The following is a 72,089-nucleotide window of genomic DNA, read 5'->3' as shown; positions in this document are numbered from 1 at the left end:
AAGGTCATATAAGAATTAAGAAAATACGGCCTGTGAGTAAGTATACTTGCCTTATATGGTCAATCCTATTAGTAATAAATGCTTAGAATGTAATATAAGACTTAAGAAAGCCCAGTTAAATAATTGGAACACAGAAAACCTTTGGATAAAATTACACGTGGTTATTTGAGGTCCTTTTACAGAATATATTATATAATAATTGTTGATGGATAGAATTTATTTAGTATTAGAAAAACTGTCTTAAGGTTTTACAAAAATGGGGAATCCTGTAATTTTAATCTCTATTAATGGAACTCAAGATTAAAGAGGTATTAAACATATTTTTCCTTCTCCTTGTCATCCTGCCTCCAATGGTTAGGCAGAAAAGGTATATGCATACTTAAGAACTATCAAAGGAATTCAACGAAATCGGGAGTATATCATTTCCCTTTCTTTAACTGGAGTTAGAATTTGAAATAAAATTATTATTAGTGTTAGTGCGAATAATAAAATCATTTAAAATATTCGATTGGAAAATAAAATTTTTAAAAATGTTTTCAAAAGTGAAAAATAAAATGCACTATCCATTTTAAAAAAAAAGGAATAAAGATTGGCAATAAAGTTTAAAAAAAAAGTTTCACAAGGAACATGTTGAATATTTAAAAATAATTTCAAATATTAAATATTATGAAAATAAAGTATGGAAAAATAATAATTAGCAATTTAACAAACCTTTTTCCAATGTAGGTTGAGGCCTGTACTTCATGCCTCCTTGGGTCCAGTACAAAGGAATAGAACCTCTCACCATAACGAAGGAAATAACGTGATTAGCTACACGAATTAACTAATATAGTAGTATAAGAAAATGAATATAAGTGAATACTATAGTATTCATCAAAAAAGTGCTAGTAAAATAATTAGTAAAAAGGATTTGTTTGTGCAGATAAATAAAAGCAGAGGCAAAGAGGCCGCTCAGCACCTTTTTTCTTCTTCCCATCCCTACCTTTTTTCTTTCGATAAATTTTATAGTTTATTAAAAAATATATATAGCATAAAAACTTGTTCTGTTTCAACATAATTGGCGGCGTTTCCTTCTTCATCGATACCTCTCCTGTTATAACGCGTGCCTTATGTATGAAAAAAAGGATGATTATTTCACTCTTTTCTATTTCTTCGTACTTTATTAATTATTTTTTTCTGCTTTTTTCCAAATAAATTACCAGTTCTGTGCCTATTTCTCCTAGATATCAAGCAAAAAGTGGCTTTCACATCCTTCATTTTTACATCTTTCCTATCATCCTTCGATCGAAATCCTATAGCTGTTTCATCAAAAACAGATTTTCGGCTAAATGACGAGCTAGATAGAGTGGGTAAATGAGTAATAAAATCGTGACTTTCGATGGATCGGGGTGGTGATACGTAACCACATATTATTGGCAGTATCCAATGGGATGATTGATGGGGATCTTGTGACTTATTTTGTTAAATATCTTTTTTAAGTTCTTTCTAATTATTTACTTATTTTATAATTTTTCACATCCTTTTTTAAATTTAAAACGTCATTTGGTACGTTATATATTTTTTAATTGAATTGGCATTGTATTTCTACGAAAATTGGGTATGTAGACCAAATTAATCTTTTATAATGGGTAGCCATTTTAAATTGCACCTTATTAATATAATTAGCGAACCCTAACCAAAAATATATAAACAATTTTCTTTCAAATTGTTAATCTAAATAACTTTACATCGTAGAAGCATGAAATTACCATGATAGATATCACGTCTTTTAGAATGTTAAAATTCCAGAAAAATCTTTCGTCACAACTTTTCCAATCGTATGATAGTGGTGGTAGTGCAAAACTATCCTCCTTAAATGATGTGTTCAATATGTTCCCTTTAGCATCCCTTGATACAGTAACAGCAACCTCCATTTTCGTTTTATCTTTCGAATAGGAAGCTTGAGTGTCTTTAGATCTTTCTTTAAATTCCTTAAGTCTTTGGGCCGAGTTAGTAAGGTCCACTTCGCGAGAGTAGTAAAATGAATCGGTGTTATTAAACAATTTATTGATTTCCTAGTTTTTGGGGTCAATTTTTTTTTAAAAGAAAATACTGGGAAATATGAGAAAGTTTATATTATAAGACTATTCTCCTAACGATCTAAAAATATAAATTTTCCCCTCTCACAACTTTCTTTAAAAAATATATTCTGTAAGTTCAGGGATATATGACTGATTTGATTGAAATATTTTGGAAAAATAAATAGTAAAATTCAGACCCCCAAAACACGAAAGAAATTGCAAAAATATGGGCTTCATTAAGATTTGATAATTTAAAAACCCAAATGGAATATAGTTATATTGTCGCTAAATCACAACTGATTACATTTGAAAAAAAAATTTGGATTGTGGAGCGGTGTTGAATAGGGTCTGGTTGGCCTTCCCCATTTAACATGTAAATTTAAGTCAATAGGCACAAATTTATATATAAATAAATGAGATTCACTGAACAGACAAGAAATCAATAATAATTATCAAACCTCATAAATCCGTTTGGCTAATTTCACATCATCATATTCATTAATTTCAGAAATAACTAGTCCGGGAAATATCTTGGTATAATTATTTTGTTTTAAATTTTATTGAGAATAATAAAATTATACTTTCAAAAATTGAATCTTATAAATTTAAATATATTAATATATGATAAATTATAAAGAAATTCCTGTGATTAAAAAAATAAAAATTTACTTAATATTACTAGAGATGATGAAAATAAAGTAAAAATTATTGATAAATAAAATTTCAAAATCTAAATCATGTCGAAAGGATAATATATTTAAGATATGAAGATAATAGTAGACAAAACGAATAAAATTCATAAAAGTTTGGAAAATGTGATATAGAAATTAATTTTTAAAAACTCGATGATTAAGGAATTTATTTATGAAACCTGATGATATAAAGGATCCCCCCCCCCACCCACCTTTCTAGAAAATTCCTTTAATTTCATTAAAATAAAAACTTCTAAAAAATTTAATAAATTATAATCTTTTAAAAAATATTTTAGCATTTTACTAAAAAGAAAAAAAATGTAAAGTAAAAGTACGTAAAAAATAATAAACAAATAAATAATTTTAAATATTAGCCGTTAAAATTTAAAATTACTATATAATTATAAATCATATTTTGTTTTAAAAAACACGTATAAACCAAAAATAAAGAATTTCGGTTTCAAATCGGTTACTGATCAAATCATGATATTTTTTTAATATTTTTAGGGATAATGTTTTATACGTAGTTATAGATATATAAAACAAAAATGAACATTTTTCAACTAGCAAATTTAGTCAATCGAATATTTAGTAAGTGGTCGGTTTTGAGCTCGGCTTTTGGTCAAATCATAATATTTTCAAAATATTTTTTAGGATAATGCCAACACCTAAATATACACATATAAACTAAAAATGAAGAGATTTTAATCAATATCGCCAGAAATATGTGCCTTATGTTATCTTTTATTTTTCGAATCTAAGCCTATTCATTTTTAAATTTTAGGTTTTCTACAAGTATTTATATCGAAATATAAAAAAAAAGCGCTAACCAATAATCATTCTGTGTTTTTAAGATGATATTTTCATATTTAGGCATTTAACGCCCTCCTATGGATATATATTGTTAAACTTTAAAATTGGAAAATAAAATTTGAGTTGTAATAAGCTAATAGAAAGATTAGTGAGTTGGATAAATATCCCAGAAAAGCACGGACTAAAAGTAAATAGAGAAAAGACGGAGTATATGGTGATAGGAGGAGATGAAACAGAGAGTATTGATATAAATGAATGGCAGATATCGGCAATTGAAAGCTGCAAATATTTGGGTTCCACTATACAAACAAACGGCACAATAGAAAAAGAGATAAAGAGTAAAATTAATCAAGGGTGGTTAAAATGGAGATCTTTATCTGGAGTGCTATTTGACAAAAGAATCCCACACAAATTAAAGGGAAAAATTTACAGTTCCATAGTACAACCAACTATTCTATATAGTTCGGAAACATGGCCAACCAAATAATCAGACGAGAGAAGTCTACAAACTATGGAGATGAGAATGCTGAGGATGATTGCTGGGATATAAGAAAGGATAAAGTGGGCAGTACAAGAATACTAAGTAGTTTAAAGGTAGTGCCAATTAAGACTAAGTTAATGGTAAACAGACTTAGGTGGTATGGGCACACAATGAGAAGGCCTATGAACTACATAGGGAATAAGGTTGAGAGTTTGGAGGTGATGGGCAAACGTAAAAGAGGAAGGCCAAAACTTCAATGGGGCCATAAAGTTAGAGCCAATATAAAGAAGTATAAATTAGATAAAAGAGATTGTATGAATAACATAAAGTGGAGAGAGATGTTGAAGGAGTTTACCACCAGAAAAGGCAAAAGCTAAAGAGAAAAAAAATAAAAGCTAGTAAATATACTTATTTTCCATTAATTTTAAGTAAAAATAGAATTATAAATGATATTTAATCTCAATTTGATTTATGTAGTATATTTAAAAAAAATGTTTCTGAAAATTATTTTTTAAAAAAGATTATATAATAAAATGTTGATTGATTATGATTTATTGCTTTTTAGCAATGCAGTATTTTTAGTCATATTCAGGTGCTTATTAAACAAAAATCTTCTAGAAAAATTAGTGGGAGATTTTTAATTTACATTTTTTGGCTTGAAATGATGGGGGGATTTACACTAATATTTGAATTAAATTCATTTAATAATATGTGATAGTGAGGTTAAATAGTTGGTCCACGACTGTGGTTTTTGGTCGAAAAAATGAATCAGAACCGACCCAGCCAAATGGGTCGATCTGGTCGAAATACATACACCCGAGTACCAACTTATAAATATAATATTTTATTGTGAATATTTTGCTCAATCATATTTTAATGCATAGGGGACGAGTATTTCAGTATTAGCACAGAAATAATTATCTTTAAGATTATTTTTTAAAATAATTGTTCTCTTCTTAATCTGAAAATATTTGATATGTTTTTTTTGATAGACAATTTATAAACTAGAGGACGAGGGGGGGGGGGAGGTTGATTTTAATTAATATTGATGAATATTAATACGAATTAAAATTGAATTTTAAAATTAATAGAATATTAAACCTTTCATTATATTCAAATTGAGCATCTCACTCTATAGATGAACAATTTTCTCACTTTTCATACTACCTTTTAATGTTGTTAATCGGCTCAATATGATCTAGGTTTTAGGTTGAAAAATTCAATTTTTTTAATTATTAGCTTGGGTATTTTTTAGATAAAGAAATATGGGCCTATTTTTCTGGCTAAAATATTAAGTATTTACTGATATAATATGTTATCAAAATGTAATAGCATACAATTAATTGTTTTAAAAGATAAAATTAATAAAGGTGAAAAATGTAGAAATAGAGTTTACGGGAAAGGATAGGGGACAAAAAAAGGAAGCTAGGAATATGGAAGGTTATTCAATGGAAGAGATAATACTTAGATGGTTAGAGCGAATAATGGTAGCAAGTCTTTGACGTAAGAAGAGGGATTTCTTAGGCTGATCGGGTTTTTCGCGAATCCGTTTGCCTAATTCTTTAAAAAAACGTTGAGCTTTGCTACCTAAGGTGGTGAGAATAGAGCAGGCGATGGGTATGAATAAGAAAGAAGGGTCTAAGGAACTGTATTTGATGATTTTTCGAGATTCTGCGAGGGCGATGGCATCGACGTTGTGGTTAGATGGTGCATTTGGGTCAATGCAGGTGAAATCCCAAACCAGGAGCTGACTTCTTGACCAAGGAATCAAGGACATTCCATCAGGGCGTTTCCGTCGGTTCTAAAAATTCTGGTTGGTTCAAGTCTAGATGGAATGCCTGCTAATTTGAGGGCGAGTAATATGATGTCGTTGCATTTGGTGTGCCGTGAAAAACGGCTTCGACAAAAGCGACAATGTCTTACTTGCTATCGACACTGGTTTCGGAATATTTACATTGGTACGGTAGAAAAATTTCGAAATTGAACCGTAATCCAATAGCAAATCTTAGCTCGTCAGCGGAGAGCAACAAATCAAGGTTATTAGAGGGTATGATTTCCAGAAACTCGTAACCGGTGGTTCAATTGGTGAAAAACTGTGAGATCGTCGTCGTGAAGGCTCGATTTTAGGTAAGCGACGGAAAGAAAGAAAGAAAGAAAGAAAGAAAGAAAGAAAGAAAGAAAGAAAGAAAGAAAGAAAGAAAGAATCTCTTCTCTTCTCTTGAAGAGAAGAGAAAGAAGAGAGAGAAGAAGAAAAGAGAAGAGAAGAGAAGAGAGAGAAGAGAAGAGAGAGAGAGAAGAGAAGAGAAGAGAAGAGAGAGAGAGAGAGAGAGAAGAGAAGAGAAGAGAGAGAGAGAAGAGAAAGAGAGAAGAGAAGAGAGAGAAGAGAGAAAGAGAAGAAGAAGAGAAGAGAAGAGAAGAGAAGAGAAGAGAAGAGAAGAGAAGAAAGATCATTTTTTTTTTAAAACACAGTAGAATCAAAATGATTTAAAATGAAATATTTTAAAGATTCGGAAGGTTTAATATAAAATAAGGACAGGTTAAACGATAATCCAATCCGGGCATTAAAATTGAAATTTTTTAAAATCCATAGTTTCGTTAGTCTTCGTTGAGTGGAATATCTCAGTCTCTCTGTGAACAGAGGAGGGTCGTGGAGTATTTGGGACAACGGAATTATCCCAAATGGTCTGGGCTTCAGCTAATAAGGGGTCAGGAAAGTTAGAAAGATGGCTAATGTGTGAGTCAGATGAAAGGGGAGACGATGAAACCACTAATGGAAAGAGTTAGAAGTGAGCGTAAGCCGATACCCCTGAGCATGCATGGAAGTGATGCTAGTAACCATGAATTATGGTTAAAGCGGAGATTAAGGATCTCTTCGGCAAGAGATTTGACGGAGATTTCGAATGATTTTAATGAGTCGGGGAATTTAAAAATTGAGGTGGATCGAAGGGCATAAAATATTTTAGGAATGTAGTAAAAGTTTTTGAGGAGGAAAAAAGGATGAGGAGGGAGAAACTTAGAGATGTTTTTAAAATGAAGTAAGCTGGATGATGCGTTAGAAAAGAAGTGATTAAGAAATTTTTTTTATTGAGTCAGCCGTTTTTAAAAATCGGCTTAGATCGAGCCATTTAACAACATTAGTATTTATAATAAATTTTTAGATATAATCTTTTTAAATATATTTTTTTAAGTTTGTTAGTGACCGGGAAAGCCGCGTTGTTTCTAATTGAAAATCGACTCCGAATTGAATGTTTGGTGGATTACTAAATTTTGGGTTACTGAAAAAAAAGAGAAAAAAAATATTTTTTTTACTTATTGACGTCTAGCTGGAACCCAGATTATATTATAAAAATTAAAATAATATGAGAGGAATTAAACATAGTTATAACAATTTGTTTTAACACTAACATTTTAATAACTTTTTATTGTGAGCCATTAATTATTTTAGGTAAAAATAAAAATAATAAGTGAAAATATTATAAGTAAAATAAATGAATTATTTCAAACCTCATATAAGCAGAACAGACTTCAATTAATTTAAGATAATAGTTTTGTTTCATAATATTGCATATTATATATGTTTAATTAAAAATACATTAAAATAGATAAATAAAGAGCCAAACCCAGTCATTAAAATAATTTTTAAACATTAGGCAGTCTGGTTAAACAAAATTTATAAATAAATGGGCAGTTGGGTAAATTTTTTAGAAAAAATTATAAGTGAGCAGACAGGTTAAAAAAATTTAAAAAAACGAGTGGACAGGCAGGTGGGTAGGTTAACAATATAGAATTTCAAAGCAATGAGGGTGCAAAATTTTTGGCTAAAACCCACCTATTGCAAACCTCTAATCTCATTTATATCTCCTAGATTTGAAAGTAAAAATTTACATAAAAAGATTCTATAAAAATAAACACTTATATATAAATTGAGTTTTTTTAAAAATAACTAAAAATGGGGGAAATATCATCCATATTCCCAATTAGATTCTCAGCAATGAGAACCTTATGCATATCTTACCCAAGTAAAATAAAAATTGTATCTCTATACATTTGGATAATGTAACTATATAGGATATATTTTAGATAATGTATTTATGATTAGAGATCTGCAAAGTTAGACCTGGCCCCTACCCGGCCCAAGTCTGGGGCCTAATTCTATTTAAAATAATCGGGTTTGGGCCAGGCTGGGCCTAATATTTTTATAAAAATTTTGGGCCGTGTGGGGTCGGAATTTGGAAATTTTATTAAATATATCTAAATTTATCAATATTTTAATTTTTTATGTAAAATATAAAATTTTGATTTAATCTATTGAAACTAAATGCTATAGAACATATGTCTTTTATTTTAAGAAATTATAAAAAAAATTAATTTCTATATTTAAATAAATTCGTGCTTGGCCGGGCCGGTAAATTTTTTTAAAATTAATTTCGAGTTCAGGCTGGCAAAACTTTTTAAAAAAATTTTGGGCTTGGGCCTGGCTGGCAAAACTTTTTTTAAAAAAAATTCCGTGCCAGGCTGGGCTTGAAAAATTAGGCCCGATGCAGATCACTATTTATGATATCTATATCTAGATTCATTTAAAGTATTTTAACAACTCTGCAAGAGGCTTTCTATAATTTTTTGATTATCAGATTAATATTTAATTAAATCAGAAAAAAAAATGGATCATTGCAATCCAATAAAAAATATTTCTTATTTTTAAACAAACTGGAATTTTGTTTGGTAAAACATTTTCTGCAGCTGCTTTGATTGAGGTCCATGTTTTTTGAAGAGGTAACATATTGTTGGAATTTGAAGATAGGGGAATTAATTTCTTAATTGTGCTAGTTCCAGGAAATAAATTTTGTAATGGATTACTTAATTTATTTTTATTTTTATATGATTGATGTTTATTACATGTCTAAATCAAATAATTAGTATATTTATTTATAAATAATTTTAAATATTACTGCTAAATCATAAAATAATTTAGGCTCATAAGAAATAGACACACTGTTTGATTGATCAATGCCATTATTATCATTCAATAATTCTTCACAAAATGGCAAAATTGAAATTTTATCTATGCGAATTATTGATTTATTTTCGTAAATACAATCAAGATTTGTCTTTTCTGTGATAACAATTAAACCACCATATTTTATATCTGTATATTATAGTTATTATTTAAACATAGCATTAAGCAATTTACTGGTAAATGGCTGTAATTTTCCAAGGAGTCCATATGTTAATCCTAAGCATTCCAAATCTGAATCATCAGGAGGGTTTATATCTAAAAAAAGTATAAGCACTAATTAGAGTATGGAAATAATAAAACTATTTTTTATTTCAAAGTGTCCATTCTTTTTATTGCACCATAGACTAGATATTCCATTCCAAAATATGTAGAAGTTATCTGTATTAAAAATTTCCATTCACATATGTTTAGGATTGATATATCACCACAAGGAAAAGTAATAAATAAATTAATTAATGATAAGGCATTGTTTAATTATATCATTAGAGTTAATTTAGTTTAGTTTACATTATATATAAGCAGTATTAATGTATTCTTTTTGAAATATCTACCTATTCAAATATGACTTAAAACAAATGGTTATATATTTTTGAAATAAATTAATTATATAGAATAATGTTGTTAAAAAGTTCAATTTGGGTCGATTTTTAAAATTGCTAGATTGTTGACCCAAAATAATATTATGTTTGCCTCAATATTTTGCTCGTGAATCAAAATGGTTTGGATTTATATTTGCTAAATCTCTAGGCTTACCTAATATTATTTTGTGCAAAATCTTAATCGTTTTTTAAATTCGAAATAAATCGGGGGTTTTAACAACACTAGAAAAGAACATTTATTTGTATTTTTTGTTAATTAATTTTGTGACTTAGTAGTAATATTAATTAGTGGTCATCGCTACCAGGCCCAGATTATGTAGATTTAAAAGCATTTCCCACAATTTGTCTAGTCCGGCCTAATAATTTTATTTGGGCATTGTATACTCGCATATAAATCTCATATTAATAAATAACCTATGTACTTATAATTATATTTTCTTTTTAACCCTTTTATAATATATATCTACCTTTACTTTTTTTAGACATTTTCATAGCATTGTTATAATATAAACTTTTTATACTTTTATTATAGTAATTTTCAAAACTAAAAAATATTTATTAATAAAACTATTTTAAAATATTTTGCCAATCTAATTATTTTGGTATAGTATATGTATTGTATTGGAAAATAATCCATAATTTCAAGTTGTAATGTAACGTGCAAAATAATTAAATGTTTTTCCCCGGTGGTTTACCTGTTTCCATAGATATAGCCAGGATTTAGACGAGGAGGTGGGGAGGCACAATTATGTTGCTTTTTAACCTTGGAGAAGATTGGGTCGATTTATTGAAGACTTTTGGTTAGGTTATATTTATTTTATATATATTTTTTTAAATAATTTTTATTTTTCAATTTTTTTAAAGCTTTTTTTTAAAAATTTTTAGTAATTATTTAAAAAAATATAAATATTTATTTTCTTTCAAATAATTGTTTATAGTGAAATATTGCATACATTATTTTTAAAGAAGAGAGGGTGGGGAGGGGGTGCGGGATAGTGCAAAGGGGATAATTTTAAGCTTAAAATGATATTGATGAAAACAGAAAATTTTTAAAAAGAAGGTATCTGTATGCCATTTTTACCACACCTTTGATTTTTCTAATTCTTATGAACTTAATTAAATAATGAATTTTGCCAAATATTTTTTAAAAAAAATTCTATGGAAAGCGAGTAGCGGGATTTTTATATATAGAAATTTACTGGGAGCTAATTTTTCGAGGGTTAATATTTTAGAGGCCAATTTTCCGGGTGTTTAATTTCCTGGGGAGGGGTCAATTTTTTAAAGGCTAATAGCCAATTTTTTAGGGGGGAACTTTACCGGCAAACAAATTTATCCCTTCTCATATTCAATTTTGAATTTTTGAAAAATATTTTTAAACTCAGATACTTAAAATTTTTTTTAGGGCGGATCGGGTTTATTTATAGAAATTACGTCCCGGCCTGGTCTACAGGTCTCCGATAATTATCGTACTTTTAATTTTTTAAAATTACAATTAGGTTTTTTTATAAGCACAATTTATAATATTTAAACTTTAAACATAAATATTGAAATTAAAGCTTTTATAACAAAATAGACAATATCTAGCAATTATTATTTTTTAAATATTAAGTTAAAAATTTAACATAATATTATTTACACCTCATATTTTACATAATATCTATAATGTGATTTTTTTAGTTAATTAATTTATGATTATATATAATATAGTATAGTAACTTCACAAATAGCGACTATTAAATTCTGAGGGATATTAAAAAAAATAGATGGCGTTCATATTTTATATTAATATAATATTAATTTTTTTTTATCATAATGAAATAAAATATTTTGTATTATATTTAAAACTTCGATTATATCAGATATTTTAAATTCTGCCTATGAAAAACTTTAATTGGAAATTTTTTTCATGATTATGTTAAATAAATCGTAAAATCATAGGAAAAAAAAATCTAGAGGGTCATAGTCATTCGTTTTATATCATGAGATATTTATCTTTATTATATATCTAGAGATCAATATTTAAGGGAATTTGACAATTTGACTCTTGTTGTTCGACATTATATGAAAAGAATATTAGGTTCATGTTCAATTGTGTGATATGATATATCATAGAATGGTTTGGAAATGATATTATAAAGATAATTTAGAATCCTGGACTTCAGAAAATTATTATATTAAAAGAGATGAATATTTAGAAAACTATGATATCTTATATCAACTTCGCTCTGATTCAATAATATAAAATCTGAATAGAGTTTAATGGTAAGTTCACTTTTATTTTTATAATACATTCTACTCCATGGGAAGAATTCATATTCGACAGTACTTCGGAACATTAATCATATTAACTTGACTAGATAGAAAGGTATAATAAATAATACCCATATTTAGCGATGAATCGAAGTTTAACTTAGGGTTGAGAATAGGATCATTCGAATTAATCAAAGCTTTCCACCCTGAATGTCTTCAAAGTGCAAATAAATATAATCGATTCGATTCAGGTGAAAAATAAAACTAGCTGATTAGAATAAAACAAATACACACTTATTTGATTTTGATTAGAGATGTATATTTTGTTTTGTCATTAAAAGCGATGAATAAAACAAAAGCAAAGCAACACATCAGTTTTATTATTGTACATATAAATATAATAATTATTAATTAACTTGAATTATAGAGTTTTATATACAAATTATGAGTAATTTGGGCAGTTAGAATCGTAAAAAATAGAAATAGTAATATATTAAATATCTGATAAAAAGCCAATGCCTATCATTCAAAATTGATTGCTATTAACCTTTATAAAAGTTAGGATTACAAAGTTTTAAACCTCTTCACCGATCATTTTAGTTGTTTGATTCAGATTTGTGTAACATATTTTTTAGCGGTAGAGTTCAATTTAAAAACTGTAAATAATAAGGGTTAATACAGGTTTAATGGTTCATTAAGTTCGATTTGGATCCCTAAAGTATTTCAGATAATAAAACATAAAAAAATATTTCAATTTTATTAAAATTATTTTAGTGTTTCCTTAATTTCCGTTCCGTATTGATGCCACAACTAGAAAATTCCATATTTTGCTAAAAAAAAAAGAAGCGTATCTTTTTATTGGCTTAAACTTCATGATTAGTTCTAAATTTTGGGAAAAGTCATTCTTATAGCTGCGTCTTAATATGAGATTCAAAATCACATCCAATTTAAAAAATATATATATCTAGATTTAAAATATAATAAGATTAAACTCTTTAATTTCGATATCTATATCAGACATAAAAGAACAAACAATGAATATTTCAAAATTATAAAATTCAAAATTAATTTGTCGGGAATAAAGGCTTATTAGATATGTATATTATAATTAAATCCGATTCAAAATTCAATATTGAAATGCAGACTAATTTTCTACAATTAGTTTTTAACACTAATAAAATTAATTTCAAGTCTCAATACAATTGAAGTAAATAATAATTTATAAGTCAAAAATTTTTTTTCTGTTCATTTGTTTCTTTATTTGAGTAAATATAGTTATATGAAAAGGTAAAGGCGGATAACTATTTTTTTTAAGAGAGAATTAATAAAGGCGATTATAAAAATAGAATTTAGCAAAATAAGAAAGAATTTAAAAAAAAGATATCTAAAAAGAAAATAGTAAAGAGAAACAAAGAAGGAGAAGGGAATAAAGAAAGTATAAGGAGGCATAAGAATATTCGATGGAAGAGATAAAACTTAGATATTTAGAACGAATAATTGCGGTATCAAGTCTCAGTAGTAAGAAAAGGAATTTCTTAAACTGATCGGTTTTGAATCCGTCTCTCCAATTCTTTAAACAAATATATTAGAATTTAAAAAATAAAAATATACAATTAATTTATTCATAAATTTTCTAAAACAATGTAGCATATTATATATTAGGTTAGGTCCACTTCTTTAACGCTGCGTTTAAAACACTATTAGTCTTAAAAGTATGAATTTTATTTCATAACTATTAACATTGAAAGCAGTTTGAAAGTAGTAAAGAAGTGGACAAGGATATCAGGCTTTATGATTATTAGATGCTGTTAAATTATAATATTTAGAAATTTTTGAGAAAGGGGAAACAGGAGATAATGTTATTCCGAAACAAATATTTTCTTAATTTTAAAACTGATTATAACTTGTGCTTTAAAAACCAAAAAAATACTTTTATAAAATGGAAATTTTATTCAAAATTTCTTAAAAAATTGTCCATGAATATTTTTAAAGTAAATTAATTAACATTTTTATTAATTTCTTTTTGACAAAAATTTGTTTAACCTCTTAGGTAAAAATCAACCTTATTTATTGAATAATTGTTCCATATTTTTATTAATTTTATTATCACATCTGAAATGAATGTGCGAAAATGGAACTTTTTATATAAATATAAATTTCAATTTTTCAAATTTATATAAAATATTTTAATAGCATAGCAAAAACAAAAGGTACACATTTTTGTCTAAGGTCAATTATTATATTCATTGAATTTCCATCCACTTTATTATAATGCAATCTACAAATTCTGGTTTTTAGCAGATCTGTTGTTGAAAATATAAAACTTATCTGGACATCTCCGTATTGATATGTTATCCAAAGTTGTTCTAAGTGATCTGGGAAATTATACATGGATTTGTTTAAACGGCTGATATAAGAAATTATGTTAATATGTGTTTCAAAAAAAGTTGATGTGCACTCGCAACTCGGAACAAGGATATTATAAAATTTCCTAACATCCTTACCACCAATCATTTTTGTTGTCACCTCGATACGAGTGATGAATGTACTAGAACATTATCCTGTGCCAAATGATATATTACGCATTCGTCGGTTCAGATATAGGAATTATTTGTGCATTTATTTGAGTCTGTTAATAATTTATTTTTCTTTATTCAAAGAGTATTTGAGGCATAACATCATGAATTTTACCTTGAAACCAGATTATACAAATCGCGCCCCCTATTCTGTAACAGAAAGCTCGTAAATGGGAACAATTTAGACAGGAAGGTTCCAATAGGTCGAAGGGTATTAAAAATATATCTTGATTGTAAATTATAACTCTGGTGGGCGGGTCTAGGGCTTGGTGGGTCAAAAATATTTTTATAAAGTCAAAAAATTATGGGTATCAAATAGAAGCTATTTAAAATATCGACTCAAATAATTGTATATATACTCTTATTCCTAATGGGTTAGACTTAGTCCAGGCTGGTAAAATGAGCCCTAAAATTTCTGAAAGGAATTACAAGCTTACGATTGAAAATATTATATTGTTGGGAAATAGGAATTTCAGGATTTCTATTTCATTTTATCAAGGGTTTTGTATTTTTAATTAAAGTAAAATTTATATGTTTTATAAATAATGAATGTATAATATATAAAAGATTTTATATATTAAAAATTAATAAGAAATTTTTATCATAAATAAAAATATTTTTTGTTCAAGATATTATATTGTATTTATATACACTGATAATATAATTTGTTAAACTCTAGAATGACTTTATAAATATCATTTATATGTTTTTATTAAGAGATCATTTTTCAGAGTTTAGTGTAAGTGGTCTTTCCTGTTTAAATCTATTTCAATATTAAGTAAATATTAGGTTATTTAAAAAAATAAATAATTACGATTTTATAATCTAACTTAATTAAATTAAGGTATACTAATTCTATAAAAGCTTTTTATATATAAAAGCAGAATTCTTGGCTTATACCAAATTTTTAAACTAAGTACATGCAAGACCGGAACACGGTCCAAACCTTAAAATATCATTAATTAAAATCTGAGCCGGGTCTAGAAATAGCCTCAGCTCGCTTTATATTTTTTCATAACCCTGGTAATGTTGTTAAACGGCTCGTTTAGAGCCGATTTTTTAAAAACGGCTAGCTCAATATTTCTTCCAGAAAAATATTACGCAAGCCTGAAGATTTTGCTTATAAAAGGAACAAAGGTCTAGACATATATAATCGAAATCTCGAGGCTTAGGCAATATTTCTTGCTAAAATGTTGAGTTAGCCGTTTTAAAAAATCGGCTCAAAATGAGCCGTTTAACAACACTGAACCCGGGCTTAGTTTAGCCGAATTTTTTAAAAAATTAATTTAAACTAGTAGAAAGCCCGAATGACAGGGAATGAGATTTTTATTCATTTTTTACGATAGATGTCATGCCAGGTTCAAGCTTACAATATTAGGAAGCATCCAAGATCTTATAATTATAAAAAAGTTTATCAAGCCCAGCTCAACCCTTAATAATTTGTAAAAGATATTCCCAAGTCAGGTGAAAGCTAATATTAATTTTGAGGTTCCAAGCCCAGTCCTATCATTATAATTTTGAAAATTTTTCCCCGCCTTGGAGATAGTTAAATTTTTAATATTACGGGAAATATCTGATTTACCAATTAGTCTAAAATGGAAAAAAAACATGTAAACTCCGCATTAAGGGAAACTGGGAAGGCCTGGGCAACCACTTATTAGAGAATCATGACAAATAAAATAAAAATAACCGATACTCTTTTTGTAATATGATCAATTAAAATTATATCTAAAAAATATGTTGTTTATTATATAAGGTTATTGTTGTTTTTCAGATAAATTTAATGTATGACTTGTATTTCTGAAATTATTTGTCAAAGAATTTGATAAGGGATATATATTATTTTATGTTAAGTAAAAAAACATGCTGTATATTTAAATTACAAAAATGCCATTAAACACTAATGAAACTTATATGCAAATTATTTATATATTTTTTAAGATATTTTTTTAATTTTGTTAAAAAATAATGAGGAATATTTATTGTGTATTTGATAAAATTAAGAGCAAATCCTTGATGACATTTTAATTTTTGATGGAAAAAGTGACAAAATAAATCTGGGCGGTCGTCTGGAGAGGAAATAATTAATGTATAATTTTATATCTTAGGGTTGTAGATGAAAGTAATAACGGATTACCAAAGAAAGCAGTGTACAAAACACAATACGTCCTGATAAAGATGATATGCCTATGAACGCAAAACGTTATTTCTGTCAATATCAGCATTGGTATCCCCCTCTAAAATAGAATCATGAACGACAATGTTAACTCAACCATAAAACGGTCGTAAGTATTGTTATAAAGGCCACGACAGAAATACTGCATATTTTTCCATTATTAAAGTAGATGAAATTGGCCGTACTGTACATTCAAGTTTGAACATTCCTCTAAATATTCATAAAAGTTTCTCAGAGAATCGGATAAAGTAATATTTATATTAACTCCTAGTGAAGTGAATGATAGTACAGAATTTGTTAAATAATAGGCGGAGGTGGCATAGGATTGTGGTAGTGGTGATAGAAATATCATTTGGAGAAATGGATGAAAATAAAATAAACATAGATATAAAACATAAGATAAAAAAAAAACCTCCAGATGAGTTCATTTCAAGCGTAGTTCTTTATTATTTTGTGTACCAGTAACTCTAGAACGGGTAAGGCGTTTGTTTAATCGTCATTATTTTCTTTACTTATCTTTAATAATAGATTCATCATATTTTGTAGCAATGTGAGGGATTAGGGTAGCCTAGACAAATAAAGAAATCAGGTAAAAATATAAATAAACTATTGTTGAAATTAAACAAACATTAAAATAATGTAAAACCGGTAGATGGGTCAATATTAGATGCATATAGTAGTTGGAGGGCTATCATCAAAAAAAATTATTGGGGGACTTATCAAGCCTATTATGATATTCTAAAAGTTAAAAAATAACATGATGAATGTAATGTTATTAAGATTAAGGTTAATTAATTGTAAGGCAATTTAAAAATAAGATTAAAAAAGGGGGGAAAAAGAAGGTATAAATTATTATATTATAAAAATTAAATTAAAGGAATTGATAAGGTTTGGCTATCATCAGGAAAATTTTTTTGGGGGATTTATCAAGCCTATTATGATATTCTAAAAGTTAAAAAATAATATGTCTACCAGTAACTCTAGAATGGGTAAGGTGTTTGTTTAATCGTCATTATTTTCTTTGCTTATCTTTAATAATAGATTCATCATGTTCTGTAGCAATGTGAGGGATTAGGGGTAGCCTAGGCAAATAAAGAAATCAGGCAAAAATATAAATAAACTATTGTTGAAATCAAACAAACATTAAAATAATGTAAAACCGGTAGATGGGTCAATATTAGATGCATATTTCTAGTAGTTGGAGGGCTATCATCAAAAAATATTTTTATTAAGCCTCTTATGATATTCTAAAAGTTAAAAAATAACATGATGAATGTAATGTTATTAAGATTAAGGTTAATTGGTAATTAAAAAATAAGATTAAAAAAGGGGGGAAAAAAGAAGATATAAAATATTATATTATAAAAATTAAATTAAAGGAATTGATAAGGTTTGGCCATCAGGAAAAAACTTTTGGGGGACTTATCAAGCCTATTATGATATCCTAAAATTTAAAAATAATATGATGAATATAATGTTATTAAGTATAAATAGGTTAGAATAAGAATATTTAAATATTTGAATATACTTGGTTATCTTCTTAATTATTGGTTATGAAAGAAAAATATGAGTATAAAAAGATTTCGTTAATGTGTAATTGATAATATAAGATGAAAATTGATAAGGTAATCTAAAAAATAAAGAAAATATTAAGTGAAATAAAAATTTCATTCATATTTACAAATTTGAGGGATAATTGTTTTTCATCCATGTTAGGTATGTGTACATCATCTATTCTAATCATCTGTTGAATAAAATAAATAAATAAAAAAAATAAAAATAAATACGTACCGATGACATGACGTAGCGATGACATGACGTAGCGATGACATGACGTAGCGATGACGTATTGAGGACATCGGAAAATTATAATATAGATAATTATATCAATATATTTTTAAATTCTGGTCTGACCCAAAAAATTTATTATATAAAAATGGTAGATCCATCTTATATACCATTAAAAATGAGTTCGTTAATGGAGAGACTAAACCAGCCTCTGTGAATCTAAAATTGTAATAAGTCCCCAATTAGCGTTTTTATCTCCTCCGGATCATAAAATGCTCATTTAAGTCAGTAAATTAAGCTTCCCTTGTTTTGTGAGCTCTACATTTGTTTTGTGGGATCTATCGACACCAAATAATGCCAAATTTTCTCAAGCCATGGAATAGGAAAAATAATTTTTTCCCCTAGTTGCCATTTAGAGATTTTTTTTCTTTGTTAATTATCTTTATTTATAATCTTATTTTAAGTTAATAAGCCTGTTTGGCTATAATAATTTAAATAATAACGATTTCTTCTTGGCTGATCTCTGTAATTAACATTGAATACCAATTTTATATACATTCATATTTGACCATTTAGTTCATCTAGTATATATTGCTTTTTCTTACAATTTATAATAAATAGCGAAATAAAAATTATATATTAAAAGAGTGCAGGAAACCCTAATTCTAATTAAGTAATTGCGGTTTACATTTTCTCGAAAAACAGGCTTTTAATTAAATTATTTTATTTTTTTTGTTATGAAATTAATTTTTTGACTTCTGATGTAAAAAGTAGCTATTAGAAAACCGACACGCTTTAAAAAACTTGATTTTACTTGACATTTTGTTGGTAATGAACAATGATACTTTACAGTAGAGGAATTTTCAAAAAAATTACATATCATAACTCATAAATATTTGATATTTTGTCATATAGGACTTTAAACTTATAGCAAGCTATATAGTAAAATATATTATTTACCTAAGAATTAGGTAAGAATATATTCTTTGATATATTTAGTAATATACTACTAACAAATAGTTTAAAATTAAAACCTTGAAATCATTCTTCACAATTTAATTTTATCCTGATTTCTATATAAATAATTTAAAAAAAATGAAAATTGTAAATGGAATATTAATTAAAATTTAAAATTAATTTAATCACTGATAATTCGCTTTAAAATAATAATATAGCTTTCTGTCACATAATCATAGTCCCGAGTAGTTAATATTGAAAATGACCTTGAGATATTATATAATACAGGTTAATCCGATTAAAGTGACACCCTTCACTTAAAAAACTAATAAGAAATTTTACAGAGTGATAAGATAACTCATTTTTAACAATTCTGCAATGTTATATAAAGATTTTTTAAAGGTTAAAAAAATATTCGACTTTATTTAAAAATAAAAATCCAAACACACACATAGTATACACATTTCATTTTAGTAAAGTTTAGATTTAGTATAAAAAATAATGAACTTTATTTCAAAAGATCAGAACAAAGAATTCTCAAAGTGGCCTCTTTTAGCTTGTACACATGCGCGAAGACGATTTCTTCATTTTCTTATAGCACTGTTTATGATTTCCTGATCAAAATTTTCTCATTTTTCCAAATTTTTTATCTCAAGATGGTTATAATTATTAATTGTGGTACGGTACATACGTTCCTGCAGATTACCACAAATGGCATAATCTCTTGGGCTGATGTCAGGGCTGTTTGGGGGCCATAACGATACAGAAATGAAGTCTAGGGCACAGTGAGCGGGTGCATTGTTCTACTAAAATATGAATCACTCACCAGACAATTTTATTGTGGGCAACGTCTTTAATAAGATATCTCTATAATAAGACCCGTTTCTCTTAACACATAGATCGATAAAAATAAGTTGAGTGAGTGCTGCCAAAATTTGAATACCAATCGAAACCATGACAGATTTTGAAAAATGGCATTTGAGTAGTAGACTGCCTTTTCTCTTTCTTGGGGCATATGTAACATAAAGCCTATCATCAAATTAACAGGTGAAATCACAGTAAATAGCTTTTCATTGTTAAACCAAAAAAATGAATCGGATTGAATTTACGCAAATGTTTTAGCATGAATCAAACAAACAAATTTATTCGCAATTATATGATGTTGGGCGTTTTTCCTTCTTAAAGATTTTAGCCGCATATCCTTATGAATAATTTGACGTACTAAAGTTTTTGTATACCAATCTCCCTGAATATTTTAGAAATAGTCATATGGATGCCTGATTACTCTTATTGACTCATTATAAATGTATTAACAAGTTTAATATTTGTCCAGTTCGGACATTTCATGGGCTATTACCACCATACCTTTTGTCTGCTGATCCCGTCAATTTTGCGAATGAGCCGAATGAGTCCTGAACAAATTTCTATTTGGGAATTCCTAAAATAATTGTCTTGGCACCTTAATGTCGTTTCTCTTTGTAAAATTTTAATTATTAAATCATCTTTAGTAAAAACCATATATTTTTCATCGTTTGGTATCGAAAACATAGTTTGGGTGTTTTTAAATTATTTTTTTAATTTTAAATAAAGTTTCACATTTTCTAAACATAAGAATAATTTAAAAAACTTTGAAGAATTGTTAATGTATTTTATCACTCTATAAAATTTCGTAAAATATCTTAAAAACTGACGGAATTATGAACAAATTAAAAAGGGTGTCAATAAAATCGAACCACCCTGTGTATATATGATATTAATATATAATACATTGAGTATATATTTGGATATTTATAGTATATAGTTATATAATAATTAGTTTTAATTTCTCTAATCAAAATAATAAAAACAAATCTTCAATTAATTTTTTTTGGAGAAATTTAAATATTGTTAAACTATCGGCCATGACCGACTTTTTTGGCTCCTTGCTAATTTTATGCATCAATTCTCTTTGCTTAATTATATAAATCTTTTAAATTTATCTATAATTATGTATATTCACAATAATACAAGTTCTTAGTACCATAATATTGATTATATTTGGTGATTTCGATTATTAATCTCAAGAGACAGAAATGTTAAAATTTATATAATTTTTTTTTCAAGATTAATATATTATAATAAAATTTTTGCAGGGGAAATATTGATGAATCAAATGTTTTCCTTTTGTTTTGTAATTTTCACTAGATAATTTATGAAAAATTAAAATTTTGACAGAAATTTGTTAGCGTAATTACCATAATTTTGTCCAGGATTTCGTTATTTTACTTTAAAAAATATATATATGTGATTTTCTTAAAAAAAGGGCAATTTTTAATTATTTAACAATCGCCATTTCTTAAAATTTTTAATAAACATATAATCAAGGCTATTATCCGGAATCCATTAAAAGAAAGGGGGAGAGGTTAGGAGCTATTTTTTTGCATATTTAATTTATATCAGACCAAAATTGTTACAAATTCTTTACGATTAATTATACTAGTTAGAATATGAAGGAGAGAATAATTCAGCATATTATTTTTATATCACGTGGTAACGCAAGATTGTTTTAAAAGCTAGGGTCAGGTAGATATGAGGACGCTATCGTCATTTGAATAAAATTGGACGGTGGTTATTAATATTTTAATAACAAATCCGGTGTTATAGGAAAATGTCTTTTTATTAAGACAAAAGGTTAAGATAAATAATAGCAGAACCCCCCCCCCCACCCCTCATCCGCTTGCCTATGTTAGACCTGTGATAGTTATCCTCGCCCCAAATATTTTGAAATAAAATGTTATTAAAAATTCTCTGCCTGAACCACCAAGACCATAATAGTTATCACATAGACGTCGATTTATATATATCAGGAGAATCTTATGAAGGATCACCATGAAATCTATTGAACAAGGGGAATAAAATCTCTTTATTTTATTTCCTTCCTGAATACCTTTATCATCAAATGAATGAAAGGTTTTTGATTCATCAGGTTGCATGTATTCTACAAATATTATTCCCGCAGAATCCTTTCCTACCCATTTTAAATTTTGCAAGAGGAAAAATTAAAATTTTAAATCCATTTTAGAGTATTTTCTGAATATATTAAAAAATTTTTATATTTTGGCAACACTACCCATTATTACTTGTATCAATGAATAAACATTTTCTTATAAAAAGAATAAAAACGTATCTGAGAAGTACTATATGATTGAATGGGCTTAGCCCTTGTTAGATAGGGAGTTGACACCAAAAACTATCAGGAATCTCGCTTATATCTCCTAGAAAATTTTTAAAGTAAATTTAAAATTAATATCTTAGGGCAGGGCCGAGCCGTATATTTTAAAACCGAATATTTGAAATCACCATTAGCTATAAAAATCAAAAATAAATATAATATATTTTTTAAAAACCGGGCCGGGGCTGAAAATTTTTTTAAAAAAAAGCCGGGCCTTAAACCCGAGCTGGGCTTTAAAATATAAAACCCGGGCTTATGAAAAAAAATCCGGACCGGGCCGAAAATTTTCTTAAAAAATACGGGCCGGGACGGGCCGTGCAAATGGTCCTCTGCAGGTCTCTGATTAATATTGATAGATGCTAGGGAAGTAAACACTTGTATTTAAGTAATCACTAAAAATGGAGAAAATATTCATATTCCCAAATTGGTTTTCAAATTGGGAGTAATGCAAGGTATACTTCCCTACCATTTATTAATATTAATTTCAAATTTACCGTAAAAGTTTCTAGAAGATATAAGCGAGATTCTCAATTTTTAGCTATTTGTGTTTTCGTGATTTAGAAAGAACCTATCCCCTTCATTTAATTCACAATATATACTTTTCAATCTTTTTTATTTGTATTTTTTTAATATAAAAAATTATCTCTCTAAAAATTTTACTAGCTTTATAAATTTTCATTTTCATATTTAAAAAAAATGAGAATTTGATATATATAATAAGTTATTTATTATAGATAATTGGTTAAGTAATTACAGTTTTATTTTATTTATATTCCGCTTTTTCAATAATTCCATCCTTCCTTTTTAACCGAAAAAACGAATTAAATTTTAATAACTTTTTTAAAAATATAAAATATATAAAAGTATTATTAGTAAAAAAAAATTAAGTATATTATTTTTTATGCTTTAAAAAAATTTTCGATTGTCGGATGATATATGAGAATAAGGGATTAAAAAAAATGCTTACATTGACAAAAATTAAATATAAGCAAAATTATAAAAATATAATTGCTCTTAGGATTGGGAAAGAATAAGTTCGGCTTTGTTCTAAAACATAAAATTGCCCAATTTTCACGGGTGGCAAAAACCCATTGGAATCGCAAAGAAAATAAAACCAAATTTATACAAAAATTGAGATATAGTTAATAATGGGAAAAAAAGAAAAATTTAAATTTAAAAAAAATCTCCAAAACGTACTTATCAGTGTAAGTTTTAAATTGTAAGAATTTTATAGTTAAATTTGTTAAGTCTAGGCCAAGTTTTATAGGTAATGACTATAATTGATCTTATAAGTTATAAATGTTAGATTTTTAACCATAGTAAATTCGAAAATAAGGTGAGGGAGGATTAAAACATATATATATTAACCGAAATCGCTTAAATTAAGTATTCATATTCTGCGAATAATAAAATTCATTATTCAAATCGGTTAGGCAAGTTAAAAAATTCGTTTATTGTCATGGGGAAGCTATTTTTATTAATATATAACCTTTGTAATTCAAATAGTTTTTTTTTAAACCAATCATAAATAAATATGTATAATAATAATTTATAATTAAAAAGTAATTATTTTATCCACCATAAAAAAACAGTAATTGGCTAAAGGAAGATATAATATATATAATACCATTTCTAAATTATATAAAGCAATTCAAAAATTAAAAATTTCTTAAAATTTAAAAAAAAATTCCTGAAATTCTTTGAACCATTTTTAATCAAATTAAAAGAAAAACTTTAAAAATTTATTTTTCTAAAATAAATAAATAAATAAATTATATACCATGAAATATATAGAATATAGCAAAAAAATCAATAATTTTAAGTAATTACAAGCTATAACAAAAGTTTAGTATAGTTATGATTAAGAGTAGCTTTGCAATAAAAGTTTATATGTTACAATACAGTGAGGGACCAAAGAGAAAATATAATATAGGTATTTTATGTCCTTCATTCATTCAAAATTTCTTTAATGATATTGATATACTAGATCTTAACCTGAGGGGAATGGGGGGGGGGGGGTAATGAAAAGTCTATTATATTTTATATAATTATTCTCAAATACATGCTTTTTTCAAATTAATAATGTTTAAACTGAAAATTACTAATATTAAATAATTGGAATGGAACTGGCACTGGCATTAAAACGAAACATGGCAAATGGAGTATTGGAAATTTTTGAAATTATTTGTTAAATAATATATCGCAACAATCTTGAATTCAATGTAATTTTTAGTCTCAAAGTAACTGATATGTATATGTTAGGCGATATTGGGCTAAGTTAATTTAAATTTGCCGTGGGCTTATAATCTTAAAGGAACAGGAAATGATCACCACAAAATGCCATTGTTAAGGGTCTTTTTTACAAGTGAGAATTAATTAATAAGCCATTAAATCTATGTATTTTGTATCAGTTATTGATTAAAAAATTTTTTCATCTTCTTACATACATTGTTCTTGTGGTTATGAATTATGTAACATGGACCATTGTAATAGGAAAGAATTTATTTTTCATTTCAAATTTCTTCCCTATTGTATAATTTATTTCTTTATTTTTTTGACTTTCATTTTTATAGTGAAATACGTGATTAAATGACTATGATAAGGACATAATTTATTCATATTTTGCAATTATTTAGACGTTTATTTTTGCGATTTATCAATAGATAAATAGGAATAAAGGAAGGAAGTAGTGTTGTTAAACGACCCGATTTTTAAAATCGCCTAACCCAATATTTTAACCAAAAAATATTAAGCAAACATCGAGATTTCGTTAATAGATGTCCATACCTTTCTGTCACCTATGAGTAAAATCTCAAGACTATCTAATATTTTTTAGCCAAAATCTTAAGTTAGCAGCTTTTAAAAATCGAGCTGTTTAACAACACTTGAAGGATGGGAAAGGAAGAGAGGGAGTAAGTAAGTATCTTTTAAATTTTGAAGTGCTAATTAAAAATTATTATGGATCAACACAAAATCGTAATACGAAGCATTCTTAAAAGATCTATGGTATAATAATTCATATTCATGTAAAAATATTTTAAAAAATAATTAAATAAATATAATTAATAATAGGTGAATTATAAATACAAACAGATATAATAAAGCTAAAATATATGAAAATTAATCAAATTTACAATTTGAAAAGATAGGTTAATTAAAGAAGTTGTAAATTAAATTATATAAATATTTAACATTAAAATATTGAGCATAGATACAAATTTAACCCGATTTTTCAAATAAGTCTCTCTACTGGTAATTTAAAAGCCTAGTCTTCATATGCTCATTGGCGAAAAACTAAATCAAGTTTATTTTTTTTTATGTTGATGCAAGGAATAGATGAAAATACATATGCCCAATAGAGTTATATATTTGATAACTAAAGAGAATTAACAATGTCTTTAAGGGGGTAAAAGTAAAGGGGACCACACGGATACTCAATAAGTCTAATATTTATTTAAACAAAGAATGTAATAATATCACAACATTTGCATTTTAATTCAAAAATATTTGCTACGTGGTTCACTTCAAAAACATTTGAGACCATTTATAATTCATTTATTCAAATATATTGGACGTCATTTTAAAATTTTAATCAATTAAAAAAATCCCCTGCTAACTGTTTCTTACTGAAAATTTTTTGTAATTTATTTAATTTGTATATCAAAATGAAGAAAAGTGAAAATGAGAAGAGGAGGAATGGAGAGAAAATAATGATAAATTATATTCTTATTATACTTATTATAAAAAACAAATAAGCTTCTAACACCGAAATCCAATCATTTAAAAAAAAGAAGATATTAAATTTTAAAAATACAAAACCTATTTGAGATTTCAAAATCATCCCCTCCTTCCAATATCTCAAACAATCGAAAAGAAAAAAAGAATGAAAAGAATTATGCAAATTTATATAATTTATATTTTGTTTTTTTTTCAAAAATTTTGACATATATTTTATAGAATTTTAACGAAATTTTATTTCTCATAAATGACACCAAAAAATGAGTCGCTTTTTAAAGGGAGAAAATTATTTTTTATATCAGATTTTTAAAAAATAATCAATTATGCTTTTTTTTTCTTTCTTCTATTCCTGCATTCACAGTTAGCGCGAATTCGTGGAGAAGTATATAAAAATAGACAAAAAGGCAAATTTTGTATACTTTCCAGCCAATTCATGCTAATTGCGAATGCAGGGTTTCGCAGCTATGTATTTTGTATTCACCGCCACTAATTCGCGCCACTTAAAAATGAGGGGTATATATTTCTAATTTAAGGGATCGGAACCATAATAAATATCGGTTCAGGTTAGGGTCCATAAAATAAAGGTTTAGAAAAATAAAGATTAGGTTTGAATAATTGAAAAACCGATTCGAACCGTTATATAAAGATATGATATCATGATTTTACGTATAGAAGCGCATTTTTTACGATTTTATTATTTAAACTCATATATAAAGAAAACGTTTTTTTTAAAATTATTATTACACATAGATATTGTACCAATATGGGATTGATATTTATATTGCTGAGGCTAGTGGGAGAGACTGAATATCTATGGAATTTTACTCTTATTCAACTTCGATCAAATCCAAAATAATAATCAAAATATAGTCTGTAAATTATTAATAATCAAAATATCATCGGTCAAGAAAGGTTAGAATAAAATGATACTAAATCAGACTAATATCCTCGTTAGAACTAAAATGATACTAAATCAGACTAATATCCTCGATTATATATATTTTTCTATAATATTCGTCAAATCAGAAAAGTTAGAACTAAAATGAAATTAAATCTTTATTAAATAATAAGTTAAAAATATAATCAAACTAAATTAAAAAAAAATTAAAATAATCAACAATTAAAATTAAAAATTATATTTAAGTTCGTAAAATCATGATCTATCACTATCCAAATATCCTCGAATATATATACTTTTCTATAATATTCATTTACATAATGTTTTACAAACAAACTGAAAAAAATCTTGAACTTTCTTTAATTTGAATAATCATTCTTTTTTATTCATCTTTCTTTAAATCATTTGCATTCGAAATTTAATTCTTTTTTCTTGAGTAGATTTGAATATCTTTCGGCTTCGTAATTTGGTTTAACAATTACAACCGATATAAACCTTATTTATAAATTTTATCAAATAAACTGTATTTAGTGACTATAGTCTTTATTATAATTTCTAAAACGAACCCCCCCCCCTCCCTTAACAGTTTTACAATAATCAATTTTTATGAAAATCAACAGATCACCTTTATATATTTTAAAAAGATAATAAATATTAGGAACCGGCAGAGGTACCAATTGCACGGCCCGCCTCGAATATGTAAAAAAAAGCCGAACCCCGTGTATATTTTTTCGATAAAATGGTTTTGAAATGATATAGATAGAAAATATCAGAAGTGAATGAATGTGATATATTTCATTTATACAATTATATTCAACACATATTCATAAAATATTTTCAAATTAAATTCAAATTAAAACTTATTATAGTATATCTTTATTAATGTATATAAGTAGAATAAATATAAATATAGAAAACAAATATAAAAACGTCAATTAGGCTTGATCTCTAGCTTTTAAAATTTGTTTGAACTTGCTTAATGAGTTAGAATATATCAGTAGAGAGTTAAAAGAATTTTTTTGAGAAAAATTAATCCGGTGAAAAAAAATTATGCCCCGGCAACAAAATTATAGTTTCCGAAATATTTATGAAAATATATTAATTTATATATACTCCTTATCATAAAGTACAAAAAATGTAATTTTAATACTTTATTTAAATTATGTTAACTGATCGAGCCGTTTTTAAAAATCAACTCAAATTGGACCTAATATTTTACTTCATAAATAAATTCAAATTATATCGATAGTGTATTCGGATAATGCATTCGCTGTAATGCATTCGCGACAATGAACTCTCGGTAATACACATGTTTCGCGATATTATTTTCACGATAACACGTTCGTCCTCTAATACATTCGCGGTAATACATTCGCTACAATGCAATCGCGAGTCGTGATTTTTAATTTAATAACCTTATAAACATGCATTTATATTTTTTAATTATAAATTTCGGGTTGAGCGGGTTTGGACCCAAAAAATTTAATTTGCAGGGTGCTAATTTTGGTTTCGCTTTTAATTATGTGGTAATAGTCCAAGAAGGCATAATACTTAAAAATTAGCCTCTATAAAGTCTGAATTATTGAATATTAATGATCTATATATCAGACTTAACTGGCTTATGCGAAATAATTTTTTATTAAGATTGAAATAGGCCGAAAAAAGCCCTACAAGCATTACTGTGATTTAGATTTTGCTATTTATAATATTAAAACTTTTCGCAAAATGTCTCAGCATTATCGATTTCAATCCCATTTATTTTTATTAATTAGTTTTATATTTATTGATGATTTATAGAAAGATGGTTTTTAAAGATAGATGTATGAAAGTGTTCTGTTTTTATACGAATAATTTTCATATCAATCATATTTAAAATATTTTATAAATAAAACAATTATAGGAACTTCTGTTCTTTCTCAAAAAAATTTTTTTAGCAAGAGACAAGGCATGGGAAATATTAATGTAATATTGTATCAAAAAAAAGAGATGAGAATTATTTGATATTGTAACTAATTTTAATTTGAAATCATTTCATTTAAAAAAAATTGAATTTTAAATGATTCTTAAATCTCAACATGAGGATTTGCACTATTTGGTGGAAAAGGGACCGACCTAAAAAGTTTAAGTAATTATTATTTAAATAAAAATATATATTTTTTTTAAACTTTAAATCAACTTTCATAATAATTTCAAATTATTTTTTAAATGTTTGGATGATCCATTTTAAGGAACGAGTATAAGGCTTACTCGATTAAAGTTGTTGAGCCATTTAAAATGGGTAATTTAATAACAAATCTATAGTATTCATTAAAAAAGGCACTTAAAAAGGTTTTACTGTTATAAAAATTTCAAAACTAGTTTAAGGTTATGAAGCTTATGAAAACATGAATTAAAACATTAGAAATATGAAATTTTTATTTTTAGTAATATACAACAATTCAAAGTTGCAATATTTTATAGATAAATTTGTATTTAAATGTACCTATTTTAAGGAAAGAATGTATAATTATCGTTTTTTAAAAATTATATAATTTACTAAAAAAATATTATTGATTGATTTATTAAGGGTAAAAAAAACTAATTAAATATATTATTTTAAGTCAGAGAATTAATCAAGTTTACTTTAATTTTAAAGTTGGTAAAGCCTCTGGTATAATTGTTTGTTTTATAGATTAGAGGCTGCTAAGCCCTAACTCCCATCCCGTTTTAATTTTTAAATTTTCCTGGCCTGGCCCTTGGGCCTGGCTTTGCAAATCTCTAATATAGATAGATCTTGCAAATTTCGAATTATTTGAAACAAAAAATATTCGAAAAGAATAATAAATTTAGAGTTTTTTAAAAAAAGAGTTAGTTTACCGATTTATATTTGACTTTTAGAGGGTGGCTTATTGCGTTTAGTAAATTATTTTTTTTATTAGGAACCGTAGCTATACCACCTTTTAAAAATATTCAGAAATAGAAGAGAAACCAGGACCTATTTTCAGTTCAGTTTTCAAACTGATATAAATGTATAAAGAACAATAAATGACATCGTTTGCAATTGATACAATAATATAATATTAAAAAAGAAATAAATAATGAACGATTTGTAAATCGAATTCAATATTAAACCTGAAAACGTGTATGTTTTTATTGATAAAATGCTCAATCTGATTTTTAAAAAAAATATTAGAATTTTTTCATCAATATTTGTATTCGAAATAGAATTTTAAAAAAACATTTGTAATATCCTCAAATAAAAAATTAATAATATATATTTTTTTAATCCAATTCGAAAAATGCCGTGACGGGTGGGAGAGTCGTTATTTTATTAGGTGCCCAGGCTAGCTCTGTGTTATGCGGAATATTTCGCACTTTTTATCAATAGAAAATGAGAGTATCTAAGAATAAACAGTTTTCTCACCTGTCAATACAGAGTTTATCTTTTATGTCAGGATGGTCAGGAAATAGTCTGTTGGAATGGGAGGTAGAGAATTTAAAATAAAATTTCATACAGTGAAAGGCACATGTCATTATAGAAGGATTCTTATTTTATGATCCAATTTCTATTCAATATTAAACAGGGCCCCATTTTATCCATTATATAAATTAATATAAAAAACGATTAAATTTATAACTAATAAAGAGTAACATAATTATTATCAAAAGCCCCTCCCTACACCAGCATTTGTTGACCTTAAAAGAATACATATACAGGTTTAATGTAAAAAAACCTAGAGTTACTAAAAGGTACTTTTATAAAGAATTTATATTACATACATATGTATCAAGACAGAGAAACAAATAAGTGGACTAAAAAATATATATAATTAAAGATAGAAAATTTCAAAGATACAATTAAGATGTGCATAATGCCAAAATTAAACTCAAATTATGAAGTATCAAATATTTTATTATAAACTATAATTGTTAGATTTTAATAATAGAACATTCTTAAAGTTTTCATCACTAAAATATACCCGTATCCTTAAATACAATTTTAGCCGCGGTAAAAAATATTTCAACTGAATTAAGTTAATCTTTGTATATAGTAAAATCACGACTAAAGTAATAACATAAGGAAAATTTCACCGATTTTAAATTTCTCCAATTCACATAGTATGTTTTTTGATTAAATAATCATAATTTTTTCATATTTTACAATGGTTGATAAATCCACATTGTGTTTTGTTTTTATATGTAAATGGTCATTCTCAACCATTCTCGATAATATTATAATAGCCAGCTCAAGTTATGTTCATCTGAAGGAAATCATTTAATTAGCAGAAATAAGTTTAATTTTTTTTAATAAGCAGAAATATATTTAAAGTTAAAACATTGAGATAAGAATAATAAGTAGGTGTAAAAAAGGGCAGGGATATATGGCATACGGTTGGTGGTTAATTTTAGGTGAGAGATATGAATTAGGTAGGGTTAATTCATATTTTTATAAGAAATCTGACAGGTGTGATTATTTTAATGAGGTAATGACAATTTTCTTGAGTTGAACCTAAATTTCTTAATATTTATTATAAAATTTTACAACATAATACTAGTTTAAATTTATTATTCTATCTTGCAATCTTGGATATTAAAATTTTATAAAATAATCGTCTAAATCAAATACCTAGCCTAGAAAGTATATTTAAAAGTTTATTAGTGTTGTTAAACGGCTTGATTTGAGCCTATTTTTTAAAAACGGCGAATTCATTATTTTAGGCAAAAAAATATTGTCTACGAGATTTTGTTAATAGATGTTCAAACCTTTGTGCCACCTTTGAGCAAAATCTAAGGCTCGCATAATAATTTTCCTAATAAAATATTGAGTTAGCTGTTTTTAAAAATCGGCTCAAAATGAGCCGTTTAACAACACTACAGTTTATAAATAATATAAAAAATGTTAACGATAATTTTTAGTATTGAATATATTAAGCTGTATCAATTAATTATTCCAAGAAAACTATACAATGCATGCAAAGCGTTTAATGAAATATATTGATAGTGTATCATCTGAAGAGCAAAGTAAACTAGATATAGAAGAAATTATTTCGATCTTTAAAGCCTACATTAAAATATCTTCAAGGTATTTATACTCAGTAAAAATTTAGCCATCATTAAGGATAGGTGGACAAATATAAGATGGGAATGCATTATAAATTTTTTTTATATCAACCCTAAGCACCATTTTCAATAAATCAATTGAAACAGGACCAATGGGAGTAAATACAAATTGAAATATTAAAATATAATTACTGCGCGTTTTTATGGACTCAAATATAATTTTCATAATCGTGTACCCCGCCCCCCTCCCCCATTTAATATAAATTTGTATTTAATAACGTTTTTCTAATTACTTAAACATATACTATTTTAAAAATTATATTATGTTTAATTTATTTCTAAAATTTAAGAATATTTGAATTATACTCAATCAATATATAAAATCTAAGTGAGAAAACTTCGGAAATTTTTATTTTTATTATTATAATTTATATTTCTTTTTATTGATTATTGATCATCAATAAAGTCATTTGCCTTAAACCTAATCTATTAACAAAAATAATTGTAATTTAAGACTGAACTTACCAATTGAATTGTCAAATAAATTTACATTATTGTTCTTTTAATTAATTTTTTTTAGAAAAATTGGTTTATTTGTCACTTTATATAGATGTTCCGATTAGTCCTTTTTTTTAAATTCAAAAGTGACCAAATTGAGGTCACTTTGGAGTTATAATGTATTCTCTATTCTATTAATATAATAATCCCTATTACTAAATTTAAATAAAAAGTTTGTCAATCACTTTATTTTTGGAAACTTCATGTCAACACTTATTTTGTCTATTTTATTATTCAATAAATTATTTATTATTTTTTAAAAAAAATCACAAGATCATGGGGAATTGAAGAGAAAAGAATGCTTTCTTTTTCTTATGACAATAAATAAATTATTTGGCACGTTCTCATTTTAGAAAAAATAATTTATTAAATTTAAAAAATAATTAAATTTAAATATTTTTTTTTAACCCGCTGTTCTGATCTTGGCGTAAATACCAATATATACTTATTTAATATCAGAATATTCTTTAATATATATTTTTATTCGTGTGGAATCAACATGTATTACCGTAGCAAAGGAATGAAAATATAGCATTCATTCAAGGTATAAATTATACTTTAAATATTTTTTAGGGAAAAGGTAAGTATTATTTCGTTTCTAATTTTTTTTTAACCTATAATTTCATTGCATTATAAAAAAAAATAAGGCAAAAGGATGATAGCTAATTTCGTTAGTTCGTTAAAGTTAAATCTTTTATCATCCTAGGAATTGTTATATATATATATTATATTAAAACTAATAATCAAACAATTTTTTTTTTAATGTTAACTCAAAAAGTTCCACCTAAATGTTGAAATCATAACCATAAAATATTAACTATTTTTCTATGTATTTTATCAAGAAACTGGAGTTTGATAACAATTAATAATTGGCCATCGACTTTACGATACAGATTTAAAAAAAACAGGTAATCTCATATGATCCACCTATAACCCCCCCTTACTTATCTTATGTTTTATCAACTACTATTTGATAGATATCATCTGTACATTCACCAAAGATGTAATTCGGATCTCAAAATACTTACCATTACATTTTAAATAAAGATTTTTAAATCTATCTTATTTCTTTTTTGACAAAAATGACCGAAACGACAGATTATGAAGATTATTATCCGTCATATTCCTCTACTAATGATTCGTCCCAATTGCATTTTGACTTCAAAATTCCTTTATTGGAACTCATTCCGATTACCTTGGCTTACAGTTTGACCTTCGTGATAGGACTCGTGGGAAATATTTTAGTGATATTCTGCGTGACTAAATTTCGTAAAATGAGAAGTTTGACCAATATTTTCTTGACCAGCTTAGCAACGGCCGATCTCTTAATCATTTGCATATGTGTGCCTATAAAGGTATTTATAAAATATTATCTGAAATTAATATGATAATTAATTTCCCTTATTTTATAATGAGACTTTCAAGATAGAAAATATTAGAAATGTTGGCTTAACTTTCATGATATTAGGTTCTTTGAGGATTACCAGCATAATTTAATAGTTATTTTTTGATAAATTAAATATTATCAAAGGATTTAATTTTTAATTTATACTTTTATAATTCCTTTTTTAAATTTGAGCTTCTTTGTCTTAACTTATTTAAATAACATCACAATTTCTTAATAATATGTTATTAATCGAAATGGCCGGTCGCCTAATTTAAAATATAAAAAAAATTCCAAGGGTCATTGGCGTACGCAGCGGGGGGGGGACAAGGGGACAAACCCCCCCCCCCCCCCTGCCCCCCCCCTCCCCCCCCCAAAGCCAAAATGAAGATGCCGGACATATTTTTCAAAAATATTATTTTTTATATTTTATTATAATTATTCATATCTATTTCTTTTTAAATTTTTATATTATTACCTTTTTCATTTACTAATTTACTTTATCATTTAATTTCATTTTCAAGTTTTCCTTGTGGCGTAATATTTATCTATTATTTTTAAATTTCCCGGTATTATAATTTTCAAATTTCTAGTCATGGATATTAGACTTTTTTTTAAAAACGCTGAAGGTGAAAATCATGCCAAAAAGCAAAAAAGTATAGTATAATAATTTAATAAACAAAAGCTGTGAACTGATGATTTCCTCAAAAGAATCAATTCAAAAGGGGGATATGATTCCCATCAATAATTGATAAAAATAGGGTTAAAATTGCAAAAGAAAATAGAGGCAAGATAAAACTAACTATTGAGGCTATTTTATATTGTGGCTTGCAAGGCCTAGCACTCCGTGGCCACAAGGATTCAGGAAGCTTAAATTTTAATAATAATGATAACGAAGGTAATTTCCGTGGACTTTTAAAATTTAAAGCATTAGGAGATCCTGTATTAATGGAGAGCCTCATTAGTACCAATAAAAATGCTACTTATCTCAGCCCTAGGATACAAAATGAGATAATTGATATTTGCAACAATATCATTTTAGAAAAATTGATTGTTGAAATCAATTCTGCCCATGCTTCTCAATTTTGGCAGATGAGACCACGGACATTACTGGCATTGAGCAGATGTCGTTGTGTGCGCTATATGTAGATACTCATAAAAACATTATCAAGGAAATGTTTCTCCAATTTATTCCTGTTTCAAGCATGACTGGGTCTGCTTTAGCTGATGTAATATTTGTGAATCTTAAAAAATTATAAGTAATAATTAATCTTATTATATAATTATTTTCAAAAATATAGCTAAATATAAATATGATACGTGGGCAAGGGTATGATGGAGCACGTGCAATGAGTAGACAATTCAATGGGCTTCAGGCATTTATTAAAAAAAATGCCCAACAGCTATATATGTCCACTGTGCTGCCCATTCACTCAACTTAGCAATATCGGATTCATGTTCTTTACCATTGATATCAAATTGCTTAGGTTTTTAATTATTAAAATTAAATTTTTTATATTTATATCAGGTAAAATATCTAGCATCTATGAGATGTTTAGATACCCCAAGTGTCAAAATATTTTGAACAGAATTATATCTGAAACTCCTTGCCCAACAAGGAGAAAAAAATTGTAAAAAGCTTGTCCAACAAGATGGAGTCTTCGACATCAAGCAGTAACAGCTTTTATCGAGTTAGAAGAGCCGATTATTAATGCTCTTACAGAAATATCACAATGGTCTGAAAGAGATATTTCTTCAGAAGCAAGCAAGTTACTGGATTCAATACTTATACCAAATTTTTTTTTCGCATTAGAATGTATTAATAAATTATTTAATTATACAACTATTTTATGTAATACTTTTCAAAAACCTGATATTGATTTGATTGAGATGAGAATAGCAGAGACAATTTTATTAGAACTCATAGAAATTAGCTAATGCTGATGAGGAATTTCATATTTTATATGTTAATGTTGAATCAAAAGCAGAGCTATACGAGTTCAATATTTGTCTCGCTCGACTTGCAGTAAGGCAAACTTATCGTCCAAATATTAATATAGGGTCAATAGAAGAATATTATAAAATAAATGTCTATATACCTCTTTTGGATACATTTATAACCCAAGTAAATGAAAGGTTTTTAATTCATCAAGAAGCACTTATCAATCTGCAGATATTACTACCGCAAAAGCCCTCTGAACCTTTTTCAGATGATGATTGAAAAAAAATAAAATATTTGGAAGATTTTTATCATGAAGACATTAATGTATCTCATGATGCTTTATTAGCTGAATGCCAACTATGGTATAAAAGATTAACTATGGTTGATATAGTCCCAAAAAATGCTATGGATGCTTTGCATCATTTCAAACATCTTTTAGATTATTTTCCCAATATATTGAAATTATTATATATATTAGCAACTCTTCCCATTAGTACTGCAACTAATGAGAGAACATTCTCTTCTTTAAGAAGATTAAAAACGTACCTAAGAAGTATAACTTCTGAAAGTAGGTTGAATGGTCTGGCCCTTTTGAATATAGGCATTTGAAGCCAAACATGGATGAGATAATTGAAAAATTAGCTCACTCCCAACGAAGATTGGATTTTACATTATAAAAATATAATGTTTCTATAATATTTTTTGTGCTATCATTTTTTAATGTCTTATATATTTTTCTTTTACATAAAAAATATAATTATTCATATTTCCAACATTTAGATTTTTTATACTTTATATATAAATTTTAAAAGCTCAAAAAAATTTAAATTTCTATTATGGATTATTTATTTTATAGTCATCATATCCTGGTTATATCCACTTAATATTTTATAATTCAGATTTATTTAAAGTATTTATATGCCGCCGGTTATATCCGTTTAATATTTTTTAAATCAAATTTATTTTTATATATCTGTTTATATATTTAATTTTTTATAATTTATATTAATTTAAATTTGTATATTAGAAATAGTTATTAGTCCTAATAAATTTATGCTTGATATTTTTAAATAACAATAATTTTATTTTAAAAATTTTAATTATCCCCCCCCCCTCCCACACCAAATTCCTGCGTACGCTACTGCCAAGGGTATTCATATATATAAGTTGCATTTACAAATTAAAGTACTTAAGTTGTGACCTAAAGACTTAATTATTTATTATTTTTTTTAAGTTTGATAAATCAACACTCAAAGATTTCTAAAAAAATTTAAAATTTGAACATAAAAATCTGGTTTTACAAAAAGTGACTTTCAGTTAATAATTTTAGTGGACAGTTGCTTGTAATTCCATTCACATGACAGTTTAATCATTATACTAATATAGACCCCTTGTTTTTTGTAATTTGTATTATTTATGTAATTTGTATTATTATTTATAAATTTATTGTTAAAAGTATATAAACTAGATGGCGTTATTGCTAATAGAAGTTTTATTTTTAATTTTAGTGGAAAAAAACATATATTATTTAATGTAATTACAATATAACTATTATATTTATCGATTGAAATATATTCAAATATAAAAAGTACAGGAATATATGATTAATGTATAATGATATTAATAAAAATTTACATATTCACTGATAATTTATAAGAAAGCAAGAAAAATTATAAACTATAATGTATTATTGTCCAAATTGCAATATTAATAATTATCATAAATTTTTTAACTTAAGTGTTTCATTTCAATTTACAAAAAATGGTTAATGTCAAATATTTAAATTTTATTTGCAAGTTTTAATGCTATATAAGTTAAAGTAGTACATTTCTATGATTTCTTTTATTAATTGTCAACTTAAATAAAAAATAAGAGTAAAATTAGCTAAAAATTGTAAATGACGGAAATTATGATATCACAATTTACGGTTTTATATTTCTTTTCCTATTTATTATTTTTAAATGTCTTAAAAGTGTTATAATAAATAGTGATTGCTAAATTATATAAAAAATATATAAAACCAAGCTTTATTTAAATAATGGCTATTAAAGAACCGTTTACCTCTAGAGATATAATATAAACTATATAATCTAATTGCTCTAATATTATTAAACGATTTAGCTGGATCTGCTCAAGTCGATTTGAGTCCAAATTTGGATCGAGTTGAGTATTTTGGATCGATATTTTTAACTTTACCCTGAGAATATTATGATATTTTAACTTACCTAACTTTTGTTTTGAGTCCCTACTTTTGGCAATTTAATAACACTAGTAGTCTCACCTAAAAAAATAAGAGTTAAAGATGTCACCGATCAAAGACGTAGCCAGGGAGGGGCAAGAGGAAATCCTCCCTTAAAAATTTGTCTTTTCTTATAAATATCATTTCAAATTAATAGCCCCCCCCCAACCCCCCATATTCTCCCAAAATGCATACAATATATTACTATAAACAAGAATTTGATAGAAAAATTGGTAAAAGTTTGTAATTTTTTAAAATAACGACTATTAGAAAGAAATATATTTTTATAAAAAAGATGAAATACCAATATCATTTTATAAAAAAGATGAAAAACCAATAACATTTTTATAAATAACCCAAGCCTAGAATAGGTGAACCTAAAGACCTTCAACAAAATTTATGAAAGAAAACCAACATACTCAAGCGACGATAAATTAGAAAAATCTTGGAAACTAGGTGTTGTAATATGTAAATTACTTTGAAATAAAATAGAGGAAAAAGAAGTAATATTCAAATCGAAGTAATATTCAAATCGATTGTTAAACAGAAAAACTTAACGAATTATTAGAATTTTTGAATAAAGACGATGTAAATGAATTGGAAAAGAAAGTATATATATTCGGAAATATTTTACTTAAAAAAAAAGAAAGAAAGATCATGATTTTACGAACTTAATTATAATTTTTTATTTTAATTTTTTATTATTTTAATTTTTTTTTAATTAGTTTAGTTTGATTATAATTTTAACTTATTATTTAATAAAGAGTTAGTATCATTTTAGTTCTACCTTTCTTTATTTGACAACGGTTCTAATCTCTCAATCCGTTCAAAAACTCGCAAAACGTTACAATGATGTTGGAGAGTGGAGGCGACAGGGCAATTTCAACAATTCAGTCTAATTAACTCTCCCACTAGCCTCAGCAATATAAATATCAATACCATATTGGTTCAGTGGTGTCTTGCAGCGATTGATCCAGGCTTTAGAAGATCAAAAGTCAGTCTAATTAACTCTGAAAAGAGATTCTAAATAAAGGGGGAAGGGGATGTATGAGATGACTATCGACACTAAGACAAAGAATGAGAGCAATAAAACAATGGTATCAATATTAATGGTCGTATTTCGGAGAATTAGTCGTTTAGCTAAAATGAATGCTTCACAAGAGATCGTTATACGTACAAGTGATCGATGTAGCTAAAAGAATTTCGTTATAAATTTTTATTAAAGATATACGGTTGACTGTTATTTAAGTTGATAATATTTAGCAAAATATCAGGTTGTTGATTAACCTAAAAATCTTCATAAAGAGAAACGGCTTTTCGTCATTAGAAAATTTATGCCGCAATCGAGCTCAATTAGAGATCGGATTTTTATTTTGGATCAAAAGAGACAAGAAATCATTATCGTATAAGAGATCTTAAGGCAAAGTGGATATATTGACAAGAAGACCAGGATGCTATCGTTAATCGTTGACAAATTATAGCCAATTATCAAAACTTTAGTATAGGATACAAAATCGATGATCCTAAAAACAAGAATTCAGGAAAACAATCGTTAATCGTAGAGCATCGCAGATCGTTGACCGAGATAAAGCAATGATCATTAGTTACAAAAGAACGTTAGAAACGAGCAAAAGACCAAATTAATTTATCAGGAGAATTTAAGACGTAGTATCGATAATCGTTGACTAGCAATCTTGTATCGTTTAGTTAATCAAGTTGTCAGGGCTAAAAGGAAATGGATACATGCTCGAATATTGGTATTTCGCAGGATGTGGGGCCTAATCTAAGTGTAAGGGTGTTGTAATATGTAAATTACTTTGAAATAAAATAGAGGAAAAAGAAGTAATATTCAAATCGAAGTAATATTCAAATCGATTGTTAAACAGAAAAACTTAACGAATTATTAGAATTTTTGAATAAAGACGATGTAAATGAATTGGAAAAGAAAGTATATATATTCGGAAATATTTTACTTAAAAAAAAAGAAAGAAAGATCATGATTTTACGAACTTAATTATAATTTTTTATTTTAATTTTTTATTATTTTAATTTTTTTTTAATTAGTTTAGTTTGATTATAATTTTAACTTATTATTTAATAAAGAGTTAGTATCATTTTAGTTCTACCTTTCTTTATTTGACAACGGTTCTAATCTCTCAATCCGTTCAAAAACTCGCAAAACGTTACACTAGGAATCAAAACAGAGAGCAATTTTTTTTAAACGTTGCTGGAACTAAATTAATTTGGGTAAAATAAAAATGAGGAGACCTCTACACGTTAGTGGGTAAGCCGCATGTACTTGTACGCGCAACAGCCCGGGAACTGTTATTTAAAAGTCTATAGACTTATAAAAGAAGAGTTGGGCAAAACAAAAGCCTATACCCTAGAACTACAGCATAAATTAATTATTTTAAGGGTGGGAGGTGTCTGATTTTAAGTTTAAATTCTTTAGTGCAAGCCTTAATGAACTATCGATATTGAGATTTAATGTTCATATCAATTGAATTTTGATTTATCCTAAAAGAACAAAAATTTAATATATAATTTAACTTCTGGTGAAATTAGATGTTCAATTTTAATATTCTATTTCGATTATTATGGTTTTTAATCCTGATATTCTTTATTTGCATTTGCAGCATCTACGAAATTTATTTAAAATATTTTTATTTTTATTTTTCGTTTAAAATCTTTTGATAAACTTTCCTCATCTAAATTGTCTCTCATTCATGGTAAAAAAAAAACTATATAATTAATATTTTGTCCGGAGTTTCTTTAATTCTAGGTTTTTTTACCAATTTTTTTTAGTAGGCACTGAAAGAAAAGTGTGTCGGAATATCAAAAGGAAACACTGACAGGATTTTTTAAATTTACAAAAAAACATTTACGTTTAAAATTCTTATAAAATAACATTTAAAATAGCGAATTTTATTCAAGAATCTGTTTATCTTGAACGCATTCTTTCACAACACTTCAATTCTCCAATACATTATTATATTTATTTTTTGTAATATTTATCATTTTTATAACAATTTACTCTTAAATGTAGAATTAACAAAATTTGGCTGGCCTTGAAATAATAATTTAGGCGGCCTGGTGTAGCTGCCAGCAGGTTTCCCCTAAATGGGTAGTATAAAGATTATATGGTATAGGTATTTTAGATTTTTGGCAGGCTATTATTATTTTCATATACAAAATAATTAGAATAGAAAATTAGAAATCGATAATATATATTTCGCAAGGTGGTATATTTTACAAATGGTTAAAATATAATTTTAAAAAATGGTTAATAGAATTGGTATTTGTGAATTTTTAATGCCCTCGGTTAGTAAAGGCTTTAAACAACCTTCCTTTATAATAGAGAATGTCAGGCTCAACCGAGTTTAATCTGAAAATGATTTCGTGGTCTGAAATGATTTTCATTAAGGCTCTAAATACTTAAAATAAAGATATTTTTAATACAAAATTTATTATATAAAATCTAATTTATTAAAATATAAAATATGATAACCTTTTTAATCATGTTGAGCTATAAATGTTTATATGTTCGTTTTTCTTGTAATTCTTAATTTTACATTTTTATAGAGCCTATATTATCCTATATAATATGGCTTTAATTATAGTATGATGTAAATTTTAAATTAAAATAATCTTTCTAACATATATATTTTAATTTTCAAAATCTTTAACTCGCAATAAATTTTTGACGTGACCTTGGGTTAAATTGTAGGTTTTCGATATGTTTTAACATTTAAATTAAATTTAGAAAATAATATATCAACAAAAGAGTAGGATTGAAAAGATAAGTAGATTTGTTAGAACTTAGATACAACAAACTTATTAATTGGTTATAATTAATTTATAATTATAAAAATTATCTGACTCTTTAGATATTATAAATGACTTATGATCTGTTTATAAAACATAATAATTAAATTTATATTACAATCTATGCCACGACCATGGCGTTCACTTGCTATGGAGGGATAAACTTGCTCCAATAAGCCTAAATTTGAGAAATCGATTGTTACAAGGCAGACCATGAGTAGTAACGTGATGAATTAAAAAAAAATTTCAGGTTTTTCATTTAGTTTAATCTGTTTAATTCTAGTCTATCCTTAACTAAAAATTTTAACCATAAACTTATAGATTATTTTAAAAAGCTGGTAATGTTACAAGATCAGAATTTCTTATCAAAAATTTATACAATTAATTTATGAAAATTTGACTACTAAATATCTTAAAATTAAAAAAAATCTTCTCTAATACATTTAGAGATTAAAGTTTGTCTTTGAACATAAGATGTGATGTTGACACATTTAATTCTGAAAAAAACTTGTATAAATTAATTTTTGGTTATAAATTTGGCATAACTCGGATTAAAAAAAGTCATATTATTTATAAAAAATAATTAATTAAATTTTATTATATACTTAAAATAAAAACATGATTTATTTAAAGATTTTATAATTAACTTTTTGTTCCTAATATTAATTTAATTAAGTGATTAGAAAATCGAAGCATAAAGCTGGATTAAATTTATTCTTCTTTCACTCCCAATTATCTTTCATTCCATTATATCTATAAGAATTTAAATAAAGCACAAGCTCGGTTAGACCAAAAATAAAAATTATAATAAACTAGGGATGGAATTGTATATTCAAAAATGAGATAATTTTTGTTAAACCAATATTTTCCTATTTTATTTAATGGCTAAGTCTAAATTTTTGATAATACCAATAAATTAAATTTTCAAATTGTATAATAGGGACAGGATCAGATAAGATAAAATGGTTTTAAAGCATATATGTAACAGTGGTTATCACCTATATGGTACTAATGGGTATTAGATGGGAAAATCTATACACATATATATTTGATGCTACCTATGAAAAATAATAAAAATGTTATAGCTGAGTAATTTTTCTTATTCGTAAGTCAAAATTATGGAGTTGGTGGCAGATTACAGATGAATATATTTTTAATAGTTGGCAGAATTTGATTTTCCTTCAAAGTTAAACGTAAGGAAAATGTTTCCTAATTTATTGTACATTCCTGAAATATGACTAAATTGTTTTGATTTTGTTTGATTGCTTTAAGATATACAATAGGCTTGAAAATATTTTGCCTATTTAACCAGGGACGAGAACACTCCTTCTAAAAAATGGGTTCAGGTTTGGGTTCAATGAAAAATCTCTGAACCCGGTTAGGATTCAGGGTTCGAAGACCAGAAAAATAATAACTTATTAAAATTAGTTAAAATAACAGAAACATAATTTTCTTAAATTTAATTAGTATCGTCATAAAAATAATTTATTATCATAATTATAATATATTATATATAATATAATACTATATTTTAAAAAATAACATTATATTTCTATTTTAAAAATTTTTACGAAAAATGGCCGACTCTTTAATACAACAAAAATAATTACACGAAAAAATTATCAAAAAATGTTTTTTTTTAAATTAATATTTTTTTGAAAAAAACAATTGTTTTAAATAAGAACTATTTTTAAATAGGAAATCTTTTATAAATAAAATAGTAATTTACATGTTTTTTATATTATATTATTTTTAACATATAATTAAAATAAATAAAATGAAAGTTTAGAAAAAAATAAATAAATTTTAAAATTAAAAAAAAAGCTTGAACCCTGAACCTTAAATTTTAAAAAAGGGTTCGGATTTGTGTTTGGGTTCAGCGAAATATTGAGGGTTCGGGTTCAGGGTTTGGGTTCGGGTTCTCGTCCCTGTATTTAACCATATAGATTAATTATTATTTATTTAATTTATCAAATTCGAAATTATTAATATATGGTTGTTTTTTAAAATTGGTGTGTATATTAAATAATTCCTAAAACAATAAAACAAACCTTTTTTATTTGTGCAAGTATTATAATGTTAATATGTAGTATACATTTATTATATTATATGAAAATGAGCTAATTAATTCATGATTAAAGCATATATCTTCAGGATGAGGGCCTTCAGTTTAAATATAAAAATAATTAATTACCCCAGTTTTCTTTTCGTTTCTTAATATAGTATAATATCTTATTACATTACTTCTTTACATATACAATCATATGTTCACGATAAATTGCATTAATTCACTTTTAGTAAATAAAGTATTAATGATATATCAAATATGATTGAAATGAGTATATGCATTATAAAGGGGGAGGGGGCTTTAGAAATTCACCTCTTGTAAATATATTTTAAGCTGATAAAAGTGATGACTATAAATCAAGAATTTAAAAATTCTTAACCTGCCCAAAGGCCTGAAATAATTGAGCCTATTATAACCCTCCAATAAAATTTATCGATGAAAGCCCCATCTAATAGGCCACTGCCTTTTTAGCAATATAATGGTGCCTATGAAAACGAGTAAAGCCTTTAATAAAGAAAAACGAAAACGTTACGTTTGAAAATTCAAAGTCTTGTAATACCGTATATCATATTATTAATTATAATATAGATTTGAACTGATATTTGTAAAATGGAGAATAAAAGGACTAATTACTAATGTGGATAATAAACTTGGCAAATCCAGCTCTAACCAATAAAGTTTTATTCCAGCATAAAATTTTGATAGTTATCTTCAAAAATATTGAAAGCATCATATACAGGTTATAAGAGATGGATAAGATATTTTCTTGATATTGATTCGATCAAATTATATGAAAGATCCTCTAACCTATCAATAGAAAATTCGATCCTATTTATCAAGAATCTAACTTTAAAATAAGGGATTGAAACCAAACCCGAAATTTTTTAAAAAAACCAGTTTATAACTTTGAATTATTAAAATCTATAAGCCTGAGACCAAATTAATTATGTGTTTTTTTTTATTCCAAAACTTATACAAACTTTATCAGAAATATATTTAAAATATATTTGAATTTTATTAGCTGTTTTTTGCATAAATTAGGTATAAAGGCATAGCATCTATTGATTATATATAGAATTAAAAAATTCAAATTTATTAATTTCAAAATTTGTATTGTAAAATATTATTTTAGTTGAGCGACACAGATATTATTATTTTACAGGTTCCCAACTTCACTGAAATTAAATCAGAATAAAGATTTTATCCTTTAGGAGCCTTCCACCCCTTTTAATAAAACCTAAAAACAAATTTGAAATACGTATTTTATGTATAAGATATACCTAGTTCATAAAAAAAGAAATATATCAAAGTATAATTAGAAACTATAGTAATAGAGTGATAATATAATATGTTGATTAATCTCTTTAAGTCATCCGTAAGGTAAATGATAACGCCATGAGGATAATTGCTTTTTTATGGACTTTGAAGCAAATGAACAATTTTGTTATATTTCGGATACTTTTTTAACAATATTTTATCCCGAAGTTCATTAATTTAAAAAAAATAATAATATGGATTAAAATTTAATCCGATTTTAAAAATGTTAATAAAATAAACATTGGTTTATGAAATATAAAAAGAAAGTAACTTCAAATCTAATTTTTTAATAAAATAAATTTTTTACTATTTCCTAAATTTACTTGATAAAAGGAGTTCTAAACAATATAGGGTTTTACAGACAGCCAAGAACTATTGGAGGGGGGGGGGGTAATATTCTTAATAATAAAGTTTTTTTAGTTATCAGATCCAGCTCATATTTAAATAAATGATTATTCCGAACACAAATAATAATACTGGAAAATAAAATACAAAATATTTAAGAGCGAATATAATATTGTTAAAAAATATTATATGGCTATATATATAAACCAAAATGTAAATTGCATTACATTGTATGATGATTTAAAAATATCGAAATATCGTTCATAAATGGGAATTAAATCTTTTTTGTTATTCCAGCAATTTTTTAATAGGTTGTTTTATATTGAGAATTTAATCTTTATATATAGTATATACCAATTAGAGTTAGTGAAATTAATTTATTTTCTGATATCTTACTTCTGAGTTAATTTTTATTCTCCGTTACTAAGAAAAACCTCTCATTTGGGACTGTACTAATGATGCTATTGTTGCCAAATTATAAAAGAACCTTAATATATTTGAAAAAAATTGCCAAATATATTTTAAAGTATACAAGACTCCCTAGCTTTTCTTGGAGGATTTTCTACTAAAATTAATCTTTCAACTAATAGTAGCTGTAAAATTGAATAGAGCCAGATGAATCCCAAATCCTTCATTGATTTGAGTCAAAAATGTATTCAAAAGTAAAATGGTTTCTTTAATTGATAAATTTTCTTATATCTATAAGTGTTTAAAGGTAAATAAATGTAAGAAAATATAACTTAAATTTTCGTGGGAATAAATAGTATTAATAAACAAGAAATATTTAAATTAATTTTAACTTATTGCTAAAATTTAAATTAGAATTAAACCTATCTTTGTAATCACAATTCATGAAAACATAGGCCTGCCAGAATTTTTCTGGGGAGGGGGGCAAAGGTTGGCTTTTCCCCCTAAATTTTATTGAAGATAATTACGTCCACATTACAAGCCTTTGGCTACGTTACGTTTTTTAAAAAATAATTTTGACTTTTCACTTTTTTTAATATAAAAGTGCATTTTTTTCTAAATATTTTAAAAAAAATATTAATTTTTACTGATATGATAAATTTTATACATTTTTGAGGAAAGGATGGGGGGGGGGAGGGAGGTGTAGGAGGGAAATTAAATAATATTCAGAACAAGAAAATTTGAGAAGAGTGGATTTTTCATTGCCTCCTTCCCCCCCCCCCATGCAAAAAACCATTTGTAATTTTTGCAAGAGGAAATTGTCCTCTTGACACCTCCCTCACTGGCTAGACGCCTGGGACAAGCTTAAATTTTAATCAGAGTTGCACCGATTTTACTTCTTGACAATACAAAAACCGATACTAACACTGTCGGTCAATGCCACGAATAGTGTTGTTAAATGGCTCAATTTGAGCCGATTTCTTAAAACGCCTAACTCAATTTTAGCCAGAAAAAAATGTTGTCTAAGACTTGAGATTTCGCTAATAGATGTCCAAACCTTTGTGAAATCAATGATCAAAATCTTCAGGTTTGCGTAATAATTTTTTGAATAAAACATTAACTTATCCCTTTTTAAAAGTTGGCTTAAATCTAGCCATTTAACAATAGTAGCCACAAACACCAAAAAATATAATTATGTAACCGGAAAAATAAAGATATAATTAATATATTATCATTTTTTTCAAAATTTATTATTTATAATAATTTATAAAATTAAATCAAAAAGATATATAAAAGTTTGTTTTTATCTTCTTTCTTTCTTATCAGTTTTAGGGACTTTCATATACCTGGATTTTTTTATCTGGGCCAACTCAGGCCCAAAGCAAAAAGATTTATAGACCCAGGCCTGGCGCGGCCCATATTTAATATTTAAAAAAATCCCAAGCCCACCGCTAGAAAATATAATATTAGGCCCATACCTGGCCCATGAAGGTCTATGTTCAGTTTATAAATTGGATTTTTATGAAATATTTAGCTTAATGCAGACTAGAACTATGTTTATTTTAATTTATAAATGTTAATATTTTTAGATATTGGCCATTATTATCGGTTAAAAAGGTATTGATCGATGCCGATTCTGCATATACCGTGATTATCAGTTCGATACCTATTGGATGATCTATCTCTGGTTTCATTAAATATAGTCAAAATTTCGACTTTTCTAATTCGATCCAATATAATTTGCCATGTTCAAATAATATAAGTTACAATAAGCTATTGTATTTTATTATATCCTTAAATTCTACTTCTTTATCTAAATTGCGCAGTCATTAATTCAAAAATAGTTGTTTATGTCAAGCTTCATCAGTCGACCTTTACTCCACTGGGTGATCAAATCTTCCATTACCAAATTGTGTTGTTTTTTTAATATTTTTTTCACGATATAAGGGGTATGGATACTATCTCTGTGCTACATTGTTCTTGCCCAGGATCCAAGCACTCTCTTCATTTTTATCACAGCCAACTTATTTCCCCGGCATTTTTTAGTATTCAAGGGCTCTAAGCCGTATAAAATTCCGATATAACCATCATCATATAGGCCCCGTTAAATTTGAAGGAATATTTACTTCAAATTTTAATTTGTTCTCGATCTATAATATTATAACTAAATACTTAAAATATTTTATTTACTTAACCAGCCCTCCCAACTGTATCATCTTTCCACCTATTATTTTGGCACATCCAAACATACATTGATTTTCTTTATATTTCTCTAAGCAATCAACCAAAGTCCTTAAACATATATGAATTCAATTTTTTCTCCTCAAAAACAAAAGAAGGGATCCAACAAATACCGGTCTACGATGCCGACCATTCTCTAATAGACCCTACCATAGATATCCATGTTTTTTCTAATTAAAATATTCTCATCATATATACATGCTTATATAATATTAAAGTATTCTATTATACTTCGTTTCAAACAATACCTGTTAATCTGATATATCTTTCTCTATATCTATAGAATAATAAATCCTTATTTTTACTTTATTAGATTTCACATCGCATAAATGGCATCCACTTTATTTCTCGCTCTGAATTCAATTAATCATTCAACAACATTATTTGGTGATTTTTTTTCAATAAATCACTTCCACGCTGTTAACATGAATTTTAGTATTTATTTACAGGATCTACACCCTCCTAAGCTAATGATGATATTACTTTTCTCACTCATAACTCTAAAATGTTACTTTCTCTTCTACTAAATAAAACTTAGCAAAAAAGAAAATCAAAACTACCCTCTGCCCCCCCCTCCTTAATTACATTTAAAATGACGATAACGTCTTTATGACTTACTTTAACTACCCCCCCCCCCCCCTCCGATTTCAATGCCGCTCTTGCGTTATACTCTCTCATCTGTTCCTTATTATCTATAGAAATTTTTTAATAGTCATTATTTTACCTTACTTCTAACTCGATAGAGTTTAAATATCTGTCACCTAAAATTGGAGTGGGAAACTCCAATTTTAAAATTTTTTGAATTAGAAGTGGATAATAGCTTATTATTCCCAATATATATAAATAAAAATTAGATTATAAAATATTAATTTTTGCTAAAGTTATAGCTCTGTCAATTTTGCGCTATTTGCATATAACGATGTAATTTTTGCTTCATATGCATGATCTATCCTATTATCTTATTTAATCACGTGTTATATTTCCCTCCTTTTTTAATTTTTTGCTTTCCATATTGAATCGTAAAATATTTTCATTCCATATCTATTCCCAAATTATTTTAATGTCAAGGTAAATTTTTTATTATTTTATAGTTTTCTTTATAGTTTTCATTGTAATATCTAAGTATATATATATATATAAATTGAATTTAAAATTAAATAATTTATGTAAAATTTATCATAATTTTTTAATAATATACTTGCTCATAATTTAAATAAAAATTACATAAAATTAAATTAGATTGAGTAATTGTATGTAAAATTTATCACAATTTTTTATAATCTACTAGCTCATAATTTATGTTGATTAAATATAGATATAAAAATTGAATTAAGAAATCTTATTATTATTACTATACCTATCCCTTCAACTTCTTTAAGCAAAGCAAAGAAAGAAAAAGGTAAATTGGTGAGACCTATATCAATATGAAAGGTGATTGAAAAGAGCAAGGATGACTCAGAATGATCATTCTAATAAATGTATATTTCAATGTTATAAAAAAGTTAATGCAGATCAGAGTAATTATTGATAAGTCTTTTTGGAGCTTAGCTGATGAAACTAAAGAATCTTTCTATAGCAAATTTATTGTTAGGACTCTATGTAAGAGAAGGGCAGAAGATTTTTCAAATTATAAAAACTATTCATACTTATATTTTTTTGAAGTGAAGAATGTTAAAGTTCGAGTGTGCTGACAATTTTTTATGCAAACACTTGATATAAGTAATAAACTAATTAGTTATTTCTTTAAAAATTTATACCAAAATACGAATTTATTTAGCTCATAGAAAGGTAAAAGTACTAAAAGGTTATTTCTGATCAAGATAAAGATTTTATTTTTGATCATATAAACACCATTCTAAAATTCCATTGGCATTAGAGGCGAAAAGATTCTTCAAAGGTATACTTTGAGGGAAGTCTCAATTATATAATACTTTATATCTATAATCTAAAAAATTTGATGATTTATCAAGAATTCCTGATTATTACACAAGAATTTTTAAAAATAATATTAATATTGGATTTGCTAACCAGTTAAAGATAAATGTGATAAATGCGAACGGTATTTAATTAATAAAGAATTTATGAATGAACAAGATATGGATAATTTTCAAAAAAACACCATTAATATTATGTTGAAACTAGAATTGAAACAGGTTTGGATAGAATTATAGTTGTCAAAAAAATCTAGTCATATCATTTGACCTTCAAAATATTATAGTATTACCAAGGTCTGAGGATGGGTCTACATATTCTAAAAGAAAATTATCTATTTATATTGGAACTACATATTGTAGTCAAGACAAAGTTGGAAGAACTGGTAATAATATTGCTTGCAGTGTGAAAGCTTTAGTAGATGTGATATTAAAAATTTTCCAACTATCCCGCACCTAATTCTATAGAACTGATTCATGTGTGGCTCAAAATAAATATTCCATTATAATTTATGCTTTAAAATATTATTTAGCTAATAAAACGAGTGTAATCGAAACATATTAAATATGATACTCCTGGTCATTCAGTTTTATAAGAGGTCGATTCAGTGCATAGCCAAATTGAAATATGTTTTCAAAAAAAATGAAATCCATAGACCTCTCACTCTTTATAAATTAATAAGAAGTGCAAATCATAAAAAGCCATTTGAAATGATCCCTAATAATTATTTAGATTTCCATTTCGCATCAAAAAATTCCAAATTCACCCATATCCCATTCACTTAAATTAAAGTCAGTTAAAATCACAAAAGCGGAACCATTTTATATTCAATATAGATTATCATTTAAATCCTATAATATGATTAAAGTATCAATCTTAAAGGATTCAAAAACACGTAGGCCAAATTTTGATCAATAATAAGTTACAACAAATTTTCAAATATTAAATTGATCCCGAGAATGAATGGCAAAATTAACGATGTAATTAAAAAAGATATTAGAACAATGTTAGAGTTTATACACAATATATGAAAAAAATTATTAATTAAATATTATCTTTATTTTATATTCATTTTTATTAATTGTAAGGATAAATTTTAAAAAAAAATAAAGATATAGTGTTTTTTGATGATTTGAAGTTATTATTGTAAATTGAGAATTTTGAACATTGTATTTTAATTTTATCAAATAAATTTTATAAATTTTTTAGACTATAATTAATAAATAATATTATAAATTATTTGTTTTTATTTAATTGATCGATTTTTTCCTATATTTGATTTTAAACTTTCATTTTCTCATTTTAAACATTTGAGCAAGTGGAACACTGCAATTCTAGACGATATATCTATGCCCTTTTAACAAGGTTTATAATATGTTTTTATTAAAAACCTTAGTGATCAAAAAATATAAGTTTTATTTTAATGAATAATTTAATATTTGTAATGTACTTTAATGTATAAAGTAGTATTATTAAATGTTTATATGATGTTTAATCGTCTTTCTTTAAAACTATTTATATGTTTTTTAGATTTAAAATTTTTTTAAAACTTTTTTTTTGAAATAATATTTATTGTATAGAGTACTATTCTATAAAAAAAAAAGAAGAAATATAAATTAAATATAAAACACATTGTATAAATAACATGTCTATAATTTATTATACGTCAAGTGAAGTTAACCAAAAATAACGATTTCAATCTGTTTCACTTCTACAACCATTCATTTTATTTCTTTTTAAAAATTCAAATTTTGGCCTTTTAATAAATATCACGAAACAAAAATTTATGTAATTTATATCATTCATATAAATTCTTTTTGGATTTTGAAAGGATTTTTTTTTAAAAATCAAGATTAAATCTTGGTTTATATTTTAGCCAAAAATGAAATTGGTTATTAATAAATTTATTGTGTCTGATACTGACATCTCATATATATATATTCTATAATATAATTGTATTGTAATATATAAGACAATTTATTACATTTTTATTCCAACTTAATCTATTCTTTATCATTTTTAATTAAGGAATTTTGAGTACCACATTAAACTATGAAGAATTAAATCAATACTAAGATTTTATAGAGAACACGATCAAATAAAATATCAAACGTTATCTTTTAATGCCCAAATACACAATCATAAAATATAACTTACACAGAATTTATAATAGAATTTATATACAATTATTTTAAAATTTGTAATAAATCACTGGATTTGATATATATAAATGTTGGTTATATTCTTGTTAACAAAATATGGATTTAAGAGAAATTTGAATGTTAAGTTGGTTAATTAAAATAATATTAAAAATGTATTTTGTTTAGGTTTTTGATATTATACATCTTTGTAATGTATTATGTAACATAGGCTAAAGAAGGGAAAATTTTAGGTAGAGGGAGACTGGGGTTTGTCATATCGATTTTTGAAAAATCGGCTATAACTCCTGTGTTTTCTTAGACATTCTAAAAAACAATACATGTATAGATACCTAAAATTATACACTATAAAGGTGCCTTATAAAAAATTTAAGAATATAATCATATTTTTGAAATTTATTTTTTGTATGGAAACTTTGTCTAACAAAGGGGCTTCCTAAACCATTGGTTTATTAAAATTCATTTTTATTTATTAATGATAAATATAGAATAGCTTAATATCATAATACTTATAAATTGAAGCTAATTATATATAAAAATTGAAACTTAATTTTGGTTAATTTAATAATCATTGGACATATCAAAAATTTATCGAAGTTTGAACATGTACCATGTGCCCATCCTTGGCTCATTCTGCATTGGTACCACTCTTCGCTGTTATGGTTTATATAATCCAGCTTGCATATTAATTTATCATATGCCAAAATATATAAACATAAAATTTATAAATAACATTTAAAAATAATATATAAATAATATTTAAATCTCTTTACCATTCCTATTTAGATTTGTATTTACATAATCTCTACTATTATTGAATATTGCTAAAATTTGATTTTATTGTTTAAAAATTACATAAAATTAATACAATAATACAATACTTCATTATAATTTTAATTCTCATATGTTAAAATATAAGAAGATAAAATTTATTAATAACATTTAAAAATAATATATAATCATATTTTAATTTCTTTACCATTACCATTTCAATTTTTATTTACATAATCTCTATTATTGAATATTACTAAATTTTGATTATATTGTTAAAATTTACAAAATTATTGTGAATGTATCTAAGATAGATAACGTAGATAAATTTACCTGTTAGATGGCTAGTGATCCTTGTTGATTTACAATCTTTATATAACTTATTAGCCTATTACATTATAAAATCACTTCATCAAATTTTGTTATACTTCTAGATAATCATTAATATCCTTTCATAATTTTATTGAATTTGTATTTTCGCACCTTCGAATAATGTAATAATTACTAAAAAAAATCATTCAGATGGATTGACATAAATGGTTTAGCAAGCCCAGCTAGTTTAAATTTACTAATCATGATTGAAATAATATCTAGACATAATAAATACTCATAAACTTTCTCAAATTATAAAAGAGTTTAAAACTTTGCCATAAAATTTAATTTATATATAAATGATTATACATTAATAAAAATTAAAATTCTGTCATGTAATAATCTTTTGTCATCAAAATTTTATTTCTTAAATAAAATATTTAATAATTAATTATTTCAGAAAATCTTTTTTCTATAGATGTAAACTAATAAAAGCTATATTAGGATAAAATTTTACCCTCCTGGTGTATTTAATTTTAAAATGAGATTAAGTGCTTTGCCAAGCACCAGGGTTTACCTAACCCCAATCTCCCTTAATGAATAAATAATGATATACAACTTAGAAGTATGTGAAACCCGACCCGCTCCCAAAACTCAACCGACCGGGTCTATTTTGTAAATATTTCTATCATTTTGAATTTAATCAATATCATGGTTTGATTGTATATTTTTTTTACAGATTTCTTTATTTAGACTATTTCTTATTACACAATAAATACAAATATTAATGAAAATATAGTTATAAAAATTTAAATTTTTTTAAAAATATCTTAAAAATAGAATTGTTTCCAATTAAGTTCAAAATAGTTTGCGCATAATTGAAAATGTTAATACTAAATATCAATTAACAGTATACTGACTTCACCCAATCCTGAACTTTCTGATTTCGGTTAGGGTCTCTTAATTCTTGAACTCCTGACCCCAGATCCGAATTCAGGAATTTTAGTTATTTTATGTGATTTCTTCAAAACAAAAGTAAAATGTTAATAACAGCTTTTGAAAGCTTTTTTTACTCTTATTTTTACAAAATAAACTTACACACCTCATTTTATTCGATTTTTTGTTCGACTGGACTCGCACAGAATCCCATTTAAAATGAATCTGACCTGGGTCAGTATTGACTAAGGTAAAACTCTACGGAGTCAAAGGCAAATTTCTGATTTATTCCTAATAAAATTTCTCCTTGAATCATAAAATTTGAGATTAAATATATAAGATTTAATTTAAATGACATAAAGTAGAAAAATTTAACATTAAATTGATATGAAAATGATATATATTAATATAATAGATAATTTTTCCTTAAAAATGGTTATATGATACTTGAAACTAGCGCTTTCCACAACCTCATCCGAGTTGGTCGGACAAGAATAAAAATTATCTCGAACTCTGTGGAATCCTACCTTGCTTTATAAATTTATATTTGATTGAGCAGGACTAGCTATAAAATTTTAAATTATTAACTTTTCCTAAAGTTTTTGTAAATATTTGCCCAAAAATCTTTTATTTTATTTTCTTTCAACGCTTATAATTTTTCCGCCTTCTTCAAAATATCTTACTTTTTCAGAAATCCAATAAAAACACTTCCTGATCAGATCGGACTCATATTTCGAAAATAAAATACGGACAGGATAGGATCTTTGAAAAAATACTCATTAAATTGATGGGAAAAAATATTTAAATTTATTTCCAGGATTGAGCCAGATCTGACAGAATTCATAAATTTTAAGTAATATAATTGCTTCTTCAAACATATAACCCCTTAAATAATTTATGAAATAAGATTTTTAATATATTTCGAAACATTTTGATTATTTTTGTTTTCTTTCTTAAAACAATTATCACGGAATTATTTTTGACATGTCAAGTAGATTCTATTAATCTCTAAGAAAATATAATTAAAAAAGGTCACACTTTCTTTCAATATAAATTGTAAATTAATTATTATACTCATTTCTATGGCAGGGCTTAATTTCTGAATATGCAAAAATGTTAAAAATTTGTGCTTAATTGAAATGTATTTTGGTATTTTGGGATCTTACAAATTAAATGAATACTTAGGCTGAAGCACCTTAAAATTTATAAAATTAAATGGAAATTTAAATCTTAATGGCATCGAATTTAAACTTAAGAGCGGTTCCCTATTAAAAAATTTTCAAAAATTAACAAAATATTGATATTTCTATCCAAAATTAGGAAAGCTTATTGAAACTATGGAAGAAGAATACTTTCTTAATTTTTTATTCCTCATATTCTAAATATAACTTGGCAATTGGAAATCATCAATATGTTATTACTTTTGATGAATAAGGGTTGGGGGGTATGGATTAATAAAAAAAATTTGGGGACTTCGCCCCTAAACGCATATTCTTCCGGCCCAAAGCCAGGTCTAGCTTATGAAAAATTCTGATTAGGAATTTTTGATTTTCTTGTTTTTTTAAAGTATAATATTATACATTGGCTAGAGCGAAATTGAATGATTATAATTACAAACGATAATTATTTACCCTCAATGGCTAAGATTAAGCGATTGTTTAGAAATTGCTATTAATACTAAGTGCGCTTTTACATTTGGAAATGGAAAAGTTACATCGATTCCACATCTATTATAACGTCTTTGGGATATATTCCGTTTTTCAACTTTTTGTAATATAATTTATTACAATTTTTTTCTAAAATGTTAATATTTTATTTAAAAAAACTAAATATACCTATAGTTATTTGTTTATTTTTAGTTTTTAAGATTATTTTCTCTATTTTTTTATATAGAAGAAGAAATTTTTTAGATAATTTTTTTTAAAAAAATAGAAAATTAAGGAGGAGGATTTTATCAATTTGAAAGAAATGAAAGCAAATTTTTATCAATATTAAAGTAACATGAAAACACAAAATTTTACTTATATTTTCCACGAGGTTGCGGGGTAATTACAAAACTATCCTCCCCCTAGTCTACGCCACGGTGACCACCTCTTATTATATATGATAATTATAAGGCTTATTTTATAATGATAATAATAAGTAATATTTTTCAACCTAATATTGATGTATTGTGTATATATTACTACCACCATTAATTTAGTATAAAAATGATAGCTATTTCGATGTGGTCACCTCTAATATGTCAACCAACTAATAGTTCAAAATAAAATAATAGTAAACAGTTTATTAAAATGATTTTTTTATATTATTGCCATTTGTTAAAATAGCTATTCATCCATATATAATTTCCTGTATTGGCTTTTCTAAACGTGATTTATTACTTATATTATTTTGAAAATTATAATTCTACAAGATAAAAATATTGAAAAACGACATTTTATGTTTATAATATAATAAAGTTTATAAATGATGTGTTTTTTTTCAAATATATGATTAAATTTTTATAAGCTACTAGATGAAATTGACATGAATAAGTTAATTTACTTTGTTACGAGAGCGGATAAATTATTTATGTAATATTATCCTAATTTTGGCGAATCCCTTTATGGTGGGATTTGAAAATAATAGGAATCAGAATCAAGATCTTTTAGCCCTGAACCAATATAATTTGATCATTAAAATTTCAAAAAAGAATCATTTTGAGGAATAATCTTTTTGTAAATTGAAATCTTTAGTACTGGTAATTAAAAAAATTTTTTAAGATCTATACTGAATAATTTAGTCTCTATCAAATTTAAATAAGTTATTTTTATATATTAAAAATTAATACAATATAGTGTTAAAAAAAATATACCATTTATTTTCTACTATTATTTACACGTTACTACATATATATAGTGCCATCACTAGTTCTTAATCTCAGGGTATACTAATAATTTCTTCTTTTTTAAAGCTAATATTTTTAAAATGACACTTTTTCAGTAAACTCGAGCCCCCTATGCCCCCCCCCTAGTGACACTACTATATATATAAAATATATAAACCTAAAAATTACTAAATAAGTTTTTATTGTCTTTAAAATGTTGTTTATTTAGTATTATGATGAAAAAAGAGTAAATTGGGGAAAAAATTAATATTTAAACAAGAATACCAAAATGAGACATATCAGCTTGAATTAATTCGATTCATATAATTTACCTTCTTGGAATTTAACCAAAAACTGCTTGAATGAATTATAAATTATCTTTATCTTGTTTAGTTTTTGCATTTTCTGCCAGAAACCATATCTTATATCATTATTTTTAAATCCAATATTTATATTTAAAGCCTCTAGATTTCAGAATGGTTTGACCCTATTCCAGCGTAATCTCGAGGTTTAAATAATCTTATTTTTTTTCCCTTAAAATCTTGATCTTCCCATTTAAAAATCGTTTAAATCGAGGTTTTTAACAACATCAATACAATTTTTTTATTTTTTAAAACTAACCCTACCTCATATATATGTTTTATAGAAATAAAGCAGATTAGATCAATAATATATCTTAAAACAAATTTGAAAAATTGTTTTGCCTTATACACTTAAAGCACAACCCTAGCCAAAATCAGGCCTATCAGGCCTCGCCTATATTTAATACATATCAACCCCACTATCCCAACATCAGGCAAATAACTTTATGTAGATTCCTTTTTATCTTAACCAATTTTAAATATTAATTCATTTACCGACATGATGTTCCTTAACAATAATTTAAATATCATGAATGTAACTATAATAGATTTCAAATATGAATATATTATGAAAACTTGATTTAGGTTTCTTAATATATTTGAATTAGTTGATAATATTTTCTCTATATAAAACACAAAATAGTTTCAAAAAGTATATAGCATGACTTCATGATAATATAAACACATAAATATTATGAAAACTAGAGGTAGCTTAATTCTTAGAGTAACAAATAATGGGGTGTTGTGAGTTCAAATAAACTCTGAAAGAAAATTATTTTAGTATCTTTTTATTGGATTTAGCCTGGATTTATTATTATTATTTTATTCATTTAAGTCCTGTACACATTTATTTTATTTGGATTTTTTAAATTTTTTCATTTTAATTTTGTTCTCACTTATTTTTTTTTAAAGAAATTCGAAAATATAAGCAAATGTATTTTTCCCTGCTCTGATTTTTTTTTTTAAATTAAAAATTGGCAATTTTTATAAATTGTTTTAAATCAAACTAATATGGTATTAAAATGTATTAAAAGAATTACACCAAATAAGTTGATCAAATCATGTAAGTTCCAAATTAAGAATATTGAACCTACTGATTTTATATAATAATTTCTTTTTTTATTAAAAAAAGCTAATAGCTTTTCTCTCATATACCTGGACTATGGGCAAATTTCTTTGCAAATTCGTGCATTACATGCAAAATGTTTCCGTAATCTGTTCAGTATTAACACTTACAACTATGAGCGTTGAAAGGTAAATATTTCATTTTGTTAATTTTTTATATTTATATAATATTGAAACTTCCAAAATATGGCCAAGGTTGTCACTTATTTACATTAGTTCCTGATTACCAAAATCTGATTAGAATTGCGTAATAAATATTATATATATTCACCCCTTTCTACATTGACCAAAATAGCTTTTGAGTTAACCATCTCAATAATATGTATTTTATTAACGACAGAAAGCTTAAAGCTCATATGAATCAGTAGCGTCAGTAAAGGGGGGGGGGGAATATAGGGGCTTGAGCCCCTTAAAAATTTGAAGAGCACACTCAAAATTTTGGATTTTTTTTTATACGATTAAAAAATAAGGTAATTTTGTATAATGTTAACTAAAAAAAAGTTTTGAAAATAATTTAAAATTATTTTTTAAGCCCCCTGAGATTTAAAAGACATGTGACTCCCCTGACATAAATATTTATTAGTAAAACCTATTTTATAATGACTAATACTTTCATAACAAGTGGATAACCCATAATTTATGACCAGATTATAGAGGGGCTCGTTGGTTAAGATTATTTAGATAAACATGAGCTCAAAATATATCTTTTGAATTCTACATTGTGCGAAATTTTTCTCTAAAATTTCTCAAAACCGACCTAAATTTCTGTTTTTAAGTAAATTTTATAAATATTATAATTAGAGGTTTATTGCAAGTAATGTTGAAATCTGGCAATATGTGTATTGCCAAATTCAATACTTATAATATTTTTATTAGTGTTAAATAGGGTATAATATTTTTATTAGTGTTAAATAGAGTAATTAATATGATTACAATTCGAAAGTGTTTTTTATAAGTTTATATTTTTAAGTATAAATGAAAGGAGTTACTGATATACTCTATAGTAGGACATATTTTCTAAATATAAAGTAAACATAATTTATCGACACGACAATGCACTTATACATATTACCAGATTAAATATTTTAGTATTCCATGTAATTATAGTGTTTATTATATTATAAATTAGTTCACGATTATCTTGTCTAAAATTTAGGATAGGTATTTTACACAAACTGGAATATATTTTTATCAAAATCAGACCTTTAAATTTCAAACGAGCTCAGCAAATTACCTAACTATTTTCCAACCTTAAATCATTAAATCATTTTGCCATTTTTTTAAATTTAAAGAATCTGATTTTGCCAAAAATATTATTTAGCATGTTTAATACTTATACCCTAGAAATTTAGATACTTTATGAGATATTTAAGCATATTGCTAGATTATACCGGTAACTAAAATAAAAATGACTGAGTCATGACAAAATTTTTGAAATTTTGGGATAAATATTCTATACTTATTGTTAATATTGGTATACAAATACATTTACTATAAATATTTATACATGATACCTCCATAAACATTACAAAAATTTTACATTTATTTCATCCTTCCATATCTTTTTTTAAATACTTGTAAAATATAAAATCTATAGATATTTGGCGATAATATATCCACTCAAGGTCAAAATATTTTCTACGTTGTACCAAGCTAAAATGTTAATCACTTCGGTATGGGTAATTTCGTTCATTTTAGCCACTCCTATCCTTGTTGGAAGAGTGAGAATTATTGTATTTTTATAGTTTATCGAACAAAAAAAAGAACTAAATATAAAAAATGATCATTTTTCATCTTAATTCCCGATTTTTCAGAGTACAAATAAATTATAAAAAAGAAGTAACTTTGAAAATATTCCCTAAAAAAATAGGTAATTTTGAAAATATTTCCTAAGAAAAGAGATAATTTTGACCTCTCCGGAAGGAAGGATAGTAAATAGGTAGGTAATTTACACTAATTCAAACCTGTTTTGATGATATAATATAACTATTTTACATAGAAACCTCCCTTCAGCTTCAACATTAATTTATTTCTTATATTCATCGTTAATGCGATCACTAAAAGCAACATATAGAAGTGGGAGAGGTCAGGAAAGGATATTGGTGCATCAAAGAATGGCCCAATAGGGAATATTCCATTGCCTACGAAATATTTCAATTATGCCTCTTGCTACTATTCCCGGTAATTATCATGAGTTTCGCCTATGTCAGTATTGCCAGAGAGCTGAAAAATGTTAGGAAGCAAAGACATTCATTCCAAAATCTACATGTGTAAATATTTAACGTTAATAATGTGTGTTTTATATTATTCCTTCTTATCATTAGCCCATGTGGTCAAAGCTTCTAAACATTAGTAACTTTGCATAAAACCTAAAATACGTACACATTTTACTGTTTTTTTTTAGTTTGAAAGTTTCCTAGTAAAATTCAATTAACCAAAATTAATTTTTGTTTATTTAACCATTTTTTTGTGCTATAAACATGAATAGCTGATTATAATAAAGGCTAAAACAAAACGAGTTCTTGTAGTTAATTTCAAAGTTATACATATTCTTAAAATAAAAAGATCTTTGAAGATCCTAAAATTTGAAGATTTTTTTAAAAAAAAAAAATTTGTGCAACGTCAAAAAATTTGAAGATTTGTTATTTAAAAATATTTTGTATAACGATTTTAAAATATTGAAATTTTTGATCAGAAAAAATTATAAAAATAATAACTTATAACATCTTATAAGATGAAGATCGTTGATCAAAAATATTTTTAAATAAAAAATCTTCAAAGATCTCGATCCTAAGATCGTTGCTCAAAATTTTTCTAAAATAAAAAATCTTTAAAGATCTTGCTTAAAATTTTTAACTTGCTCTCAAAAATCTTTTTTGGAGATTTTTTTATACAACTCTGGCTTAATACCAAAATTTTATATATAATCCATAACTTTCTGTTTTGCTTTATTTTATTTAACTTTAATTCAAATTGCAAACTATAAAATAAACATTAAATAATGAATACCATTATTTAATTTATTTTATCTCCATAGAAAATTCTATGGAGATTGTTGTTAGAATTTAAGATATTCATATAAAATTTACATTTTATATTATATGCATTTCAATCGGATATAGTAAGGATACATTCATGTTTTTAGTATGATAGTTTTTTAGAATTTATTTTTACTGGTCTGTAATACTTGAAAATATTTTACTCGAATATCTGTTTATACTATCAGTGATCAAAGGAACGAAAGGCCGCTGAATACTAACCAATTAAATAAAAATTCAAACTTCGATGAAAAATTCATACACAAACAGGTTAAAAAATTATAGTTAAATTAACTTAAAAAACATAGTATATTAGACAAGCATCAAAATAATAATTTATTTATAGATCTATTTCTACTCATTACCATTTATCTTTAGCATACTATAAAATAAAATATATAAATTTTTACCAGTCTCTAAAGAATGATTGTGATATGTGATAACCTAAGGAGAGTATATGATTTCAAATTGACAAATGTATATTTTTAATGTTATATTTCTATTTTTTGACGTAAATTTTAAATATAGTATACAATTTTAGTTAAAAGAATACATTTTTAAAAAATTATTTGAATAATAATTTTATTTCATATTTATTTTGTATGGTATTTTATATATATTGCAAACAAATAAAGCAACTAATAACCAACATTACATTTAGAAAATATGGCCTACAACTATTGCTAATTTTCTTGCCTTCCTCTTATATTATCCTCAATCTTGATAATGAAGACATTATTAAATAAATGAAGTAGTCAACTAACTTTAATTTTGGTAGAAATGACTAGACGTGCCTTTTTATCTTGAAAAATAAATTAACATACAATGCATGCTAAAACCTCAACTCTTCTTACCCAATTATGCTTAGTTTAACAAATTAAGGGCAATGTTTTATAAACCGATTTTTACTAAATGATAACACGCGTTTTTTAATTTTAAATACCTGTACCTAGTGCTGTTAAAAAGCTCAATTTGGGTCGTTTTTAAAAACGGCTTGATTAAGATTTTAGCCTAGATTGCAGAAAGGTTTCGACCTTTATTTGCCAAACCTCGAAGTTTACATAATATTAATTTGGCCAAAATGTTAATAGGGCCTTTTCTAAAATCGACTCAAATCTGACTTTTTAACAACACTAACTGCACCTACTACTTATCCTGTGAGTTTCAGACAGTTTTTGCCAAAGATTTTTGTGTTTTTTAATTTATATAAAAAATTTATAAGAGTACTTTAAATGTTTACGGAAATTGTATGAAATTAATAGAGTAGGTGGTCCATACACGTGCCGGACGATTACGGCAAAATCAGGTTTTTAAAAATTAAAAAACATGATATTTAAATGATTTAAATCTTTTCAAAAAATTAGGATCTGTTAAACCCCTACGATATATATTATAACATACATTTCCCTTTTGTTATGGCTAAAATTGGAAAAATAAGATGATAAACAAGTTTTCATTTTAGGCATATCAATGTATAATGATTATGAAATCTTTTATTAATAATTTAAATGAATTCAAGATTATCTTTAATATTACTACAAAATTAATTAATATATTTAGATAGAAAGAAATGCAACTCTATCTCTAATTTATTGTTATTTTATTAAGGTTCTATCTTCCGAATCGAAATATTAAGGTAGTAAATTCTCCTTTTATAAATTTGCAAATAAATAAAGTATTAAAAATCTTTTAATGATAATTGTTCATTTTTTATTTCTAGGAATATTCATATAAGACAGAATATTGAAATTTTTCTTTTACATATATAATGTCGAAGAATTTTAATTTGTCAATATTTATTTTCAAAAGATTACCAAAATGTTAATAGTAGTCATCGGCCTTTACGTTATGTGTTGGAGCCCCATATTGATAAACAATTTGCTGGCAGCCCTACACATTATTCCACAACTCCACATGGGTATCTGGAAAAATATTCGCCCATTTCTTTTCCTCTTATCTTATGTCAATAGTTGCCTTAACCCCGTGGTTTACGCATTTATATCCAAAAGCTTTAGACATAGTTTCAAAATGGCAGTCATCACATGTTTCAAAGGTCGACGTAAGGCGTATTTGCTCCAACAACGTCAAAATCAGGCTAACTGTTATTACACTAATAATTATGCGACAACGAATTTCGCCAAAAACAGTATTTGCAGGTGGAATAATAATTCTACCAAAACTAAGTTTGTGGCTAATACCGTGAATAAATCTCGCAATAATCATAATTTTAAAGAAATTTACTATGACGAAGAAACTTATAATTTGGGAAGCTTGGTAAACGGAAATATAGAAGGTGAAGAAGTGGCAAGCATCAATGACAACTATATTTTGCTGGAAAATTATAATGGATTCAAAGAAAACTTAGAATGACTAATTTATTGTTATTTAAATAACATTTTTTAAATCCTACACTAAGTTTTTTTTAAATTTTAGCGTTTTCTAGCTAATTTTTCAAATAAATTTCATTAGTCAAAACAAATATTCTCTGTTGTGTTTGTGTTGATATTAACTCTATGTTTAAAACTATTGTTTAATTTTAATATGAACATTAATTATGACAAAACTATATTTATTATATTTGACGCTACATGCTATTTATGTATTTTATTAAACAATATTTTTACTGCAATATTTATTAAAAAATATATACCTTGATAAACTTTTATATTAAATATATGAACAAAAATATTTTATAGGGAGAGGGTCTCATGCCTACGCCATAAATAAAACAAATGAAGCATTATGACATCTCATATTAGTTTGGTAAAGCTGAAAATTGGCAAATTTTAATTTAATCTACAGCCGAATGCTGATAAAAATCCCATAAACATGGAGGCACAAGTTGATTTATTTATGCTATATTCAGAGAAAAAAACTCACTCGAGGTTGAGATGATAGTTTTTGACTAAAGTGTCTGAAAATAGACACTGTACCTGGGCTTTAAAAAAATGTTTCTGGGGTTTTCAAATTTTCTAGTTTTAAAAATGAATTTTTTCTAAAAATTTTGAATATTAGTTTTTTAAAAAAACAAATTATGTTATTGTGATATAGTGATAATGTATACATAATTGGGTAAGAAATTTATTAAATGTATTTATAGATATATAATTAAAAGATTTTTCATTTTACTATGTAGTTAGCTATATTATTTTATATAGATAAGAATAAAAATTAAATAACAATGAAAAATATAAATTCTCATTTACCTAAGATTAAGAATCCTATCCTTTCAAAAAAACGGTAATCTTTTTCTATATTCTTTTAATTTTAATAATGGTTTCTCAGCAACATTTAATTTGTTAATTTTTTTGCAATTTGAGCAAATCTAAATTAAAATAAAAAGATCAGTTATATTTTTTTAATTGAACACCTAAATTTATTTTAAGATATTTTTTTGTGCAACCCTAAATTTAAAAAGTAACTTTTACGTAGAGTTAAACAATCGCTAATATCTTTTTAAGTAAAATTTTCAAAAAATATCGAAATCCATATCTTAAAAAAATTAAAGTTTTTCAGAGAGAGTTTTCGGAAACGTAAGGTCGCCTGCACTATTGTTGTTAAAAAGTCAAGTTTTATGACTCTGAACTCCAGTTGGAGTCTTAAAAACGACTTTCAGCTTAATGAGCCGCTTGAGATGAGTCGGCATCAGAGTTAGCTTAATGAATTGGCTTCAGAATATTTTGAATCGGCCTGCTATTTTTATACACAACACGGATAAAGTATTTTACAAAAATCGGGCCAACTTAGATCTAAATCTGAAGCCGACTCATTGAGCTACTCTGAAGCCGATTATTTAAACGACTCAGCTAGTCGACTTATCGAGTCAACTCTTGCGACTCATTAAGCTACTCTGAAGTAAGTTTTAAGTCTTAAAATTTGATGTTTTACATTTTGAATAGAATTTATGCTAAGTCGACTCGGCATAGCTGATTAACAACACTACTCTACTCCCCCTCCTACCGGGATTACTATAAAAGACTACACTGAATATATATAGTTGGACAGGTCGTCCGGAAGTAGCATCTAGATACAGATTCTTTATAAAAAATGAATCTTAGATACAGATAAATACAGATAAAGATACTTATATCCTTTATTAAATTAGAGTATCTTAAATACAAGGTACTTTCGAATTATCATTACCAATTAAATAAGAATAGTTTATAAAATACAGTTTTTATTATCTATTTGTGAAGATCGTAACATACGCATATAATAAAAAAGAATATTTATAATAATAAATATTATTTAATGATGAGTTAATTATAATAATCAGGCATTTTAATATTAGTATTAGCTAATTCTTGGCATAGATAGAAAAGGGAGACTAGTATTTTTAATGGGAGTTGAATATTAATTTGCAAAAGAGTATTTAAAATAAATTTATTATTTTATGATAAACATAATTTTCAAATAATTAATCATTTGACCTTTGCCGTTTCGGCGTATTTAACATTGTGCCAAAACTAAATAACCTTTCAATTGGAGTTGATGAAGGTATCACAGTATTATATTTTAAAATTTTCATAATGTAAGGATAATAAAAAAAGATTGTTCTATTATTTAAAACCTCCAGTTAACTATTATTTGTAAATTCAGCAACATTTATTTCAACAAAAGAAAAATAATCATCATTTTCTTTATCAGATGTTAAATCTATTGGTGTTATAGTTTGAGCGGGATTATATACTCTGGTATATTTAGATTTCAATGAGACAAATGAATCAGAAGAAGAAGAGAATATCAATAATGAAAAAGGAATCGTTAGGAGAAAAATGGTTTGAAAAAATAGTTTAACAAATTTACCTTTAATTATTCCAAAATGTAAAGGAAAAATTTCAAAGGTTGATAAAGCTAAAAAGACCAATGGATTATTATAATATATATCTCAATGAAATATTACCTCTTATTGTTTATGAGACAAATTTATAACTCAGTGTAAATTTTTCCGTCAATTATCAAACTTCCAAGAGCATGTCTTTACTGGACCACTAATATATGGCCAGCCAAGATGGTAGATGTTATGGCTCTCAATCGCTGGGCAAAAATCAAATTATTTATTCATATTATGACATAGGCGTAGCCAGGATTTTCCTAAGGGGGGTGGGGGGAATTAAAAAATTACAGACAATTATAAGAAATTTATTTATAAAAAGTAAGTAAACATATAGTTGATATTCCTCTATTATATAGAATTAGTTACAAAATACTAGGTAAAATTCCACTTTTACAGACATATTTGACAGTTAGAGAATATATTACAGTTAATAATTAACAAATTTTACTAATCAATACTCTTGATAATAAATATAGCAACAATTTGCATTCAGTTATTTAACGCCATCTATTTATTTTAAGTAAAAAATGATATTAAAATTTAATCTTTCTATTATTTATCCCACAATGTCTTTAAAAGATATTTTCTGATGTCCTTGTCGATATTTTATAGTTTTCTGTAGAATATATAATTCGCTATATTTGTAAAAATTACTTGATTGTCATGATAATTGATAAAATTAGATATACTGTAAATCTACGACATATAATATTCCACTGTTTATATTGTGCTTTAATATTTTTATTTAATTTATATTTTATCAATAGTTTTATAATTATATTTTACTTTTATTAAGATAAATAAATTAAAATTACTCACTTTATAAAAAATTATATTTGATATATTATATTATTTAATAATTTTATAGATCTATTATTAATAATTATAATACATTTCACTTTTGTCTTAAGACTTATCTTTAGCTTATATTCCATTTATTAAAAAACTATTTGGTTCATTTTATGTATTTATAAATTTATTTTCCCAAAAATGTATAAATTATGATGAATAGTTTTATAAAAAAATATCAACTTTTACTGTTCTTTCTTTCAAATTATTGTTTAAGATATATGCATACATTTTTGAGGGTCAGGGAGTGGGGAGAAGACTAAGGGGGATATTTTTTATTATCTAAAAATGATATTTACAAAAAGTGATAAATTTCTGAGGGGGGATTCCCCCCCCTGGCTACGCCTATGTATTATGATAATTACAAATCAAAGAATGGGGCTATAAAATCTTTTTACTATGAGGAGTGGATGGCCTTTTGCACAATTGTCATGTATATTCTGGGAAAATACTACCAGCGGAAGGATTGCCTGGGAGCAAGTGGCAATGCTGTGCTCCGTTTAACTCCTTATATACCGCAGCAAATTAATTATAAATTATTTTTTTAATAATTGGTTTTGTTCCCCAAATTTGTAGATCTTATTAGCTCAAAGAGGGATATTTTGTGCGGCCTCGGTTAAAGGTAATCGATTTCCAAATATCAACTTCCCAACAGATAAGGAGTTGAAATAAAGAGCGAATATTTTTTGTTTAAAAAAAACAATAAGTATAATTTCAAAATTTCGGTGATGGAAGTCCTTTACAAATATGGCAAAAGCACTTCAAACAGAAACCAAAACGAAAGATCAAACTGGTTATCGGGAAAAAAGGACCGGTCCAATATTTACCAAATGAAGAGGTTAGGAAAGACATAAGGGCTCATTGGCCGTTGCCAGGATGCTTATTTACAACAAAAGTATCTTGCAAGAAATATGGTGTTATGCCCAAAATAATTGTTTTATAGATTTTCTTGAAGATTAAAATGTTTAAACATTTAATATTTGTTTAAATAAAATTATATATAGTTCATAACAATAAAAATTATTCCAGAAAAAATTGAAATTTGTATACTTAATTGCATAATGTGTACTTTAATACACATACCGTTCATCCTCTAAGAAATTTAGAATTTTTTAAAAAAAGTGAGCCATGAGATTATCAAAAGTATCGGGAGAAAGAAAAAATTTAGTTTGACAAAAAAAATTATTCTAACATAGTGCATGCAATGAATCCCGGAAAATAATTCCCCGGAAAAAAAATCCCGGAAAAAAATTCCCGGAAAAAAAATCCCCGGAAAAAAAATCCCCGGAAATTAATTCCCCGGAAAAAAAATCCCCGGAAAATAAATCCCCGGAAATTAATTCCCCGGAAAAAAAATCCCCAGGAAAATAATTACCCGGAAAAAAATTCCCCAGAAAATAATTCCCAGGTAAATAATTCTCCGGAAAAAAAATCCCCGGAATAAAATTCCCCTGGAAAATAATTCCCCGGAAAAAATTTCCCCACTATACATTGAATTGCTAATGCATTGCTAAACTGCATTGCTAAAAGGCAATCAATCATTATCAATTATAAATCAATCAAAAATTTATTACGTATATTTTTTTAATGATAATTTTTTAAACTTTTTTTAAAATATATTTAAATCATTTTTTTATTATAAATGAAGAATACTGACTGATTAAATGATATAGTATATAATTTTATTTTTATTTAATATTTTTAATAAGAAATTTATTTTTCTAGCTTATTAAAACAAATATACATTTTATTCCATTTTAAAAATTAACAAATATATATCCGTAAGAGGGCGTTATATGTTTTAATATGTATCATTTTAGGAAACCGGAATGATGATTGGATAGAATTTTTTTTATATTTGGGTATATATATACATATGAAAAACCTAAAAATTAAAAATTTTTTTTAGGTTTCTTTAATGTTTAATGAGTAGGTTTAGAATAGTAAAATAATGGAAATTTTTTAAAGTAAATATTGCTGGCGTTATTTATCAAAATCTCTTTATAAGTGTATATTTACGTGCTAAGCATTATTCTAAAAAATATTTTGAAAATAATTTGATTTGACCGATTGCCGAGCTCAAAACCGACCACTCACTAAATATTCGATTGACCAAATTTATTAGGAATATAATTTAAAAAATGTTGATTTTCGTTTTATATATCTATCTATAAATACGTATAAAACATAATCCTAATAATTCTTCAGAATTAATTTTATCAAAATTTTTAAATATTTTATTTGAGAATTATTATTTCGTTGATTTATTTATAGGGAATTTTTTCTCCTAATTTTGTAATTTTAATTATCTTATCCGGGGAATTATTTTTCTAGATTCTTTTTTAATATAGCTTACATTTAATATATTTATTGTAGCTTTCATTCTCTTCGCTACACTGCACAAGGTACGATTCCCAAACAATTTATTTTAAATGAAATAGTTACATTTCTCATATTTAAATAAATATATTATGCTAAGCTAACCTATCTCATATTTTACTTTTAATAAACCTTTTATCGGTCCGTTGTCTCACCCCCTCCTTCATTATTATATAAGATTTAACTTGTAATATACAATAAATTTATTGAATTTAAAACAAATTAAACAATAACATAAAATTTATCGAATTTAAAAACATTTAATGGTAAATCTAAATATATTTCCGCGAATATGAATATGAAGTTAATGATTTATTTTCAAAAAAGATACTCCAGCAGTAGTCCGCCAACATATTTATACGATTCTTGCCGGGAATTTAAATTGAAAACTTAAGATCCCCCAAAACGAAATTCTTTACCATTTTTCTCAAAAAGCAATCGATAAAAAATTATAAAAATTAATAAATTTATAAGGAAATATAAATCTAACACTATCACCAATTTTCAGGGATTTTCATTTGATACTTTTTAAAATATATCCGTATTACCATTTTTGAGATTTCGAAAAGTTGCCTTTATACGATAATATTTTTAAAACTTGACGTGAAGGGAAAACTTAGAAAACGAATTCGAACTCAGTGTCAAATTCTGCACCAAAACTTGTTTTTATTTATTTTTTCTCTCATTTTTCTTGTCACACAGTACAATTAATAAAAATTGATAAAGACATAAATATTAAATAAAACCTATACAATAATTTTAATCTAACTTTTAGGTAGAGATATCAACATCCAAGGATGTTTTTATCATCATTTATCATCTAACTCAATCAACTCATAGAAAGATTCATTAATTGGGGTTAGAATCATCATATCGGAATGATCCAATGTTATGCTTATTTGCAGCTATGATCGATGGATTAGCATTCTTACCTATACACGATGTCAAACGAGGTATGGAGTATTTAAAAACCATTGTATCGGATGAAAACAATGAATTATTGTTTTATTTTGATAAAAATTATGTGAATGGAGAATTGAGACATGGGAAAAACTCTCAAAGGCAAGTAGAGCCATTGTTCCCACCAGAAACATGGAATGTGTTCAATGTTACGATTGCTGGGGAAAATCGAACAAACAATGTATGTGAAGGATGGAATAACCGATTTAAGCATATTGTAGGCAACAAAAAACCGAAGATATGGGAACTACTCGAAAAAATAAGGATGGAAATAGCGGTTGATATGGGAAAAATCGTCCAATGGAATATTGGGACATACACTCCCAAAAAAAATCGTATTTATGCAACGAAACAAACTATTTTAAAAATTTAAAAATTTATGCATTGATTATTTAGAAGAGAGAAGGGACTTGCCCAATTTTCTCTCTTCAATTGGAGAACATATACGTTCTAGAATTGTTTCTTTTGAATAATATAATTTATTATTCTATATATCATTTAATAAAATTATAATTATTTCTTTTCTGTAACTTTTGAAAAAAATTCATAAGCAAAATAATAATTGTTAGATTAGAAAAATATAATACTCACTGCTGATAATCACCTCTGGATGTATTTTGATTAAAGTGGTCAGCATTTTTCATTACTTTTGGCAGTATTTAATTAAAATTGGGCAGTAAAAAATATAATTTTGCAAGTTTTATAGTGATTTTGTATTCAGTCAGTTAAATTCTTAAAGTAGGTAAATACTTCAGTAAAATAATATTTATCAAATAGAGGGTATCAGATTGAATTGCTAATTTCCTATTTAGCCACAAAATTTATAAAATTATATTATTTAATAGCTTATCCTTGTAAAAACAAAAAGGGGCGCTATTTAAGAGTCAGGCAGTAAACTGTGAAAAGCCTTTTATCATATTTCTAAAAAAATGATTAA

The 72,089-nt window shown here is 25.8% G+C and overlaps 2 protein-coding genes across 4 annotated transcripts in view; one reads left to right on the top strand and one right to left on the bottom strand.

Moving 5' to 3' along the window:
* Positions 1 to 9,481, bottom strand: part of LOC135925923 (phosphatidylinositide phosphatase SAC2-like) — a 24,369-nt gene extending 14,888 nt beyond the window's left edge. For both annotated transcript variants that reach the window (XM_065461506.1, XM_065461507.1), the window contains exons 1-9: positions 9,364 to 9,481; positions 9,238 to 9,318; positions 8,996 to 9,192; positions 8,755 to 8,946; positions 2,519 to 2,590; positions 1,749 to 2,054; positions 1,200 to 1,452; positions 1,039 to 1,106; positions 712 to 823 (exon numbers count right to left, since the gene is read on the bottom strand). In XM_065461506.1, coding sequence (XP_065317578.1) covers positions 712 to 823; positions 1,039 to 1,106; positions 1,200 to 1,452; positions 1,749 to 2,054; positions 2,519 to 2,590; positions 8,755 to 8,946; positions 8,996 to 9,192; positions 9,238 to 9,318; positions 9,364 to 9,460 — 1,378 coding nt within the window. In that variant the 5' untranslated portion in view covers positions 9,461 to 9,481. The remainder of the gene's footprint in view (positions 1 to 711; positions 824 to 1,038; positions 1,107 to 1,199; positions 1,453 to 1,748; positions 2,055 to 2,518; positions 2,591 to 8,754; positions 8,947 to 8,995; positions 9,193 to 9,237; positions 9,319 to 9,363) is intronic.
* A 23,723-nt stretch (positions 9,482 to 33,204) lies between these two features.
* Positions 33,205 to 64,801, top strand: LOC135927623 (G-protein coupled receptor 54-like). Of its 2 annotated transcripts, XM_065463732.1 has the most exons (8): positions 33,205 to 33,398; positions 33,697 to 33,762; positions 33,832 to 34,209; positions 59,097 to 59,218; positions 60,687 to 60,810; positions 61,154 to 61,359; positions 62,316 to 62,397; positions 63,937 to 64,801. In XM_065463732.1, the coding sequence occupies exons 3-8, from the start codon at positions 33,937 to 33,939 to the stop codon at positions 64,495 to 64,497; spliced, it is 1,368 nt and encodes a 455-aa protein (XP_065319804.1). In that variant the 5' UTR covers positions 33,205 to 33,398; positions 33,697 to 33,762; positions 33,832 to 33,936; the 3' UTR covers positions 64,498 to 64,801. The 2 variants fall into 2 exon arrangements, with proteins under 2 accessions (XP_065319804.1, XP_065319802.1); XM_065463730.1 differs by having other exon boundaries at positions 33,697 to 34,209.
* The last annotated feature ends 7,288 nt before the right edge of the window (positions 64,802 to 72,089 follow it).

Source organism: Gordionus sp. m RMFG-2023, chromosome 3 (genome assembly GCF_954871325.1).
Source record: "Gordionus sp. m RMFG-2023 chromosome 3, tfGorSpeb1-WG-v2, whole genome shotgun sequence".
Lineage (NCBI taxonomy): Eukaryota > Metazoa > Nematomorpha > Gordioida > Chordodea > Parachordodidae > Gordionus > Gordionus sp. m RMFG-2023.
The sequence above is the reverse complement of the archived record's forward strand: the minus strand, read 5'-3'. Positions and strand labels throughout refer to the sequence as shown.

Excerpts from the sequence above, each read along its gene's own strand:
- LOC135927623 (XM_065463732.1), top strand. The coding sequence starts at position 33,937 with ATGACCGAAACGACAGATTATGAAGATTATTATCCGTCATATTCCTCT. Across the intron at positions 34,210-59,096 it reads GCATATGTGTGCCTATAAAG|CTAATAGCTTTTCTCTCATA; the intron begins GTATTTATAAAA and ends TATTAAAAAAAG. Across the intron at positions 60,811-61,153 it reads CTCCTATCCTTGTTGGAAGA|CAACATATAGAAGTGGGAGA; the intron begins GTGAGAATTATT and ends GATCACTAAAAG.